The sequence below is a fragment of a genome, unplaced genomic scaffold (assembly GCF_019419815.1).
Source record: "Pyrus x bretschneideri cultivar Hongxiangsu unplaced genomic scaffold, Pyrus_bretschneideri_v1 Contig78, whole genome shotgun sequence".
Lineage (NCBI taxonomy): Eukaryota > Viridiplantae > Streptophyta > Magnoliopsida > Rosales > Rosaceae > Pyrus > Pyrus x bretschneideri.
The window spans coordinates 1,749,628-1,821,716 of NW_025999818.1; the positions used below are offsets into that span (position 1 = coordinate 1,749,628).

A 72,089-nucleotide genomic window follows, 5' to 3' on the forward strand; every position below is an offset into this window, starting at 1 on the left:
TAATTAAAACTGAAATCGAACAAACTATTCCTAAAACAATAAGACCATAATCCTCAATTTCCAAATAATGACTAGGTAATAAAGCAAAGCAACCAAACTCATCAAGAAACTCAAAGACTAATTTCAACTAAAACTGAAACCAAGAATTCATTAAAGCGAACAGCATACATCATCCAACTAATTCTTCATAGGTGCAAATAATAGAGAAAGAAGTCAGCCAACTACCTATTGACCTGTCACTGAAAATCAGTACCAAAAAAAAAAAGAAGAAGAAGAAATTCATTCAAGCTCATTGTAACTTTGGCAACACAAGTTCCTCACTAACTTGCATACAAAAGAAAAAGAAATATCAAATATCAAACCACCAGTGAAAAATAGCATAAAAGCTCCATTCTTTATGTATGAACACTCAGTTTAATTATATGATTAGATTGCATAATTCTAGTCCATTAGAGCATATTTATTTATGAACACTCAGTTTAATTATATGATTAGATTGCATAATTCTAGTCCATTAGAGCATATCAATTTCGTGCCACATAAAGTAAGGTAAATAACGTACAAGCATACCTTCCCTTGTGCGCAATGCAGAAGCTTTTAGAACTAAACCCAAAGGAGCCTTATACCACTCCTAAAAAACAAGGAGACCAAAATTTTCAATTCCCAAATGATGACCAGGTAATATAGCAAAGTAACCAAACTGAGAAACAAACTCAAATGATGACTAGGTAACAGAAAGAAACTAAAATGATGACTAGGTAATACTAATCAGAAAAGGGATAACCAACCAAATATCAAACAGTAACTGAAAACTAATACCAAATATGGATTAATCAAACATCCAAAATGCCCCAAATGCAGAAGCGCCAGAAATAGAACAACAAGAGTCGTTCTGTAATTGCAACAATCTAAAGACCATAGCGAAATCCAAATTTTAAACTTAAATAAAATGATAGCTTAAGCAGTGTATAAGTTAAATCTCACAAGGAAACATAATGTAGCAAGAAAAAAGAAGAAACAAGTTTCTTTGCTAAAGTTATTGATTAATGTTCCTTCCTTCAGTTATTTTGTTTGTAAATTTGTGAATGTAAACCTGCAAGTTCCAAAAACAAATAGAAAAAGCTAGGAATATATATATATATCGACACACACATACATAAATCTAAAAACTGAAAACCAAAATTTACCCAATTAGAGTCCTTGAAAGATGGATGAAGAGGTCGAGGGTTGCTGGCGTGCTCAATTTGGAGGCAATTACCTGCAAATCCAAAACCCTAAGTTAAAAAGAATGACAAAAATTGAATTCGTTAACCATTTGGCCACATAGTAGCCTCGTAGGCGTGGAGAAATTTGGCATGGATTTATGTAGTTGGTGGAAAGGGTTTCTAGGGTTTTTGGGTTTTCGGTGGTGGAGCAAGAAACTGGAAGAAGGTTGAGAAGTGACAGGGTGTGGATTTGGCTTGTTGGTTGAATTGGTCTCTAGGGTTCTTGGTTACGGAGTGTGATAGGTATGAAAGTGTCCCATAATTATGACTTTTGGTAGCAAACTGGGATGAAAAATCTTCATGTGCCAAATGTTGAAAGTAAAAAAACTTCAAAATAGTAAACTAAGATTAATCCTATATTATAATACATAATATACTAAATTCTGTTTTTGGCGCACTAAAGAATTTATTTGGATTTTTTTTCGTGGGGACCTATTGTATTTTTAGCTTTTCCGTTAAGGGATAAGGATTCTTTTGGGACCATGGGCTTTTCGATGGCTTTCTTTGAGGACAAAAAAAAAAATGAAAAATGATGCTCACCTCTCATTTAACGTGACAACTATATTTGGAACCATCTATGGTGTTTTAAGTTTTGTCAATTGTTTAAGAGAGGGTTTGAGCGCTTGGCTTAGAAGATCCCGGTAATGTCGCGGTAGAGAGAGAAGAAGATTAAGAGATGCATCGGTGGCTTGGGTCACGGCGATGAGAGACGGGAGAAGTCTGAGAGACAGAAAGGGAAAGTGAATGAGAACAATTTAGAATTTAGATGGGCTTTCTCAAATTTATTTGTTTAAATCTTTACTATGTTTCTTTTTTCTTTTTCTTTTTTATTTACTCTTGGAAGTGTGATGACTCACTTCGTCACCAAGAATACACATATGTGACCCTTTTGAAATTCCTCACATATCATACTTTGTTAGGGCACCATTGTTCCCCACCATATATTTTAGTAAGGACTTAAAAAAAATCATCTTAAAAGATATAAAATAATTTTAAATGACGCTTATGATTTTCGTCACTCCATTCTAGAATATGTGACGTATTTATCATCACCTAAGTGTTCTCAAATTTCATTCCTAAAAAACTAGTCATGTGTAACGCTCTGAACAATTCGTCACATAAAAAAAATACATGTGACGAATTTTTGGGCGCCACATAAAATTTGGTCACCTATTCCATGTTTTCTTGTAGTGATTTTATTGCATTCAATCACATCTTGAAATTAACAAATAGTTTATCTTTCTTATTTGGTACCCTTTTTTTTTTTTATATATTTAGAATGGAAGTTAATCGTGGATTTGACTTGATTTAATCCTACTCATTTCTCTACTTACTTTTATTGCTTGAGCTAATTCAAAACCTCAACCCATCCTGATATTTGTGGCTCTGCCCATGCCTCCTTGACACAACGAAAATAACAAAACAAGTACCCACTTGGAAGCGAAAAACTTACCTATCATGGAGTGTATAGTCGTTCTTCCTTTCTCACACATCACGTGATGTATTCTCATGTATGAGAAAGAAACGAGTGTAATACACCCTGAAATACGAAAGTACCACTCCCGTGGAATGCACTGCAAGTGAAAACAAGGTCAGAAGCTTCATGGAAATAGTAATTTAAATAACTAAATGTACACATTACATTACCATGCCAGATAGAACAAACCATTATTTCTATGGGACCAGTTTCCCTGCCTAATGTCTCAAACCCAACTCTTTCACCAGAAAAGAAAAAAAAAACGGGAAGAGGCGTTGTCCTCTTATCCTTCACACGTTTCATTGGCTCTGGAAAGATCATCAATCAACCCCCACATTAATCACCACAATCCATGGCAGTTTCTCCGCCTCAAAAACCAATCGACCCAGTGATTCCCTTATCATAGAACAAACCATTTATTTCTATGGGACCGGTTTCCCTGCCTGATGTCTCAAACCCATCTCTTTCACCAGAAAAGAACAAAACGGGAAGAGGCGTTGTCCTCTTATCCTTCACACGTTTAATTGGCTCTGGAAAGATCATCACCACAATCCATGGCAGTTTCTCCACCTCAAAAACCAATCGACCAAGTGATTCCCTTATCTAATTTCCCCCTTCATTCCCTTTCCGTGCATATGAATTCAATCCCATTCCCACCTATTGCACCGATTTCCTCCTACCCTTTTCTTCTCTTCTCCAATGGCAGCTGAAATTTCATCCGGTAGTCGGAGAAATTCCAACACTCAGCTTCTGGAAGAGCTCGAAGCGCTTAGTGAGTCACTCTACACATCCCACATTTCGAGTACTAGTACTCGAAGAACTGCCTCCCTTGTTCTTCCAAGAAGCTCGGTTCCTACCATACCCTCTAAAGATGAACTTGTTCCGGCAAATGTTGAGGAAATTAGACTCAACAACAAACCACGAAGGCGGATGTCTTTGTCCCCGTGGCGCTCCCGCCCAAAACTTACTAGTGATGAGGAAAATGAGCAAAAGGATCGAGGCAAGAAGGCAACGAAATATAATTCACTGGAGCTAAGAAGCTTGGATGTCAAGGCAACTGCCACCACCGAGAAAAAAGGTATCTGGAATTGGAAACCGATTCGCGCTATTTCCCACATTGGAATGCAAAAGCTGAGCTGCTTATTTTCTGTTGAAGTTGTCGCCGCGCAAGGCCTTCCGGCTTCAATGAATGGCCTTAGACTTTCTGTCTGCGTTAGAAAGAAGGAAACAAAAGAAGGAGCGGTTCAAACAATGCCGTCAAGGGTAACACAAGGAGCTGCTGATTTCGAAGAGACCCTTTTCGTTCGGTGCCATGTTTATTGCAGTTCCGGCCATGGGAAGCAGACGAAGTTTGAGCCGAGACCCTTTTGGGTATATTTGTTTGCAGTTGATGCAGAGGAGCTTGATTTTGGGAGAAGCACTGTGGATTTGAGTCAGATGATTCTGGAATCCATTGAGAAAAGCCACGAAGGTCAACGAATTCGGCAATGGGATATGAGTTTTAAACTATTAGGGAAGGCAAAAGGCGGTGAGCTTGTTCTGAAACTAGGGTTTCAGATTATGGAGAAGGATGGAGGACTTGGAATTTATAGTCAGGCTGAGGATTTGAAGTCTAGTAAGTCCAAGAATTTCTCATCTGCTTTTGCTAGGAAGCAATCAAAAACTTCATTTAGTGTGCCTAGTCCAAAACTTTCCAGCAGAGGAGAAGCATGGACACCTTCACAAGCAAGAAAAGCAGCTGATCTCCAAGGGATCGATGAACTTAACCTTGACGAACCAATCCCCGTTCCTATATCATCATCATCTTCTTCTGCAGCTCAGAAGGCAAAAGAACCGGAAGTGCCAAAGGCAGAGGAGCTTGATCTGCCAGACTTTGAGGTAGTGGATAAAGGAGTTGAATTCCAAGACAAGGAAGAGGAATATGGGGAGGAGCAATCCAAAAAGTCTATTGGCGAAAAATCGGTAGCATCAAGTGAGGTTGTGAAGGAAATTGTGCATGACAAAGTGCATACAACAAGATTGACAGAACTTGATTCAATTGCTCAACAGATTAAGGCTCTTGAGTCTTTGATGGGGAAAGAAAAAAATGACGAAAAGGATGAAGATGAAGAAGATATCGAATCACAAAAATTGGAGGCGGACGAAGAAAATGTGACAAAGGAGTTTCTTCAAATGCTTGAGGAAGAAGAGATCTTAAATGAATATAAACTGAATCAAAGTGAGATCCCTCCTCTCAAGCTTGAAGGGGTCGAGGAATCTGGTGAGTGTGAAGCAGCAGAAGTATTCCTTCCTGATCTCGGAAAGAGCCTAGGGTGTGTGGTTCAAACCCGCGATGGAGGGTACTTGGCGTCCATGAATCCATTTAACACCTTGGTAGCTAGGAAAGACACTCCAAAACTTTCCATGCAGATATCAAAGCCGTTTGTTCTGCCATGGGATCAGTCAATGAGTGGATTCGAATTGTTTCAAAGGATTGCAGCTATTGGACTTGATGAGCTGAATTCTCAGATTATGAATTTGATGGCATTGGATGAACTGATGGATAAAACTGCAGAGCAGATTGCTTTTGAAGGTGTTGCATCCGCGATCATTCAAGGAAGGAACAAAGAAGGGGCTAGCTCGAGCGCTGCTAGAACAATTGCCGCCGTCAAAACAATGGCAAATGCATTGAGCACAGGCAGGAAGGAAAGGATTTCGACTGGGATTTGGAATGTAAACGAGAACCTTTGAAAGCAGAAGAGATTCTCGCATTCACCATGCAGAAAATCGAGGCCATGGCACTTGAATCTTTGAAAATCCAAGCTGAAATGGCTGAGGAAGAAGCCCCATTCGATGTTTCACCAATGAACAATAGTTTCACAAATTCAAGTGGCGTAAAAGTACTTCAAAACGAACTGCTCACTTCTTCAATATCGCTGGACGATTGGATCAAAAACCACAGCGTGGCCAATTTGGATAGCTTACAAGATGGGAACCAGCCGGAGACAATCACACTGGCAGTGGTTATTCAGCTAAGGGATCCCTTAAGGCGGTATGAGGCGGTTGGAGGCCCTATGATAGCTCTTATTTATGCAACGAGAGCTGATGGCATCGTCGATGAGGAGGAGGAAAAGAGATTCAAAGTGACAAGCATGCATGTGGGAGGGTTGAAAGTGAGGACAAAAGGAGGGAAGAGGAATGCGTGGGATAGTGAGAGGCAGAGGTTAACTGCAATGCAGTGGTTGATTTCTTATGGATTGGCAAAAGCAGCTGCAGGGAAGAAGGGCAAACATTATGTAGCATCCAAAGGTCAGGATTTGTTGTGGAGCATTTCATCAAGAGTGATGGCTGGTATGTGGCTTAAGTACATGAGAAATCCAGATGTAAAATTTACCAAGTGAAGCTGAGTATTATATGTATTCATTTAATTGCTTTTGTAATTTACTTACAATAATAATAGATAAAACGAGTAAAAATTAAGGAAATGCAAATAGCAAAATTGATGCATAATAAGAATTTTTACCACCTGCAAAAGTAGGGATAAAAACACTTAAAAATACTTGCAAGAGTATAAGGTTATCGTAGTATAACAGTTCAAGTAAGGTCGTTCTCCACAATGATTGAATGAATAATTTATGTAAATACCAAATCTTAATTAATTATTTGAAAACAAGTTTGGAAGAGGTTGATTTTATGACCTAAAATATTAAAAACGAATTTAATTAAAAACAATTAAATAAAGGGAACTTTAACAAAAAGGGCTTAGGCTAACTTTTTTTTAATGAAAAACCACCCTAAACTATTATTTAATAAAAAGGGCTTAAATTTAAATCATAAGGACACGTAACTTTTATCTCAGGCCCTACAAAAACTAAAACACACGGGCTCAACAAAAAGCCCAAACCGCATAACAATTAATATTCCAAAATTGAAACCTCCATTGCTCGAAACGACAAGATCACAAAAACCAGAAACCATCCTTATTTTCCGATTTTGTACATCATTCCAGTTCTTTCACGGACGAATTCACGCAAATTTCAACTTTGGTGAGCAACTTGGTTGCAGACATACCTAAAAAAATAAACAAAGGTAACAATCTTACAATTTCTCTCAACATATTTCACAAAATCATACGGTTCATTGTTTATATAACTAACATCTATTGGAATCAAGCATATAGAATAACATGCATCAACTTAAACAAAACGCAGATTATACTATTTCTGTAAATTTATTTTGTTATTTACTCTCAGTACGAATCGTTTAATATATAAACATATATTATGCTATACACGAACTAGTGTGATAATTAAACTATGTTTATTCTTACATATGGATGGAGCCAAGAAACCAAGAATGAAGATTTTCGCTAAAAAGAGTCTAGATAAGAAAAAGAATAAAAAAAACCTTCAACATCTTATGTGCAATACAGATGCAATGTTTTTGGGTTTGCAAATTCAATGCAATTGTAAAAGCCAATGCTTCAACAACGTCATGATGTCTGCAATCATTTGGGCAAGACACCATTTTGAAGTCCGATCAAATTCTACATGGATGATGAAATCGTTGCAACGGAGAGAAAAAGAAAGTCTGATATGGATCTGATCAAGATTATACAATGCTATGACTCCAAGCAACAAAAGTTCAAATTTGGGGATCTGAGCCAAGAGGAATAACAAGTGAAGATGTTGCTTAAATATTTGGTTTAAACAACCAAGGAGTTGAACTATCAAACACAGACAAATCCACAAAAAACATGAAGGACAACTTTGTCAAAACATATTTTGCAAACCAAAAAATAGTGAAAAAAAAAGGACATTCTTGAAGCGTACCAAAAATCAATCCAAGACGAAACTCCTAAAGGGGCAAAGGCTACTGCTTCAACTATATGTGTGCATCTCCTACAATCCCTCTTATTTGCAACCTTCGGAACATACATCACGTGGAGCTTCGTAACAATTTGTGGGGCATTGGACCAAATCAGCAAATACAACTAGGCAAAAGGAGTGAGGGACTACTTGTTCAAGCTGATTAACAAATCAAAGAAAAAGAGGAAAAATGGAAAAGAATCAGCAACAACAAGCGGATGTATTGCCCTTATTCTGGTAAGAAATAAGAACTATATTTTAAAAACATGAATTATGTCTTATAAAATACACAAGAAAGTAATTCAAAGTTCTTATTTCATGCAGTATTGGATTTGTCTTCACACCAATCTGGTGGAGACAATAAGTGGACGAGAAAACATGGTTCCTGCCATTGGAAGATGGGACATAACCAAAATCCACAAAGCAATTAGAGATATTCCAGTTGAACAAATTGAGGTGAAGGCCAATAATAAAAGTATTTCAATAAACAATATATTTTTGCACTTTACAGCTGCATAACATAATGATCTTTGCAGTTTGTGTTTTTAAAAGTTTAATAAACAGTGTTTACGAAACAATGACATTATTATGTAATTTAACAGCTATTTAATGTGTGACTGTGCAGATTAGTGGTGGTATTCCTTGTGCTAAACCGAATGAGCCGATTCTTGCTGCTATACCTTCTGAAGAACCAACACATGAGCAGTCTAACATAAACCAAGAAGAAGATAATGTCCATTCCTTCTCCTAAACAAAGAAACAAGCCTTCCAAGAAAAAAGAAAAGAAGACAACAGGAAGGAAAAGGAAGAGAACTGAAGTTGAAGCTCAACAAGATCACATTATCACCATCAATGAAGCTCAGTTACAGTTTGATCAACTATACACAGAAGAATTGATGAAATTTGATGTAATTTATCAAAAGGACATGATAGGGATTGATACCACATTAGGTGTGGAAGGTTTTGAAGAGTTTAAAGATGTGCGAGCATGGATCAAAAGAGGAATCTAGTCCTCAGTCACATGATGATATATGCACTTGACAACCTACACACAGATTCAATTGTAACGAATCAAACAACAGGAGCACTCAACAAAAACGTTGAAAAGCTTCTGCAAGAACAACATGAAGACAAGCAGAAGATTAGTTTAATGATATTTGAAATGAGACAGTTGCAATTAAAGAACTCAGCAGCTTCTATGAAAGTAAAAAAACTTCTGGATGAAATTGGAAGTTTGAAAGAGAAGCTACTGGAAAAGCAACCAATAGTACTAGATCTAAATGCTTCAATAGAGGAAGATCAAAATTTCAAGGATCCAGAAAAGGAGGAACCACCTAAAGAAGATCCAGATAATGATGATTGAATTGAAGAGCATACACATGATAAGGATATTGTTATTGATGATCCAGTTCAAGAGAATGCAACTGAAAATGACGTGGCTATGGAGGATCCAGAACAAAGGCATGCAATTGATCATGATCCAGATGAAAATAAGGAGGATCAAGAGCATGAAAGAAAAGACATTGCCACTATAAAAGGGACCTCTGGAGTTCAACAAGATGTTCAAATGCAGACTCCAACTAAGAGCAAGGAAAAGAAACTGCCAAGAAGAAGATGAGAACACTAGTAAAAAATATACGAAAGAGGGATGATCGTAAACCAAATGTCGATCCACACTATGATTATATCCCCATCCAAAAAAAAAAAAAAAAAAAAGGCCAAATACATCTATGCTGTGAGTGACAGTGAAAGCCCTTCTATTATTCCGTCACAAAGCCAACCATTGGAACCAATAATTGAGAAAGGAAAGGAGCAGCCAAAGGTTCAATCACCCTTGAGTCTAATTGCTAAAGAAACAACAAAGAAGCCTACAAAAAAGACTGCAAAGAACCCCCCAAAGAAGCCAAAGAAAATAAAGGAAAAGCTTGACAAACGCTATCATCTACCTACATCAACAAGGAATTACAAGTTACTTGAAGATGAGACAAAAGAAAAATTCAAGGAATATTACAGACAAGAGAAAATGTAAGTTTACATTATTAATCATAACTTAATACATGTACACACACACACACACACACACACACACACACACACATATATATATACATAGATATTTAATACTTTTTATTTTCTTACATAGGCACCACTTCTGGATGCAACCAAGGCAAGGGTCCATGGCAACTGACCTTGTTGTCCTAAAAACAAATCTAACATCATTGTTTGTGGATGGGGCAATCGATGCCAACATAATTGATGCTTCGTTCTACATAATGTCAGAAAACGAGTCAAAAATAAGGCAACAACAAAATCTGTATCTGCCTTCATTCATCTTTGTAAGTGCCAAATAGTTTTGTTTACAAAAATTTGTGTTTGTTCGATTTAATAAAAAATTTGTAAATTTAATTAACTTTCATAAATAGTGTTAAGTGTTTTGGTTCAATTTAAGAATTAGTGTTACTTATTAATTAAGATTGATAAATAAATGTGTATTGTTGTTCAGAATGACATGGAGATAGAAAAAAGCAACAATGATCAGGAGCATAATGACCAAACATTGAAGATAGTCTTACAAGATAATCTGGATAAAGTTGGAAAGGTCTTCATACTGATCAAGCATTACTTCCACTTTAGCTTGGTAGTTTGGGACATTAAAGATGGAAAAATGACACACTACAATTCCAAACTACCGAGGATACATAGGTATACAGACCAATACTTTGATCATGATGTGCAAGTGGTAAGAACAAAACCATAACTCAATTACAAACTGTATTCTTATGCTGATAGGAAAAATCAAACTTCATAATACAATTTCATTTTTTTTTCATGTTATTTTTATTTGTTTTGGCAGAGAGACAAAATAGAAGAAATTTACAAAGATTTCAAAGGTAACAGCAACCTCACAATAGAAATTCAAAGATGCTTAACTTGTGCACAACAAAAGGATGACTCATAAGTAAAAACAAGTTGATCTCTATATTTTTCAATCAAATTTATTTATTCCAAACACATGAGGACCATGAAAATCATATATACAAACACAAGACTCATACTTGAAAAATAGTTTGTAGTTTGCTAAATAATGTCATAACATGTTTCAGAAATAGTTAATTTTTCACTCTTTACACTTTACGAAACAGTATTACAACTCAACAAATAGTTTATTTTTTCAGTAAATATGTCATCTAACTACAAATATATGGAAATGAGACACAGAAAACAAAAAACGAAATCATTCTAGGAAAATATAATATAAATTTAGACTTTGCAAAATAGTGTCATAATATAGTTTCAGAAATAGTTCCAGTTTGCAAAACAGTGTTACAAACAAGAAATAGTTCCATTTTCTTTCGGTACTTATCTGTGATCTAATTAAATTATATGCAAAATAAAACAAAAAAACAAAAAACAGAATCATTATGGGAAAAATATGGTATAAATTTACAGTATGCAAAATAGTGTCATGATCCAGTTTCAGAAATAGTTTCATTTTTTCTCTTTTAATATGTCATCACATGTTATAATATGATCTTATTATCTGTCATACTTACTTGTTTTTCCAAAAAAAAAAAATGCAGATTGGATTGTGGCGTATTTGTCATTCAATTTGCAAACCAAGTGCAAGAGGGCAAACCAGTAGAAGCCACCTTTGAGAAGGATGAAGTATTTGCCAAAAGAGCTCAAATTGCAACTATACTTGTGAATCACGAGAATAGTTATGCAAATGGACTAAACAAGATACTTGAAGACAGAAGAAGACAAAATAAACATGGTCAATATTAGACCTGGCATTCATGTCGTGTTTCTCGTGTTCGTGTCGTTTTCGTGTCATACCCGATAGCTTAACGGTCGTGTCGTGTAATACCTGTTAAAGTAAACGGGTAATATGACCCAACCCGAAATCAACCCGTTAATATTATCAGGTAATATGACCCGACCCGTTACCCGTTAAGAAAATTATATTTTAAATCAATAAAAATGAAAAGAAAAACATAATTTGACCCAAAAAAATGTAAAACATAATACTAAATTAGTATATACATACTAAATTTCGGAGTTGACCCCTTAATGAAAGTTGTAAAGCTTTTCTTTACGAGTGATTACATTTTTCACACTTATTATTATTAATTTTTCACTCAAATAAATAACATTGTTCATGAAATTTGGAGGGTTTTAAAAATCTACACTTATTTATACTTTCATCAAGTATAACATAAGATTTTATGGTATCCACTAGTGTAAATATTTTAAATTGAAGATCGAATTCATTCATTGTATTCATATAGGGTCAATGAGTGTCGCTGTAAAAAAATCATCAAAATCGGAGTTAAAATAACCGCTAAATTGTAATTTTTCATTTATAACCGTCGAAAAGTTTTGTCTTATTACTTGATCTCTGAATGTTTGTTTTTTTGCAATTTTTGGTGTATGCAATCTCGAAGCATATATAAACAAGTTTGACGGTTGGATCGTTGAAATTAGTTTCGTAGGATGCGTATCCCATCAAAACGATAGATTCACTAACACTTAAGAGTTTATTTATACTTTTATCAAGCATAACATAAGATTTTGTGGTATCCATTAGTGTAAATATTTTAAATTGAAGATCGAATTCATTAATTATATTCATTTAGGGTCAAGGAGTGTAGCTGTAAAAAATCATCAAAATCGGAGTTACAATAACCGTTAAATCGTGATTTTTCGTTTATAACCATCGAAAAGTTTTGTCTTATTACTTCATCTCTGAATGTTTGTTTTTTGCAATTTTTGGCGTACGCGATCTCGAGGCATATATAAACAAGTTTGATGGTTGGATCGTTGAAATTAGTTTCTAAGATGCGTATCACATCAAAACGATAGATTCACTAACACTTACGAGTTTATTTATACTTTCATCAAGTATAACATAAGATTTTGTGGTATCCATTAGTGTAAATATTTTAAATTGAAGATCGAATTCATTCATTGTATTCATTTAGGGCCAAGGAGTGTAGCTGTAAAAAATCATCAAAATCGGAGTTATAATAACCGTTAAATCATGATTTTTCGTTTATAACCGTCGAAAAGTTTTGTGATCTCTGAATGTTTGTTTTTTGCAATTTTTGGCGTACGCGATCTCGAAGCATATATAAACAAGTTTGACGGTTGGATCGTTGAAATTAATTTCGTAGGATGCGTATCACATCAAAACGATAGATTCACTAACACTTAAGAGTTTATTTATACTTTCATCAAGTATAACATAAGATTTTGTGGTATCCACTAGTGTAAATATTTTAAATTGAAGATCGAATTCATTCATTGTATTTGTTTAGGGTCAAGGAGTGTAGCTATAAAAAAAATCAAAATCGGAGTTAAAATAACCGTTAAATCGTGATTTTTCATGTATAACCGTCGAAAAGTTTTGTCTTATTACTTGATCTCTGAATGTTTTTTTTTTTGCAATTTTTTGGCGTATGCGATCTTGAAGCATATATAAACAAATTTGATGGTTGGATCGTTGAAATTAGTTTCGTAGGATGCGTATCCCATCAAAACGATAGATTCACTAACACCTAAGAGTTTATTTATACTTTTATCAAGTATAACATAAGATTTTGTGGTATCCATTAGTGTAAATATTTTAAATTGAAGATCGAAATCATTCATTGTATTCATTTAGGGCCAAGGAGTGTAGCTGTAAAAAATCATCAAAATCGGAGTTATAATAACCGTTAAATCATGGATTTTCGTTTATAACCGTCGAAAAGTTTTGTCTCATTACTTAATCTCTGAATGTTTGTTTTTTGCAATTTTTGGCGTATGCGATCTTGAAGCATATATAAACAAGTTTGACGGTTGGATCGTTGAAATTAGTTTCTAAGATGCGTATCACATCAAAACGATAGATTCACTAACACTTAAGAGTTTATTTATACTTTCATCAAGTATAACATAAGATTTTGTGGTATCCACTAGTGTAAATATTTTAAATTGAAGATCGAATTCATTCATTGTATTTTTTTAGGGTCAAGGAGTGTAGCTGTAAGAAAAAACATCAAAATCGGAGTTAAAATAACCGTTAAATCGTGATTTTTCATGTATAACCGTCGAAAAATTTTGTCTTATTACTTAATCTCTGAATGTTTTTTTTTTTTGCAATTTTTGGCTTATGCGATCTTGAAGCATATATAAACAAGTTTGATGGTTGGATCGTTGAAATTAGTTTCGTAGAATGCGTATTCCATCAAAACGATAGATTCTCTAACACTTAAGAGTTTATTTATACTTTCATTAAGTATAACATAAGATTTTGTGGTATCCACTAGTGTAAATATTTTAAATTGAAGATCGAATTCATTCATTGTATTCATTTAGGGTCAAGGAGTGTAGCTGTAAAAAATCATCAAAATCGGAGTTATAATAACCGTTAAATCATGATTTTTCGTTTATAACTGTCGAAAAGTTTTGTCTCATTACTTGATCTCTGAATGTTTATTTTTTGCAATTTTTGGCGTATGCGATCTCGAAGCATATATAAATAAGTTTGACGGTTGGATCGTTGAAATTAATTTCGTAGGATGCGTATCACATCAAAACGATAGATTCACTAACACTTAAGAGTTTATTTATACTTTCATCAAGTATAACATAAGATTTTGTGGTATCCACTAGTGTAAATGTTTTAAATAGAAGATCTAATTCATTCATTGTATTTGTTTAGGGTCAAGGAGTGTAGCTGTAAAAAAATCATCAAAATCGGAGTTAAAATAACCGTCAAATCGTGATTTTTCGTTTATAACCGTCGAAAAGTTTTGTCTTATTACTTGATCTCTGAATGTTTGTTTTTTGCAATTTTTGGCGTGTGCGATCTTGAAGCATATATAAACAAGTTTGACGGTTGGATCGTTGAAATTAGTTTCTAAGATGCGTATCCCATAAAAACGATAAATTCACTAACACTTGAGAGTTTATTTATACTTTCATCAAGTATAACATAAGATTTTGTGGTATCCCCTAGTGTAAATATTTTAAATTGAAGATCGAATTCATTCATTGTATTTATATAAGGTCAAGGAGTGTAGCTGTAAAAAATCATCAAAATCAAAGTTAAAATAACCATTAAATCGTGATTTTTCATTTATAACCGTCGAAAAGTTTGGTCTCGTTACTTGATCTCTGAATGTTTGTTTTTTGCAATTTTTGGTGTATGCGATCTCGAAACATGTATAAACAAGTTTGACGGTTGGATCATTGAAATTAGTTTCATAGGATGCGTATCCCATCAAAATGATACATTAACTAATACTTAGGAGTTTATTTATACTTTCATTAAGTATAACATAAGATTTGTGGTATCCACTAGTGTAAATATTTTAAATTGAAGATCAAATTCATTCATTGTATTCATATAAGGTCAAGGAGTGTAGCTGTAAAAAATCATCAAAATCGGAGTTAAAATAACCGTTAAATCATGATTTTTCGTTTATAACCGTTGAAAAGTTTTGTCTCATTACTTCATCTCTGAATGTTTGTTTTTTGCAATTTTTGGAGTATGCGATCTCGAAGCATGTATAAACAAGTTTGACAGTTGGATTGTTGAAATTAGTTTTGTAGGATACGTATCCCGTCAAAACGACAAATTCATTAACACTTAAGAGTTTATTAATACTTTCATCATTTTGAAGGGATACGCATTGATGTTATACTTAATGAAAATATAAATAAACTTGAAGCGTTAGTGAATCTTATCGTTTTGATGACTTGGAATAAATATACTAATTATTTATATAGTTTAAGTGTTAATTAGACTATGTTTCAATTAGTATGTGATGATATTTAATAATAAAATTACATTTATGTTTTTTATTACGTATTTTATTTTTATTCAAGTTAAAATGTTACAAGAGTTTAAAAAAAAAAAAAAAAAAGAAAAGAAAAGCTAGTTATTTTTTTTTCTTTGGGTTAAACATTAGGCGGGAAATGGATGGATATAGGTTGCAAAATTTCCCAAACATTAGGTGGGAAATGGATGAAACTCTTGAAATATTAGGCGGGAAATTAATTATTATAATTTTTTTATGTTTTTGGTATTTTTAAATTACTTGATATTTTTATTTTTAATGTGTTTTATGATTTTTAATCTCAATCTTTGCCTATAATATACTATAAAAATAAATAAATAAATAAAACTTAAATTTTAAAATTTATATAGAATAATAATAGAATAATAGTTAATAAACAATATATACATATTCATTATATCTATTGCATTTTATAGTAAGTTTTTTTTTAGTAGTTTAAAAAATTAAAAAAATTAAAATCATCAAAATAGCATTTTTCTTATCGTGTCGAAACAGGTTACCCGCGTGTCACTCTCGTGTAAACCTGTTAAGGACCCGTTATTAACGGGTTATTATCGTGTGACCCGATAATGACCCGATTAGTTATCGTGTTGACCCGAAACCCGTTATTTTCGTGTCGTTTACGTGTTGTGTTAACGGGTCGTGTAATAAATTGCCAGGTCTAGTCAATATGATGACATTCCTAATGAGGATTTTATTACATTAGCATGAGTTTTATAACATTCATAACCAAGATAACAGACAAAATGACACACCCCGACCCAGAAAGTCCACTTGGACCCTGAATCGAGCTGTGCTGGCCGACACCTGGAAGGTGACGAAGCCATAAAATGTGATAGTGAATAAAAAGTGAATAAATTTGAATCTAAAAGTGTCTAAATACCAGAGTGCGCTACGAGTGGGAGCGAACCCATTTCACGCGCGATGTCAGAGCATAAGTAAGGTACAGTAATGTGGGTAAGAATCATACCCTCAAAAATATCCATCAATACTAAGATTCGCCACATATTCTTGTCGATACAAACTCAGCAGTTAAAACCTGGAGGGCACCAAACAGAAGGTGTGAGTAAGCAATAAAACCAAGCTTCCCAAAGTTACTACCTCTCTAAAAGTCATGCCCCTAAATGTAAAACTCGTATCGTTTTCCATAAGACAGTACAACATATATACATATATCCAAACCATACTCAGAAATGACCAAAACCACAGTTTGCCATCAAATCCACCATAAATTAATAAGTAGGCCAAATGAACTAAATCAATACAAAGTGATATATCAGTCAGAGTCATCTAAAATGACATGTACAACTTATCCGTATCTCATCAATCATGGCTAGCATATAAGTCGGAGTCACCTACAGTGACCTGTACGACTTATCCATATCTCATCAATCATGGCTAGCATAAGTTGGAGTCACCTACAGTGACCTGTACGACTTATCCATATCTCATCAATCATGGCTAGCATAAGTTGGAGTCACCTACAGTGACCTGTACGACTTATCCATATCTCATCAATCCTGGCTAGCATATAAGTCGGAGTCACCTACAATGACCTGTACGACTTATCCATATCTCGTCAATCCTGGCTAGCATATAAGTCGGAGTCACCTACAGTGACCTGTACGACTTATCCATATCTCATCAATCCTGGCTAGCCAATAGCTCAATAAGTATACCTGCACACGAGTCGGAACCACATAAAGTGGTCTGTACGACAGGACTGGGTGTAAATAAATACGCTCAAGTGCTACGATCACGTGAAGGCTGGGCGAATAATCGCGGGTCACCTACGAGTCGGAACCACCTAAAGTGGTCTGTACGACAGGACTATGCACCTACCTTGGATCCAAGGTGAGTGTAAGGTGCGGGAGGTGAACATCACGTGAAGGACTGTGCCCTGGCCACGGGCGGGAGCACTAACACCGGGGTGCAGGTTTATGAGCTCTCAATGCATCTCAATATAACATGTGCAACTCATGGCAACCAGTACGATAGTATCGAAGTTGCCTAACTCATAACTGTAGTCATGCTATAACATAATCGATTCAACTAGTACCATAAACTCACCTGAAATTACCTGGGTGTCCTGAGTTCACCTTTGCACTTGAAAGCATTCCCAATAATTATATGCAAGTAATATACATATGAATATATCATGATGCAATCTACTATTCAACCATGTCGTAGCATTTTCAATTATAAACAATATGGTGTGAAGTGTACAATCAATAACGCCCTACTCCCAAACTACTTATTTTCAGGGATAATTATCCCTAACAACCCAATTAACTCTAATTTAACTAACTAATTCACAAAACTAAAACTTGTCTTTACCAATTTCCTTCGCATTACTCAATTTCCCAAGCAAGCCTTTTGCCTCAAATATTTTATGGCTGCATCTAACGTCTCGTTAGACTGCCTACGTACCCTAAATAGGGATCAAACCATTCGTAGTTCATATAGGTACTTCAAGCATTCACAATAATTATATGAAGGTAATATACCTAGTCAATTTAAAAGTGTCGATAGAACTCTCAATAATATGCACAATAAAAAGGAAAAGATCCACTCACCTCGAGTCCACGCTATACTTCTCTAGCACACGCATCGAGGCGTCCTGAATGATCGGTCCCTGTGGCCAATTATCAAATCACATCTCAGAACTCTTATCCGTAGAATACGTAATTCACATAAAACACAACCTCAACGACATTCTAAAATAGTTTGATACCCATTGACCACAAGTTAACCGTCGATCAAAGATCGACGGTAGGGTTTACAACCCTGTATAACTTGACCCGGAAGATCCGCATATCAGATTTCCAATCCGCAACTCCCAACGATCCACAATATGTTTCTAGAATAACATATTAAAATTTCATTACGATCCAACGGTCAGATCTCCGCCAATTTCCTAAAACAAGTGGTCGTGAACATTTATTTTACTAACTTACAAATCCAATTCAGGAAGATCCGTAAGTCGGATTCCCGATCCGTAAATTCCTATGATCTTTAAATATTACGTATTATAATGCGTCCAATTTTGGTAACGATCCAATGGTCGGATCATCTATTCACATTTTTATCAAGTAACGTATCATAACGAATTTAGGTTCCAACGATCAACCTACGTCATTCAAATGACAAAACTGAATTCAAAACATTCGACATAGCCTAAAAATAGCATTGGCGGCTCACTGGCCACGCGCCGCCGCGGGTGGCGGTCAGCCGCCCCGACTTGCCGGAAAATCCAACTATTTCCAAAAATTGTCAAACTTCACAGAAATGAAGATCTCAGTGAGTATAGCAACTTTCATACCTGCCACGAAGTCCAAAAGTGGACGGAAGATGGTCAATTTTGCCCACGAAGCCGGCGGGTGCCTAAAACTTCCCGGCATCGATTCGTCGTCTACGGTGGTCCAACGGGGTCAAGGTTGGTTGGGTTTTGCTCCTAGGATGATGGGCTACAAAGCCCAAGTGGTGGCATCGGCCATTGCTTTGCCGATTTGCCGGATAATCGAAAAGGGTGGTCGGAGCACCATTGATTTTCGTCAACTTTCGTGGCCTTGAACCTCCACATCCCATGGTTAATCAAGGTGGTTCTTGGGTGGGTTTTGTAGAGGGGAATGAGAGCTTCAAGATGGTGGTGGTGGCATCGAAAAACTCCACCGGAGTTGGCCGGAATCAGCCTTGGAAAATGGACTCGCGGTGGTGCGGGTATGGGTGCATGGGAAGCTTCCCCCCCCCCCCCCTTTTTTTTTTTTTTTTTTTTTTTCTTTTTTTTTCTTCTTTCTTTCTTCTTTCTTTCTGATTGGTTGCCAGCTTCACTTCCCTCTTCTAATTGGTTCCTTGTCCCTTTAATTTAATTGGTCCACTAATCCCACAAGATGGGAATTCAAATATTTAAATAACCAATTTCAAACGTCCATAAGTATACCGTTATAATCCGGACTCGCAAACGGTTTTCGCCTATACGTTCGTACCAATGATTACTACGAGGATATGCTAAAAGAATAAGTCCCACATCTCCCAAGTCGATGGTCAACGGAAGTCAAAGTCCTTGCCTCTAGGGTAATTTCGTAAATTCACGCTTTTAAAATAAAATAAAAACTTAAAATTTGGAACGGGTTGTCACACAAAACCCCTAGCTCAGGTGGGCAAGGTTTTTGTGCCCTAGGGGCCCAACACCATTACATATCTAAAGAAACCATATAAAAATGAAAATGAAGTAAAGTTTAGTATGAAGCCAATCAACTTTACATGCCTTACTCTTTGAGTTATTATAAGAATAAGAACTATATTACAACTTTTCAGATGCTTACATTTTGACACTTCCTTTTCAAATTGAGGAAAACTAATGAAACAACTATGCGAAACAAGGAAAACCTCTACAACCAATTGATGGACTAATATGGAAAAGTATAAAAGATTTTCTTCCCATTGTTTCATTACAACCATTTCTCCTTGGTAGTTTTGGACACAAAAAATGCAGAAATGATTCATTACAATTCTCTTCGACAAAGCACAACAGATGAAGATCTGGACTTTGATTGCTACTGGGAAAATGCAGCAATAGTGGTAAGCAAAAACGCACAACCAAAAACTCTTCTTATATTTATAGAAAACAAGCATCTTATTATTACATTATAAATTTTGCAGGGCCACTTTGTTCAATATTGGCTCGATAAAGCAAGAAAATCAACAAGCAATTCAAATGTTATGGATTCAACTCAAGCCACAATGAAGAAAATCAATTCCGTCAAAAGTGAATTTGAATTCCAAGTGAAAGAAGACATAAGATGTGCACAACAGAAACCAACATCATACGTTAAAAAATTTAAAAGCATTTTAGTTATATATATATACACACACACGCACACTTTGTGTTTAAGACAGTTTCAGAAACACTATGAATAAGTTGATACAGTTATGGAAATAGTTTGTTTATTAAACAACTACTCTATAGTCTATACCACACACTTCATTTCATTTTAATACTCATAATCATTCACTTGAATTTCTTTGTAAATCCGATTAGATTGTGTCTTATACATGATGAGCTTCATTGAACAACTCTCAACTAACCGGAAGGTTCAAGGACGTATCAAAGATTACCAAGTAATGAAAGCAAGGAAAGATATCCTTATGGATTTGATGAACCACGATTTCAGCTGGACAAGGGAACAAGTAGCATATATCAAAATCTCACAACAGCTAACAAGCATTGGACATTAGAATCAACAATAAAAAATACGCATTTATGTAATTTTGATGCGGATGTATTTTTTAAGGTTCAAGCAAACTTTTGCTATGATTTACAAATGTCATTGTCAAACATGTTTGACACAACTCTATATATACATATATATATATATATATGTTTCATGACTTAATCTGAATTTTAATCTATTTTGATAAATAATTCAGTTTGCTTTGGTAAAAAAGTGTGGTTTTCTAGTTTAGTTTGTTTTGGTAAAAAAATGTGGTTTTCTAGTTCACTTTGACAAATAGTTTAGTTTGCTTTGTGTGGTTTTCTAGGTCACATTGATAAATAGTTCAGTTTGCTTTGTGTGGTTTTCTAGTTCACTTTGATAAATAGTACAGTTTGTTTTAGTAAAAAAGTGTGATTTTTTAGTTCACATTGATAAATAGTGTGCTTTTTTTTTCATTTCTCTTACCTAAAATGGAATATTAACTAGATCAAGAATGAAAACCAACATACTGGCCTCCTGCAAAAGGCCTTGCATTCACTTTAAAACTTTAAATGCAACACACATATACTTACATACAAGTTACAAAACAGATATTGTATTCACTATTTATCAAACTCAACATACTATTTCGTAAAATTGGAAATACAAACATTGAATTCATATTTATTACTCGAACATAATTCCAAATCAACAATTACATACTCCCAAACACCAATTGAAACAAAATAAAAAATATCCAAAATGAAAATCTGTTACATATCACCAAAAACTCCCATCTCTCAAAACAAAAAAGAAAAAAAATCAACCGTCTTGTATAACAACTTTACATGAAACCTTGTTATGTCCCAAACATCCACATGTCCCAAACATCCACACCTACTACAAGTAATAGTCTTCTTACCCCCACTGATTTCCCCAGCAGATTTGATCCTAATTTTCTTTGGTCTTCCAAATGGAATCTTTGTAATTGGAGGTCTCACACCATTTATGATAGTATCTATATTCGGCCTTTCCAAATCTGAAAATGGATGCATGATAAACTGATATGTTTTCTGATAAAAGCTTGATTTCCAGTAATCATCAATGTAATAAAAAAAACATCACGATTATCATGTTGCAACGCCTGCAAAGCATGAGAACATGGAAAACAATTATACTGCTATTGCACACAAGAACATGCCCTATCATCCAGACAAACAACAAACCGATTTCACTCCGTCCTAACTTCAAAAACATCCGTATCAGAACGACAAATCCTCAAATGCATGCCTTTCTTCAACATCAATTTCATCTCATTTTCTTTCTATGGACACAAAATCGTATGAATATTGATCAAATACTCTCTTCTCAGCCATACTACCCATCAACCGAACTTTAATGTCTTCAAGAAGATCTAAAAATGGCATACAACGACTATTTGACACCATGGCGTTAAAAGATTCTGAAAGTGCATTGCTCATCAATCCCCATCTCTTACCAAGAAAATAGGCAATAGCATAGTTCTCTTTTGGCAAATCACACAAAAAATTCTTCACATGCCCTTGCCCATTATCCTTGAATTCCGCCATGCAATCATCAAAGTCAGATGGAGTACATGCGTATGCACAATTTGCCAACATATTCATCATTTTCTTCTTTAGTCCTTCACCAGCAGCCTTTGGAAATAAAGTACTCACATTTTGTTTGAAATGAACAATACAAAATGTATGTGGACACTTGAGAAATAATTCTCGAATGATCTTCAAAATACCATCATGTCTATCCGACATAATATTGCAAAGAACCATCTCCAATTTGCTATCGTTTCTGAATCAACTATAGCATAAGCAACCTCAAAAATTTCTGCACAACATAAGTGAAATGCACTGTCAAATGTCAACTACTTCTGAAACTGTAATTCAACTATTTATTAAACTTTATTTGAACTACTTCTGCAACTTTTTCCCTTTATTTGAACATAAAATCAAAGACCAATGCACAATAAAAAGAAACACATACGGTCACGTATCACCTATTTATGAGACTAATTGAACTATTTCTTAAACTGTTTTTCAACTAGTTCTGGATATGTTTCTTTTGCATAGTAAGAAAACGAGACAAAAAATATCAAATATAAAAATCTGAAATTATTAACTCACCATCGTTGTCATTTTTTGCACAGCAAGATAGCAGTGTTCCCTTGTATTTGCTCTTGATGAAAGTATCATCAATGAATAACATTGGGCGACAAAACATGAAACCTTTTATCCATGCATCATAAGCAAGAAACAAACGAAGAAATCTATTGCTCTCCAGTACAACTTCAATCTCAACAACAGATCCAGGATTGCTTGAACGGACAGATTCAACATACCAAGGCAAGAACTTATAAGCATCAACATCATCACCATTTAACTCAAAAACTGCTCTCTGTTTGCCAAAGTATGCAGTAGAATAATCAATATCTAATCCATAAAACTGTTTTAAGTTTGAAATGATTTCCTTCGGTTTAATAAGAGGATTTGACTGGACCTTATCCTTGATGAGAGAAGCAACAAACTGTCGTCCAACAACTTTGTTTTTCTTCTTTCGAATCATACCCTTGCATGTATGCATATTATGCAACTTCTGAATAACAAAAAAGTCATTAATATCACACTTGGATGCATACACACGCCAAAGACAACCATTAGATTCCTTCCTAGAACACTCCACATTAATACGTTTCATATCATTCTTCAAATACTGCAATTCAAAACCACATTCAACAGAAAACTTCTTCAACTTATCTCAGAAATCAACACAACCTCCCCTAAAGACTTGCCCCTCAGATTCTATGTAACTATCCTATTCACATGACATATAATTGTGCACAACATGAGAGCCATACTTCCCTAAATGATCATTTTCCCTAGCAACAATCATAGAGTCTGATGTACGGCAAGAAAATGTGTTTTCTGTAGGTAACTGAACAATGAAACCATGACATTTATCCACAACCAATATTTCTACAATGGATTTCCCAACAACATCAAGAACCATCAACATGTTCAGAACATCGGCAACACAATCTAACACGCAATTAGGATCTTCATTCAAAGCATATCGCAACTCAAAACAACCAACTCTCAAACCCTTAAACCTAGAACAAAGATCAATGCAAATCTGATTGAAGGTGGAAGTTGATGAAATAGAACTAACAACACATAAACCACCACATGTAAACCGAGCTAGTTTACCATTCTCCATAACTATTAAACAAAAACAAAAAAACAAAATAATTCAAATCAATACACAATCTTTTATGCACATAACAATAAACAACAACAAAATGTAAAAGCAACAACAACTGCTTATTAATCTGTTGCAAATCTAAATTCCAATCTTTGTAAAACAAATAAGTACATATTAGTTTAACAATATGCATATAAAGAGAACAAAAATAACACTATTTATAAAACACAACAATTACAAAAACAAAAAGTAAACTGGAATATCCACTGTTTCGTAAAAAATGAACATTATTTCTGAAAAATGTTAAAAACATCAAATGTGATGAACACCTATTAGTTAAACAATATACATATAAAGTGAACAAAAATTACACTATTTATAAAACACAACAATCACAAAAACAAAAAGTAAACTGAAATATCCACTGTTTTGTAAAAAAGAACACTATTTCTGAAAAATGTTAAAAACATCAAATGTGATGAACACCTATTAGTTAAACAATATACATATAAACTGAACAAAAATTACACTATTTATAAAACACAACAATCACAAAAACAAAATGTAAACTGAAATATCCACTGTTTCGTAAAAAAAGAACGCTATTTCTGAAAAATGTTAAACACATCAAATGTGATGAACACCTATTAGCTAAACAATATACATATAAAGTGAACAAAAATTACACTATTTATAAAACACAACAATCACAAAAACGAAAAGTAAATTGAAATATCCACTGTTTCATAAAAAAATAACACTATTTCTGAAAAATGTTAACAACATCAAATGTGATGAACACGAATTAATTCATAATAAATATTTGAAAAATGAAAACAAAATCAAGATGAACAACATACAATATAAAAAAAATAAAAAACAAAACAAATCAAAACTTACCTGAGATTCTTCGAAATAAGAAACTCCTAACTGAAAATTTCACAAACCAGAATCAAGCTGCTAATCTGAAAACAAATCAACAACAATATATAAGTCAAATAAAAAGATAAGCATATTACATGCAAAAACGAATTCAAAATCGAATTCAAATTCAAATTCAAAAAGAAAAAACCGAATTCAAAACTGCAAAAACAATGTCGATTACCTCTAAACGAAAATCTAACCAAATATGAAAGACGATCACTCCGGTGAAAATATTCAAGCACAACGAACAACATCGATGACAACGATTTGATAGAATCTCAAAATACGCAACCACTGCGAATCTGTTCTGAAACAAAGGTTTTTTTCGAAAAAATCCTCTTAACAGGGATGAAGAACAACGGCGATCACGATTTCGAAATGTGCTTTCAACATTCGTCGGCAAGCATTACTCAAACCACTCAACCAGATTCGAAAAAAATTGAAGAACTCTCGAAAACTGTTCAAAAATTAAAATTCAATTAATTTATAGGTTCCGCTAAGTAATCTAACAGAATAGTTAAGTTAGGTTAACCAAATCCGTTAGGGGTAAATTTGACAAATCACCATGTTATTTTGTTTGGGCTATTTTATTTGGGTTAATATAAAAATGGGCGTTGTACTAACCATTAAATAAACTTCTAATGTGGTTTTTGGTTAAAAGTTAAAATTTTCAAGCCGTTTTGGTTAGTTTTCCTTTAAATAAATTGGCAAAGTAAAGGAAACAAAAGAAAATAGTTTTGAAAATAAATTTGAGCACCAGGGTTCCACCGTCACCTTAACAATCCTACGTAGTTCTTCCAATTACTTATAACTTACACATGCATATTTGAATGTTAGGTTTTCCTAAAGTATGACCTACTTGGAACCTCAAACATAGAACATATATCTAACGTCGTCTACGGTGTCCAGATCGAATGTGAACATGCAAGACTCATTAAGTTTTGTGAAATCTTTTTGAAAAAACCATATAACCCTTAAGACGTGTTGTCCATCCTAAGAAATTACACATATTAACCACAAGAAGCCTTAGTCAATTCCAGGGACAGTCCTTCGTCAAAATTGAATCAAATTACTTTTCTAAATATCCTAATGATGGCCAATCATCAAGACAATTAGATAGTTTAAACCGGTGATTAATAATTCAAAACTTGCATGCATAAATTCATAAGGAAATTAAAAAGAAACTACATATTCTTGTTAAGGCTCGTGGTCCTTGTCCTAGCAAACAAACTCATTACCAACAACCATAAAACAAAATATTATTAAGAATGTGGATAGAAAGCACCTTAAAAATAAATTTGAATCGTCAAAAGCTCTCTAAGTAATGCGTGTGTTCTCCCCTCTTTCCTCCTCTTTTTTACCTCCTCCTTTTTTCCTCCCAAAAACCCTAATGGCTAAAAAGCCTTATTTATATCACTACAAAATAAAATCCTACCTAGAAAATGTCTTTTAAAAAATAGGAAACATAATAGAATAAGAAAACTAGAAAATAAAAGGTTTTCTATTTAAATTGAAATTCGGACTTCTCAGAAAATCAGACTTTTGACCAACCAAATCAACTCCAATTTTGTCCCAAAGGGACCTTTTTGAAAGCTGAAGACGTCCCCTACAAATCCTCAGAAGGAATCTTCCTTAAATTATGCCATCTTGACTTTCAAAATACCCAAAATGTCCAAAAACGTCAATCTGGGAAAGCTACGCGCTGGATCTTTATTTCATTGCCACAGTCAAACAACTTGGTAGAAAAATCTATAAATTTGACACAGTCATCTTGAAAGACTTACGAAGATCCTTAAATTAGAATCACTAAAAAATTCAACCGTTTGATCACTCTTTGCTCAGAGAAGTCAAATGTCCTACATTGAAAATACATAACAAAGTATCAAAATTCTACCAAAATAACTAATAAATTATAACTAAGATTAAAGTATATGATATAATATGGACTCATCAATGCACTTTTAATTAATAGCTTTTCCTCTATATATACATACATACATACATACATATATATATATATATATATATATATTAATCAGCTCTTATTTCTCATAAACAGAAACTTGACAATGATAAACATGATTTGGGAGGTCAGAATACAAACAATTAGTTTAAATGAGCAGAATCTTTTCCGAGGCTAAGAAATCAGAGAAAAAAAGATGAACAAGACTAGTGATCTCCCTAAGAACAATCAGATGTGCTAAATTGAAAAAATTATCCCTGCAATACAAAACGAGAGAGAGTTTCGAATTTAGGGATGAAATCGATTTAGCTTACCACTATTCAAATTCTACTTACTCAGCAATAGTGCAATTGTAAGGATTCGAACTTAGGATCACATATTATGGTTCAACGAAAGAGTTCCTTGGTTTAGTACTATTCTCAAAAGACTAGGTTGATGGTATGCAGAGAAACTTCGGAAACATATTTGATTATGGCAACTTTCACGTTCAATGGGGCTAGTTAAGGTCAGGAGGGAGCAAAATATAGGAAGTATTGTGCTTTTGTAAGAGGTGCCCTATGAATGACATGGTCAGACAACCTAACCATGTATTTCTTGTTGAATGTTGGCTAGGGTTTGTGAGCAATAATGTCATGTGTCTTACCGCTTAGTGAAAAATATGTCTAAATACTTTGATGAAAAGCCTAAGAGGGTTATCATGAAACATGAAATCTAAATTGTAGGAACGTAGGCTTTGATGGACGCTTGTAATCCAAGCGATACTTAAATTGTACGCCTCATATCATATCTATAACACATATATACCATATCATGTCTAGTAAGCCTCTTTCTAGATTGTATATTAGACAATTTAAATATAAATTATATTATTTTTTGTCATATTTATATCAATTCGATTCAAATTATATTATATTCGTGTCGTGTTTATGTCAATCCGACTCAAATGATACCTCTGATTATTAAAGAAGTTGGGTGAAGATCCATGTCTACTCGTTTTCATCCACCACTAGAGCAACTTTTCAAAACCTACAATGTGGTCCTAAGTCTAAACAAAGATCAATGGTCCATGGCTTTGTGCAAAGCCATAAACTTGGGACGAATTGAACCAACGGAAGAGACGAGTGAAGAAATTTGGCCTAATCCTTCTTGCCAGGTACTTCACATGGATGATGACTTGCACACGAAGGAATAGGGCCGGTTTGGTATTATGTTTTTTTTCTTTTTTTTAATCAAAAACTGATTCACTTTAAAGTATATTTTAAAAGCAATGGCTTACGAATAGCAGCTTTTAAAAGCAGCGTGTAAGTTGCTTTTAAAAGTTGCTTTAATAAAACAATGGATATGAGCCTGTGATGAATATTTTGTTCCTGTAATACTCTCATTAGTTTTTGGAAATGACATTGTTACCCTCATTTACCTCATGAAAAACAAATAGGCTGCCACCACCTACTACTACAAACATCATGGCCGGTCCAGAGATTTTTGAGGCCCGGGGCGACATAAAAAAATGTGCCCTCATTTCATATAAAAAAAAAATTGTTTTCACACGTAAGACACCGATAAAATTATTTACAAAAACACTTCAAACTCAATAATTTAGAAACACAAAATAATTAATTTATTTGTATCAAGAGAATGAAACTAAAAAAATTCGGGCTTTCAAGTAGATAGATTATGAGTTTTGTTTTCCATCTGAACTTTTAAATTGTTTTTGTATAAATCGTGAGTTTTTTTTTTTTTTTTTTTACTAATCTCGTCAATATAAGACTAAAAAAATATTAATGTTTTTGAGTCTTTAAGGATATGTATAAGTAATGAATGAATACTAAATTAAATCTTTTGATGACACGTAATATTATTTGCAAATTTGGTCTAAAAATTTAGTCTACTCATTACTCTTTGCTAAAGATTAGACTTGAATTGGAACAAATATTTAAAAATAGCAACCCACATAGCTACTAACTAGTAAATAAATTAACAACCAAACAAAAATTTGTAAAAAATTGAAAAAAATAAACATGCACATAGCATTTCGAACTTAGGACCTCTCATTAATTTTAAACAACAAAAACCATTACTTCTAATTAAACTTCTTGATCATTTAGCCAAATTTTATATAAATTTATACTATTATGAAAAGAAATTTGTAAAAATTGGAATGTAAATAAGCACACATGGTGTTTTGAACCTAAGACATCTTCATTCATTTTAAACAACAAAACCACCTAAGACATCCTCATTCATTTTAAACAACAAAACCACCAGTTCTAGTTAAATTTCTTTGTCACTAAACCAAATTTTATAAATTTGTACTCTTATAAAAACATATATAAATATACCACCCTAATAATTTTGGTGCCCCTAATTTTTTTGGGCCCCAGACGATTGCCCTGCCCGCACTGGACCTAGGCCGGGCCTGACAAACACTAACCTTACACCACCACAACCATAACCACCACCACCGCCATCAAAACCGCCATCATCGCCATTGTCACCACTATTGTTTCCACCGTCGCCGCCACTATCGTTGTCATCACCGCTACCATCACCACCATTGCCATCATTGTCATTACAACCACAAACTCCACTATCGTCGTTGTCGTCGTCCCTACCACCATTAGTATCTCTACACCCTAACCACCACACCCCATTATTGGCCACATCACCATAGCTCTACCTTTGTTGCTGCCATCACCACCACTACTATTGTCGCCGCCGCCGCCACCACCACTATCTTCGCCACCGCTATCATCACCACCACCCCCACTACTAGGTTCTTTTTTGTCATCATATACAATTCACTTTTACAATAAAAAAATATCAAATGCTTTTATACTGTTTTTCATATTCAAAAAATACAGTGTATCAAATGTTTAACTACCGTATTTTACAGCCGGTTATTGGTAAAGCGAAACAAAAGTTTTTTAAAAAAAACACAACAATCTCAAACTAGCCCTAACCCTCACAATAACGATATTTTTAATTCAACGTGAAGAACACGTTAATTACAGCAATGCTTAATTAGGTTAGTTCCATGACTGAAAATATTAGTAATAAATATTTGAAGACTCAAAATACAAAAACAGAAACCCCTCACTTGTGGTGCAATAGTAGTCAGATCAACAAAAGTTGAACCAAGAAGTTCTCTTCGAAATATATTTCTATTTTTTTTCTTTATTAAGAAATGGAGTTTTGCACTTATTTGTAAAGAACCCTACCATGTGGACTCAGAATTCCAACTTGAGTTTCACAATGGACTTGTAGCTCAAGACTCAAGTGATTGAGGAAATGTACTCGCACCTGAAGTCGTATATTATTGTATCCGAAGTCCTGCTCCCTCGATTAATATCGCTTGTATCTTGAGTTCTTTATCGAAGGGAACAAGATGATATTAGCCATCAAGACAACTATTAAACAATAGATCCACAAGAGTGGGCCCCCTGCTCCATTGTTTCCCACTTTGTGAACCTGACATGGGTCTTGCTTTACAAAATGTTTGGTAATGGGAGTTGAACTTTTACAAATTTAAATTTCATCTTTATAACAATGTGAAACCAAAGCACATATATTTCTAGATCCCTCCTTTTACAGCCTGTACTCCTTTAACGAAATGAAAGAAACCAAAAGAAAAAAGAAGCCCCAAAGAGTTGAAAGCCAGATAACAAAAGCACTTTTTAGGGTTTTTGACACTAATACCACCCCTACTCCCCCCTCTCAATAATATATGACTTTATGGATTGGAGCTTCTACCCACAGATGAGCATGGTGGAGGAAGACTTGTGTCACTTACTGTACAAACCCCCTTTATTCCATGGCTCATCTCCTCTTTGTCAAGCTTCTTATCCAACCCTTCCTTACCTTGACACCCTCCACCTTGTTGCTGACATGGCACACACTGCCGTTGTTGGACCTCTTCCATCTGATGAGCTGGGTCAAGTGACCAATCCTCTTCCGCCACCTAAGCGGGATGTGGGATTTCCCGTACTCTATCACGCTCTTGGTATCCCTTGCCTCCTTGGTTTCCTTGGCTTCCTTGGCTTCCTTCCTGAAGTTGTGATTCCAGGACATGTTGCAATGATCTAGAGAGACCTTAGAGACTTTGTTCTTCTCCCATGAGGTTACTCCATTGTCTTCAAACTTGATTGATATGAATGAGTCTGCAAAAGCAATTGGCAGTGCGAATATGTGATCATGGTTGCCAAGAAAATTCAGACATGCACATTTTTTACAATCTTTTTCGGTAGTGAGAAAACCCCCAATGGCCTACTATCTCATTCAGATCGAGTTCTTAGGACAAAGCTCAAATGCATGCAATCATATGCAAACCACACGTGCTCACACCATTTTCTGTTAAATAGTGAGTTAGTACATTAAACTGGGCAGAGAAAGCTCCAAGGGTCAATGACCAAATAAAAGCAAATGTAACTCAATCAAAAGAACGCAATCAACGTGAATTTGAAGTTAGGAGTAATTATATATAGGTTCATTCAAAACAGGCTAATGGTGATGATATTCTCTGTTTAGCTTATGAGAATATTTGCAAACACAATATGTTAGTCAAATGTAAGAACTGTGTTTTCATCCCCTCCAAACTCTACTTTCATTATTATTATTATTATTATTATTATTATTATTATTATCATTAGTTGGTTGGGAAGGATGGGGAGAGGGTTGAGTGCAAGCAAAGAGAAAGGATTGATTAACAAAGGAAATTTGAACTAAAACATAATTAAGTTTGGCTTTTGCACTTTAATATTTTGTATATCAACTTAATTAAGTTTGCTTATAATAATGGAAGTACGCTGATTATTTAAGATATCCGTAAACAGGGGTTTTTCCTAATACTAACACAGATTTGGAGGGGTAGTGCCCCTCACTTACTTTTGAAGTGAACCAAATGTAAATGCACAAAACCTCATAAAGGTAACATCCATCTACTTCTAAAACCTGAAAAAGGATGCATCTTGGTTCAAAAGGATGAAGCTTTTTAGGTAATTGTCAAACTAATCTGCTTGTAGTCTTTTAATGATAGTTTCTTCGCATAATTGGAAACAATTAAATCATAATTGATTAGACAACCACATGAACCCCAATAAAAAGAAAAGGATGCTTCTTCATGAATAAACCCCTAAAACCCGCCACTTAGTACAAAGGTCTTGTGGTATTTCCTTTAAGTGAGAGGTCTTAGGTTCGATCCTCACCAAATACGAGTTTGAACCACTAGCTCATTGTCTAGCTATGCCTTAAGGGGGGAAAGATGAAGTCTTGCATTCCAAATCTTCCGTTTTATTTATACTTTGGCCATAATTTTGTCATTATCACCTAAAAAGCAACTAATTACACAACATATTAAACCAGACCCACAACAAACAAAGAAACAAAGACACACATACAACATCAAAGCACAATGCTTGGCCTTAAGCATTGTTTATATCACCACAAAGTTCAAACTCATAATTTTCACCACTAAAAGCTGCAAAAAGTTAAAAAGATAAAGAAATTTACCACTCACCCACAAGAAAAAGTACTTACCTTCTTGGCTGGTGGAAGCCTCTTGATCTGCGCCGTCGTCAGGTTTCCACTGCCGATTGAGGAAAGAGCTGAAAGCAAAGATCTTGGGGAGGCGAATGGGTGCCTTCTTGTGCATGCCATTTGGGTTTTTATGGCCACTGCTGCACTGCCGCCTCTGCCACCTCTGACGGAGGAAACATGGTGGCGGTGGTGGTGGCGGCCTTTTTTGGCAGACAAGATCAGAAGCCTCTCAGTCAGGCAGAGCGAGCAGACCCCCACAACCAACTCTTTAGGGTGGAAATAGCAAAAGGAGTTCTCTTCTCTGAAGCCATTCATGTTAGAATTGGGGTTTGAGGGAGTTGATGAGAAAGGTAAGGGAAAAAGTGAGAAAAACTTGTGACATGAAAAGAAAGAAAGAATAGGTTCTGTGTTGAGTTCTGTTTTCCTGTGTGGGAGAAGAATGCGTGGTGCGTGTAGTTTGTTGGAAGGCATTTATAGTTTGGAATATTTTAAAAGGGGATGCTACGTGACCAAAATTTTAAAAGTAATGTTAAAAACATTAAATTTGTAAATTAAATTTTAGAAATTAAATGACACGTAAGTTGATGATTGGTTTATTATTTAATTGTTGATAGACGTGTTCATTTCTATTAGTGACATATCATTTAATTTGCAAATTTAGTTTCCTAATTTAATCTTCCTAGCATTACTCAAATTTTAAGCCATTTTTTGTAGAATATGTGGGCGTTTAACTTATTTTTTAAATTATAAAACGAATTCAATCATCAACTACTATATTATATAATTTACAAAATATGGCATTACTCAAATTTTAAGTCACCTTTCATAGAATATGTAGATGTTTAACTTCTTTTTTAAATTAAAAAACGAATTCAATCATCACTACTATATTATATAATTTACAAAATATTATTTAAAATTTTAAACTCTGTTTTTTCCAGTTTTAGATCAATGGAGGTGATCACGAGGTTGGCCCACAAATCACTTTTGTCCAATATTGTAAGAATTGGATAGAGGCCTTATGGAGAGTACTAAGAAAATTGATTTGTGTGTTATTTATTTATTTGTTATTCTTAGAAATGAGATATTTGATTTTACATATTAACACTGGAAAATTGGAGGACGATTCTTATAATATATTTTATTTGAAATGAAGAAAGTCATGAATTGAGAAATGGGAAAAGAAGTTGTAATGGGATGAATTAATTCCTATCGTTCATATAATTCTTGATTTTCAAGTGTGATCGCAAATTTTAAAGTGGAATCAATACTTTTTTGGATCTTATTTATGTTATATTGATTTGATCACAATATTATAAAAAAATCGAACTAATCGAATAAGCTTGAGTTAGATTGGGTTGGATTTAAAAATCTACCATTCAATATATATTGGATCAAAAGCAGATTCACTAAGTTTTATTGATTTCGAATAACATAACATTGCCTTTTGGATTGTATTTATTATTTTTTTTTCATTGAGTTTGAAGGTTTAGATCGGTTTGATAATTTCAAGTTGAGTTTAGATTTGTGTCCTTGGTGTTAGGAGTGTGGATAAGAAGTACAGGTTTCGAGTGTGATTTTTTCTTCAAATGAAGAAAGATTAGACGAGATTAGTATTTTCGGTAATAATTGCATACGAGGCACCTACCCTGCCCCAAATAGGTGAGGGCCATTACAACCAGAAAACTCCCGCCCATCTCTCCTCCACTAAATTTATTGAAAATAAATATAAGTAAACAAAAAAGATACAAGCAGGGGACCATACCAGACCGCAAAGACAAAAGCGACCAACGAAAATAAGAATAAGGACAAAACGAAATGTCACGAGTATGATTAAAGGCTACAAAATCTAGAATTGTAGACCACCAATAATAAGCATAACTATTTGCCCTAAATGAAGCTAAAGCATCTACAACCTGATTTACTTCTCTATAAATATATGTACACGTAAATCACATTTGATGAAGTTGCCAGAGACAATTCTTCCAATCTACCATATGAAACCTCGAGGTCGCATTAGAAGCCTTAAAAAGATAGTGAATAACCAACATGGAGTCCGTTTTTATCCATAAATGTTTCCAATCTATGACCAAAGCTATACACACAAGCTCAATAAAAGCAAAAATTTCTACAACAATTGAACGTGAATTTTGTTGGTTTCTGGCATTTTTTTCACATATTATGTCAATTTTTCCTAAGGGTAGTACTATCCACACACCCATTTTTACTTTTAACACAACCTTCTCAATTTTAGTTATCAGATCGAGTGAATTAAAGAAGATAAATGGCCAAACATTAACAAGAATGTGTAGAAGGTAAAAATAGATGTGTGAATAGAACTATCCCTTCCAACACCAAATTCGCACTTAAACAAGAAGAATATTATGTTAATTTTCCTTGAACTTGTATCTCATTATCAATTTTCCCGTTAAACTTCAATTTGAACCACTTTTTTTAACAAACAATATTATCTACACTAAGGAGAGGGAGTAGGCTTAGCCTACAATAGGCTAGTAATAATGTGATTCAAATTTACCTTTGGCAAAATCAAACCTAAGACCTCACGCTTACAAGTAAAGAGGAATACTATTAGACTGTAGTACTAAGTAGCCAATTTAAACCACTTTTATTCCGTCTAAAAAATCACATGCCAATCCTTTCAATTGTTATTTGTTTTTTTTATTATTAAAAATCTCTATCATTATTATTTTTTCCCTTTTTTTTTCTTTTCAAAATGATAGAAACTTTGATTAAATTCGAATCGAAATGTTTACATCAGATGTCAGAGTGTTAAACAATCATTTCGGTTCAAACTCATTCCAACTATGAATGCCACCTTCCTTAAACACAAAAGATGTCACTAGATGCGCTACCCTAATACCAACACGTGGAGCAAAACGAAATTCTACTGACCTCAATTCTTGTTATAATCAGTCTAATATCAAATAGGATACCTTCAAACATTACCTCCGGTTGCAAAGTACCATTAATCATCTCCGTAAGATTTTATGAAACAATTTTAACAAAAAGGTTAGATGAAATATGGGAAAGTCATTTACAATAATTTATCTGAAAATTAGTCAAAATAAAAGATATAGGGCAAAAAATAACACCTCAAACCTTAAAAGGGAGCTACTATTGACAACCTCAAAAGTATGAAATTCACACTTTAAACCGCAAAAGCTCCATATATGCTTCTCTCATTGCTTTTAAGTGGATAATATTCTATAACTAAATTGCTAAACTTTGGGTTGGATGCTTCTTTTTCTTTTTTTGCATTCAATTACTAAAGTTTCCTACTTTGCTTTGCTACAATCTCTAAAAAGCAAAAGCATTGTGAGTTTTCTGCTCTCAAGTCTCAAGTCTCAAGAGAAGAGAAGGGGAAAAGTATGGAGGAGTCAACTGAACCGATATCCCACACATTCAGTGTTTTGTTTTTTTTTTTTTTTTTTTTTTTTTTGTGTCAAATAATAGATTTGTCAGATCAGATGTTAGATTAAGAAGCCGACGGGTTTTGAACCTATACCATGATACAAGGCCAACACTCCTCTCCGCCATCGTGGTAAAGAGCCACTTGTATATTCCACACATTCAGTTAATTATTATGATATATTTATCACTAATCTTCCTAAATGCCTACAATTTGACAAACCAAACCCCGAACCCTATCCAAAACAATTGCATTGGGGATGTGGAGTTGGTCACTGCCAAGTGAGTTTTCAGTCAAAAAGTGTGACACCCTCCCACTTCATTTCTTTCTAACCTTATAGATAGGATGTAAACTAAAGTTGTGAGATTAAATTGCAATAAGTAGGTTTTTTTGTAGGTAGTTTGTAGGTGTTCACGAAAGGTCACAAGATGAAGAAATTCTTGCATGCGATAATCAGATCAAGTATTACATAAATTTTAATTTAAAAATTCCGCTCTCTTATAAGTGAGTTGAACAGTTCACTTAATCTGACCACTAGACACAAAAACATATCAACAAGATTAACTTGCAGTTTTTCATCGTATCACATCTTGGAAAAAGGCTATGGTGGTGTGGGTGCATTGCCTTTCTCCAAGAAGATCGTTTTCACTACAAACGTGTAGTTCAAGGCCTTGATATTGCAAATTTCCTTGGAAAACTTTGAGAATTATGTGAAAAAATCGACATGTTTTTTCCCTGTGAAGATTATCGGGACAATTATGCAAATCCCTATCCGGCGGAATCTCCAAAACCTCTCATTCATGCCTCGTTTTCTACAAATTGGTTTCCATTTTTCGTGTATCAAGATGTACGTCACTCCACAGTTGCTAACAGGATCGAGAAGAGTGAAAAAAATTTAAGTATCCGATATTCAAATGGGAATATTACGTGTTATAATATAAGTAGAGGGATATAGAAAATGTATCATTTCTTCCCCTTGTATTATGACACAGTGAGTGCTGCTTGAATATTCGCTACTTGAAAAAAACTCTCTTGAGAAGAGGATTGTCTTGTTGTATAAGACATGAGAAAAATCAATACCTCCTTAATGTAATTATAAATCTTGTCCTGCTTTACTCCTTAAACTTTCAATTTGACTAGCGCTCTCCCCTACACCTTTGGTTAGGTTAGTCAAATTTTCCGTCGAATTAAGAGTTATTTTTGTTCATTTTGAACAAAATAAGCTCTTAGATTTGTTGTTGATGTATAAATTTCAAACCCTCTCTAGCTCAAATTCTCATAATTCTAAGCATTTACTATATAAGCCTTGAAATGTCGCATTTTGTTGACGTACATGTCTTAAAATTGATCATACGACGAAATGAAAGGAAATTTTTGCATAATTGACAAATTGAGAGGTATATTGACATGAACCGAAAGTTTAAAGAGCTCAAAACCAAATTGAAAGTTTGGAAAGCAAAGAGAAGTAGGATCCAAAATTCAGAAACATGTTTAAACATTTTTTGTCTTTTGGTTAAAGATAACTGAAAGGGCAAGTGAATGAACCATAAGTTAAAAGGAATAAAAGTTGATGGAAACAAACAAATCAAAGGAGCACATGGGGGATGCTTCTACTGAAAGGATTAAGTAAGGTTCATATCATGGAGTGTGGATGATGGACCAGATACATCCCTTCACCCTTTCTAGACCAGACCATTTAGGCTCCCTTGCCACCCTAAATGTGTAGTCTTTTCAAATCTTAATGTCCTTGGATTGGAAACTGAACATAGACCACATCTTCTCAATCCGGTTGTGCCATTTCTGACTGATAGTACAATGTCACGTGTTTTAAATTTCACACAACATCATATGTTTTAAGTTTCATGCTATTATTTTATGAAGTCATCATACGGCAATCAAATGCCGAATTTTTTTTTTTTGTAGAGAAAACTGATAAAGTTACACTGAATGGTGGGCTAAATCGCATAATGCGTAATAATTGAGTATCGAACACATGATGTATTAAGTGACTAAGTGTCAAATTCTACGAAATCTAAATTTTGCAGCCAACAAAAGTATGGAGAAGACGAACGAAAAATACAACTTGAAAAAACAACTTAAATCAGAAAAATACAGAAAGGATGGGGGCATTCTCAAAAATTGCTACTGCGGATCGTCTCACTTTCAATGCTGTAAAACCAACAAAAAAAATAGAAATAAAATTCAAAAATCTGACCATTTTGCTTCAGTAGCCACATAATTAGACCTAATATCATCATTCCTTTTATTGCTTGGAGTAGCTTAACTCTACGCATTTTTCCTAACACTAGTCCTTCGGCTAGCATTAAACCTAGCAAGGCCACAAACAAAATGGAGAAACAGGTAATTTGGTGGTGCCCTCGATTTATCAGGAAGCGTATAACTTGGCGAGGTCTTCTGAGAAAGCCTTCCTAATGACATCTCTCTTGAGCTTGAGAGCTGCAGTGACCAGGCCGGATTCTGGAGTCCATGGTTCCGAAAGCAGTTCGATTTTGGCAGGGATCTCAAACTTCTCCAAACGCGCCTTCTTTGCTTCCTGTTAATTGGCGAAAGATAAATATTTGAACCAGAACAAAGCAAATTAGATTGCACCTAGTATGTTCAAAAATATTGATACACCATTAGAATCAAGCGAAGCTTAAAGTAACGGAAATTTATCCAGAAGATTTATGTACCTTTACAAGTGATGCTTGCACTTCTTTTATGGTTTCTGCTTTCGAACACAAGTCTGCAAAATCGGTAAAAGTGATTTCTTGTTTTGCAGCCCATTCTTCTAATGTGACTCGAGAAGCCACCACAAGAGTCACACAGTAACTATGAAAAGGATCAGCATGCAACATGATATTGTCGACGTAGGGGCACACTGAAAGAGCAGCCTCAACCTGTAAAGGAAACATTAGTCCCCGAGGAAAATCTGATGAAAATTTGCATTCATCTTGCAGCACTCGTACCTTTCCTAGGGAGACATACTCCCCGTGCTGAAGTTTGACTATATCCTTCTTACGGTCAATTATCTCAAGACAACCATCACCATGAAATCGCCCTATGTCACCTGTATAGAACCATCTCATTCCTTTCTCGTCAACCTTTTTCACACAAAAAGCCAAAAATACAAAATTCACTGAAGTTAGGACTCCAATGAACAATTTTTCTTTGGTGGGTAGAAGCAACCGAAAAAAATGGTATGAAACCAAAAGTCTACCTTGTATGACTCTCTTGTTTTCTCTTCATTTTTGAAATAACCAAGTGTAACATTTGGACCACCAATGACTATCTCTCCACGAGGCATCGGGGTATCGGTATTCAGATATCCTCCTTCCGGCCAATCAATTAACTGGATACAGAAGAAGAAGAAAAAATATTTTAACACAATTAAAGTCAATATCATCTTCGTGCCTTGGAAACAAAGTACATAGCTCTTCTTAAGCCATTTGCCTTAACAGAAAACGAAAAACAGACAAATCAATCTAGAAGTTCATAAATGAACACCTCCAAGCAACTTAAGTCATGATTAGGATGCCAAATAAGTTTCTATCTTTCATATTTCCTTTTAAAGAAGAAGTTGATGTTATCAGTTTAAACACGTAATATAAGATACCCATTGGCATCTCTTACCTTTACAAATGAGCATGGAAGCGGAGCTCCAACTCTACCTACAGAAGTATCGTCAAACTCTGAGAATGTCCCACCAGCGCAAGTTTCAGTGAGGCCATACCCTTGACCAATTGGAGAACTGTCAATAGCCATCAATCACAAATGAGATATGATGAGAATGGAGCAAAAGAAAATAAATTTGTTTCTTCAGAAGCATGCAATTGAGTCGCTTTGCACCTCTGAATTTTAACATTCGAAGGAACTTCTTATTAATATGTGATTTGAGTTTGTCCGTTAGTATTAATGTGTAAAGTTTATGTACTGAGGGGAAACAAAGAGGGAGTATCATAATCCTCTTAGAAACCTGAATATGTCCCACCAGTAATCTTCGACTGTGAATTCATAAGACTATAGGATTGGAAAAACACCTGGGGGTGAAATATGAGTGGACCAACTAAAAGAAGACGAGTTGTTAAAAGTACTAAGACCATATTAACCCAAGGCAATAGTATGTTTACACTTACAAGATGATTACAACCAGAATTTAGGTCCTTATTTAATTTCTATACAACTGTGTCGGTTTGAAAGGCATTGAGAGACAGATTAGCATAGTCCTTTTTCAAAGAAATGGGACGACTCGTAGAAATAATGCCCTGCGTTAGAGCCAGAGACTTGATCACCAATACTACCACCTCATTTTCACTAAAAACTGGTCTACTCATATGTTAACCATTTAGTGGACTGATTTTCAAATTTCAAGTCAATTAAAAAAAAATATAGGCAGGACAAACTCATGGTTCACAATATGGTATTCTGTAGATGTTAAAAGTACTAAAATCATACTAACCCAAAGCAGATGTTGATGAATCTTTGAGTATCACCCGAGAGAGGAGCACCACCAGAAAGAATAAAACGAAGGCGACCTCCTAGAACTGCACGGACCTTTCTAAACACAAGAAGGTTCCACAGAAACTTTTCCAGGCCCCAAGCCCCGAACCAACTCCCATTCACAGCAGACAACCTACGAGTATATGCCAAGTGAAACAATATCTTGGCTAGTCCACCCTTCGCATTTACCTGAAGCATCATTCATCATGAAGATACAGTGTTGGAAAATTTGGGATAATGCGCACATGTATATGCATCTACACATGTAATTTTGTTATCTCATATGCACAAGAAGTTTCAAAACCTTGTTGAGCACTCCATCTCGAATACGATCAAGAATTGCAGGGACAGCTGTCAATACAGTTGGCGTGAGTGCAGTTGCATCCCCTTTTGTTCCCCTTTTAATTTTACTTGACGTATCAGTAAGGGTCAACGGAGATCCATACCCTATGGCACTTCCAACAGCAACCAAGAAGTTCTTCAAGACAGATAGTAAAACTTGTTAATCAGGTACCAGAAATATAAGGACGTAACAAAGCAGCTAGTCATAATCATTAACAAAAAAATATTATCAATGAATCACTATAGCCATGCAATCTAGCCAGCTTACATATTTTCCATACCTCCGCTGCTAATTCTAGGATATGAGCGAGGGGAAGATATGCCAGATAAACATCCTTGCCTCCAAGGCCGGGAACAATAGTCATGACCGCAGAAGCTACAGCTAGCACATTAGCATGTGTCATCATTACACCCTGTAAAAAGTGCAAGATGAAGGTTAATTAATGGTTATTGTTGATTAGATGAATGCCTATACTTGCATTAGATGCGAACTCAAGATAAGTGCAAAAGGGTGACCCCAAGCCAACAAGTTTTCCTCGCTCCCCCTTTTGCGCCTGAACAACTTTTCCATTGCGGTCAAAATAAGTATACAAAAACGAATGGCATGAAATAGAGTATAAGACAATATTTTCTATATATCTAGGGAAAATAGGTTATGTAGGGAAATGTGATGCAACAAGTGCCTATTCTATTTATACGTATGACATAAATTGATACAATTATCAGTAGTCACAAATCATAATCCCTGCACGGAAAATCTTTAATTGAACCCAACCCATCAAGTGTTCACCATCATGTACCCTAACTCCCTAAGGCAATGCTTAGATAAGCAAATTGCAATGCCTGTACTAAATAATTCCATCCAAATTGATACACGTGATATCTTTGTTCCGAAAATGTGATGGGGAATGGATGCTACAAAGAGCCTTTCATTACTTCTCCTATTATTTAACTCAAGGCTATAGTAATAAGAAGAAATTTATCAAATGAAAAGGAAAGAGTATAGTAGTAGAGTAGTGAAATTAATAATACTGCAGCAGTTTAATGCAGATAGAAACTAGAAAAATGCATTATAAAATTATCACAATCAAGCATCCTTATCTTCTGAAATTTTAACAGTGTAACAAAAGCACTTTTTAAGGGTAATTTCAAAACCAAAACTCACAATAAATCAACTGTCGACAATGTGAAGGTGAAACATAAAGGAATAGCAATATTGACACAAATGTCACACAAAGCTTCAAAATTTTTATAAACTCCCAAGTCAACAATCAGCATGTAAGAAACCAATTAGAAGGAATATCCTGTCTGAAAGTGCAAAGAAAAAAAAAGGCGGAAACCAAAATAACAAGATATAATAGAAGCTTTAAACCTTGGGTAATCCAGTACTTCCACTTGTATACATAATGACTGCAATATCTTCTGGAAGAGGTAAATCGGGATCAACAGGGTTTTCTCGGCCAAGTTTCTCAACATCATCAAATGAAGTGATTCTCCAGCGACTTTGAACAGATGAGGCACTGGATGGGATATTGGCATCCATACATATGATTCGCTTTACTGTATCTAGTTTTCCACTTATGTCTAGAAGTTTCTTCAGTTCTTTTTGCCCACATATCACAGTTGTAACTTCCGTCTGGAGAAAAGTAAAATGAAAATGATATTGGTCATGTAGTAAGAAAAAAATTTGAGGACAAATGACAAACAATAACCCTAATGTGGTACAAACATATCAACACCATCAATGCATTTATTTTCTGCTTTCAAAAACAAAGAAATCTGACACCAAAAATGCATCTCCAGTCAGTGAAAAGCTCCTCCAACTAGGTTGCAACATTTGGATGAGCTATACGAAAGTCACAATGTGAAATTCAAAATATATTGCTTGTGCTTAATACATTGTTTAAAAAATAAAAAATCACTAAATAAGTAAATAAACATACATGACCTCTAATCGACAAAAAAAATTATTCTGCAATAGTAGCATACCTTGCCAAACAACAGGAATGTGGGTGCCAATCCATAAGAGAGAGAAACAGAGATAGATATAAACATATATATAAATATATGTATATATATATCCATGTATACTGAGAGAGAGAGAGAGAGAGAGAGAGAGAGAGAGAGAGAACCTCATTCAGTGAGTGACATAGAGCCTCCTCCCCGAGAGATGCATATATGGTAACAACAGTGACATTGCGCCTAAAACAACCCTGATATAAAAAAAACACAGTCAGGGATAAGAAATTTGTGCACAAACTCATCCGCTTTATCATTGCATACGAACATTGCCGTTTAAAACTCTAATTTAAAGATTTATATAAAAAAAAACGCATCATATGTGCAACAAAATCATGCTCTCAGGAAGTTTAAGGTTCAGCTATAAAGGAATCTTATGAAATTTCAGAAGAATGATTAATTTTATGTCAGGAATAGCACGTACGACATGCACCTGCAATGCAAGAAACCACTCTTTCCTTGTGTCAGCAAAGATTGCCACTTTCTCTTCCCTATTATGTCCAAGTTGAGCTAAACCGGAAGCAAAGTTGCACACTACTTCAAATGCCTTCCCATAGGTCAGCCATTCGTAGTCTCCCAAATGAAGCTTCTCAAAGGATCTTCCATCCTTTGATACCTCAACCTCCCTTGCAATCAATGCCCGGGTTCCAAGAAGGCGTCTCTCTAGGAACCGCTTGGATGACTGCTCGAAAAGCTCTGCAAGAGTAGTAACACCCTTCCATAGTGTTGCAACAGGGGCAGTAAACCGATGGTTTCGGATTGCATACCCGGGTTCCCCACCAACATCAACGGGCACACCCCGTTGCTTCGCTCTCATCGATTTCTGAATCATAATTGTTAGTAACAGAGGAACAAGCACGCCAACCATGTAGGGATCCATTTTTTTCCCAAATTAATATCCAAATTTCAATCCTGAAAATTTAACATCCAGTCAAATTTTATTCAATCAAAATTACAGTAAAAGACTAGAAATTTAAAAAAAATCAGACTTAAACCGTTTTAATTATTTCAAATTTAATAACGTGCTCACATTTATTTTCATTTTTCAATTTTCTAATTTCCATTTTACATTGCAAGCAAGCATGTCATGAACTCAAGCACAAAAGCAGTGAAACGAAAGAATAAAACGACTTCACAAACTGATATAAAACGCACATTGCAACACAAAACGGACAAGCCGAAATCCAAAAGCAATAACATAAAAAGCACTTTTGAGTAAAGCAGATTCATCGTGTAAATTGCGTTTCGGGGTACCTTGTTGTTGAAGCAAAAGCACGGGAAGCCGAAATTCGACTTTCAAGTCATCACCATTGCGAAATGCGAGCGATTGGGAAGTGAAAACCTGAAAAACTGGGACCGAAACGAGGTCGTTTTAATAGCAGGGAGGGCGGGAAGCGTGAGAGAGAGGTAAGGGCTGAGAGGCGGAGGGATCGAGAGGAAGGGGAGTTGGAGACTCAGACTGACAGAACTTAAGAACTCTCAACTCGTTTTTTGTTTTGTTTTTTATTATTTGTAAAAATTATTGGCGCGGAGAGGGTTAATATGGGCCGTACGATCTGGGTACTTGACGACGCTGGATATTGTGCAAGCGGCCCAGATGGGTTTGAATGAAGAAAATGCTCCGCCCCTTTGTCTTCTATTTTCACTTTTTATCACAAGGCAATATTTTTTTCTTTTTCATTTTTATAAATACTAGCAAAGTCCACACATTTTATGCGTGAAGAATATAAATTTTTATTCTTCTCAAAAATTACTTTTTTTTTTTTTTTTAACCGGGTTGACATGCATCTGAAAAAAAAGGAGTTGACAGGAGAAAGAGAGAGCTTAGAGGGTAGCAATAGGGTGAGGTTCAGAAAGAAAAAGCAAAAGTTTGTTTGTGTGAAATTACTTTAATAACCATATTTTTTTCTTTTTTAATATTTTTACCAGTTATGTATTAAAGGTTATAATTGTAATTTCATTGATCTTTAGTTGACAAAGAGAGTTTTAGTATTATGTAGTTTAGATGGAGAGTAATTGTGGTTTGTTACACACCTATCAAAAATGGGTGTATCCTACAAACTTGAAGGCTCGGGGAGTTCTTAATGTGACCTCAATATTGAGATGATAATGAATCTCTCCCCCTCTTGACTTAATTTTTTGTACAACCAATCACTTTAATACCTTACTTAGTTACAAACTCATGCTATATGGCTCAGCACAAGACAATATTTCATACAAGTCTAACTTATGGAAAGGAAAACTCGCATTTGAGAGAGTAATGCAAAGACACGCTTTGACAGACTGAACTAACTCACACTCTATTTTTGCATGATATGTAAGGAGTCTTCCTCTTGATTGTAATTTACTTTTTGGTACAAGTAATGAGTTGACATGTGAAAAGTACACGACTATACATGTTAAATTGTATGTCTTCTATCAAAAAGAAAGTGTCCTCACGATACGTGTAAGGTGTAAGGTGACAAACATTTTCCAAAATTTTGTTGAGAGAAAACAAAAAGGTTTTACCAAAATCTAAAAAAGAATGATTTTGTCGCTTTGTATATTCAAATTTCATGTAGCAAAGGCGTAGTCTTTTTTTATGTTTTTATTTTTTTTTTCTCTCAAATAAAATAAAAAACTCATTGAAGCCAAACGTGAGGGAATGCTAGAAGTTTGGTAATTTCTCCTCCGACAAAAATAAAAACCCCATTGAAAAGTGTGTGTGTACATTGATCTAACCGACCTGGTGCAACATTAAAGACGAGGATAAGAAGCAGGGATGGTGACACTAGGCCGCCCAATTAGTTATGTTTGGAGTTAAAAAAAAAAAAAAACGCACGTGGGAATAACCTCACCAATATATTTGTTTGGAAAAAACTCCCCAACTGTTTAGAGATAAACTTTGCTGTAACCGGTGCATACACCCACCCCTTGTCGTGAAAGAGAGAGAAACAAAGTGCACAGTGCACACAACCGGAATTTGGACGAGCATGCGAGAAGAATCACACGAGAAAAAAAATAAGAACAACCGAATGGGCAACCAACCCGAATACAAATAAGGCATGCAAGAAAATCACGTGAGAAGAGAGGGAGACATGAAAAGTGTGCATGCAACGGGGATATATAAATTTTGTTCCAAACCTCTGTACATTTCTCAACCAACATAGTCATTCTCAAATTACTAAACGATTGAAATGACCAAGGATGTGTTAATACTCCTGTTTCGTCTCGTCATTTCTCAAGGTTTATTTTGGACAGCAATGATACAAAAAGGATTGTGAGAATTTATACAGTTCCAACGCGCTGCAGTTCTTTAGCTCGGTCTTTGTCTGTCACTCGTAGTATCTTGTGAATTTCCTTGGGATGCTGCTGCTCCTGAAAACATTTCCATCACCGATCTCAAAGCTCCGGATAGTTCCTCAGGCATTTGTTCTCCGAAATTCAAGTTGATGTTACCCCCAATCCTTACTCCTGGTTCATCAGATCCGTCGGTGCTGCTATCATTTCCTTGGCTATCTTGAGAATGTTGTCCTTGGTATGCATTTGCAGCCATGTTCATGAACATACTGGCAAATTCAGCGGGAAGGGCACCTGTATTGAAGGGCATAGAACCGAATGGAGGCGGTGCAGCATGGTTTCTTGACCCTTCGGTAGACTGGTTGGTGTGTTCTGAACCATTACTACTACTAAACGAACTTGTGCTCTGTAGTAGATGAGAAAAAAAAAATTACTTAAGTCATAAAGCATGCTTGTTAATTTTTTTTAAGAAGAAGAAAGCATACTTGTTAATGAGAATGCAATACTTTTCTTGGCAGTGAAGGATATGATTTATTAACAAAGCATACTTGTTAATAAATCATATCCTTCACTGCCAAGAAAAGTACTGCATTCTCATTCTTAGAACAGTTGAGAACTTCAGATGAAAGGAAAACCTAAAGAAAGAAAGTAGCTAAAAAGGGGGGATACTGTTGACCTGTCTTTAAGATGAATGTCATACCTGACCAGATTCCGCTCGTCGTTGTTCATCTTTCAGTTTCTGATCAGCCACCTATTGGATTCAAATTAACAAAGTGGTTAAAGCAGTGGTCATAAGAAATAAAGAAAAGAAGAAGGCACACAAGAACCAACCCGAATGTTTTCTTTGACAGCTTCATTGTTCGGATCCAATTGCAACACTGAAAAGATAAAATCCCCACTAAGATGTCAAATACTACCTTATTGTGTAAACATCTGTTTCCAAATTCTTTTGTATACCATAAGCTGGCATTAGCATAGGTTACCCACTTACCTTTCTTAAATCCTTTCTCTATAGCGTCATGGTAGTTCCCCTGTGCATAGTAAGCTAATCCCAGACGACTATATGCCTTGCTGTAATTTGGGTCAATTTCAATTGATTTAAGGCAATCTTCGATTGCTTCAGTATATTTGTGCATCTGAGTGTAAGCAGCCGCCCTGAATATACGCCATATACATTAATACAATGGGCAGTTTCAATAAAACAATAAGGATGAAACCCTAAATAGAAAATGAAAACTTGGGACTTCCCCATTCAAGCTTGGGTAAAAGAGTTACAATATTTTTTTAACTGTTCATTAGGCAAACTAGCATGTTTAAGGCACCATTTTTCGAATATGATCTGAAAATAATGAGAATTTTCTGTTACAACAATTTTTTTTTGTTTTGTCATTAAGATAAATTTGCACTAGATGTCTTTCTTTGTTATTCCTTCTGGGAAAATGAGAAAACGTAGAAGACTGAAACTGTTATGGAACAATTATTAGTACCAATAATTTAAAGACAAGTTGGTAGTGCACCTGTTACAGTAGTAAATGGCATTACTTTCACAAAGGGCAATGGCACAATCATACAACTCAATTGCCTTGGGGTACAGCTTTGATTGCATGGCCCTATTACCTAACAAAATAAAAATCAAATGAAAGAATCAGCCTCTGGATAGAATATTGACTTTCAATATCAGCGTAGAGTGCCGTATTTGAAAAGCATGAGGTAAGATACAGATATTAACGAATGCTTTTGATGCATTGTCATTCCAATGATAGTAGACAATAGAAACTGGTGCGTATGACAAGACAGTGATGTGAGAGAGAAACAGAGAGATAAATGAGTGAAGTCTTTCTCAAATTTACAGAAACTTGACATTGTACAGTTGCTTCAAGAGCAACACGCTAACAATGCAACCAGGCAATATCATTTAATTACCTTGTGATTTCAAGGTCTCTGCCAGGTTTTTAGGACTTAATTCCATGCATCCAGATCTTTCCATCTCCTGAGGCAGCAAATGGTTTTTTTCTTATTAAGAAGGATTGAAAAGTGACAGCAAGAGAATTCCATTTAAGAACCAATAACGGAGTCAAAAACCAAGGGTACAAGAGTTCCAAGATGAAAGTGATAATTCAAATGTTACTAATAAAAGGATTATGAAATATAAGCAGAAAGGAATTGGATATTATCAAGTACAATACTTTATGTCGCTGGAAGTTTGAAACCATAGGGGTTGATGTCAAACTTCATGTAACTCAATTTCCCAATCCCTTCCCATCAGTCCCAATCCTTAAATCTTACCTTTCCCTCGGAGTGGCAAATCCTGGATGCTACTCATCAAGAGTGTGCACCAGACACATTGCCTTGTATATTTTAATGGTGATTACAGTGTCAGTTCTCAAAGCTACAGAATCATTAGGAACTACAACATAATGATGTTGTATGAGGCCAAATCCATACATTTATCTTTACAATGAAGTGCATGATTGGTTTTCCTTATCTAATTTCAATACTTCACGTTCCATATACAGTTTAATTTTCTATTCTTAAGCTTCAATTAAAATTCTCAATTACCAAAGCGAACCTTTACTGCTTACCCAATATGTTAACAATATGTGAATTCAGCAATTTAGCATGTAACAATAGATGCATAGTGGTCTTCTTCAAAGAGTGTAGACATGGCTAAAGAATAATTCATCATAAAACCAAAATTCATATGACATTACTAAATTATGAAGATGAGGACTACAATTTTATCTCAAAATTTTGTAGGAATAAATATGACGGACATCTGATTTGTCCTTGTAGCTTTCTTTTTCTTTTAATAGAAGTTTTCTAAACAAAAATAAATAAAACTCATGCAAAAAAGGAGAGGGGAGAGAGAGAGAGAGAGAGAGAGAGAAAGCATACAGCTAAAGCCTCATGGAATATTTTAGTCGCTTTCTCTAATCTCACTGGGTCATCACTACCATCAGGCAGGGTCTTAAAAAAGAGGCTTCTCTCAAAGAGTGCAGAAAAGAATTGCCCAAACAGTGCGTCTTTAGACTCCCCTGCCAATAACATGATCATCAAATGAAATGTAACATGAACTGTAAACTGTGACAAAAACTTCATTTCATAAAGCCAACACAATTCCATTTAAAGTATGTGATTCATGTGCAGATTCAATGAAAAGATCACATTGAATTAGACAACATTTAACTTTTGTTCTCTTTGAGCAAGATCCTCCTAAAATGATTTAGTACCAATCCTGTATGGCATAACCCCCTAACCTGGACATTATAATTTATTTATTTTTTGGTCAACAACCCAGACATTATAATTTATATAATTTATAAAGTAATGATTCTGATAGCAATTGGAAGTGTAAACCAACGTTTCATAGGTGAGCCCATTAAGGTGAGTCTATTTTGGTCTGGCAAGGCAAGGCATAAGCCTTGAGGCATTGAGAAGTATACCATTAGAAACATGAATTATTTAATACAGAGCAGGTTAAAAAAAGCACCATTGACATGGCTATGAAGTATCTGACATACGAGTATGACTGAAGGTGGGAGAACCATATACACAAAAGAAAAAGCCTAGAGAAGTCTAGGAAAGAGGAAAGAATGAGGAGAGCAAACTACAAGGGCTAGTTCACATCCCTTGGAAGGAACATTAGGGTTTAAAAAACATTAATTTGGGGATGAGTTCTATCGGGTAGGAGGGGGAAGAAGAAGAAGCAGGGTTCATCAAGGGATTAAACAAAAATTTACATTTTGATTCTAAAACCGGCCATTAATGAATTGAATAAAAATGAAATATTTCGGTAAATGGATAAAAACTTCCAAAAAAAGTGTAAGGCTCAGAAAAAATTGTCTTCTTCACCGCTAACAGCTTAGCCTCCATTCGTGTTGCACAGCCTAAAACAAATCTACCCGTAACAGAAATTTTTTAATGCTTTGCATCGAAGCGCACCTTGAGGCACACCTAAAAAAACTTTTTAAGGCAGTAGTTCAATCCCTAGAGATGATTCATTTAATTGCAGATGCAACAGATAATATTCCTCTTAAGGAACGCACCCAATGATGAATTTCATGTACAAAATTGGAAGCAATTTAGCCAAACTTAATAAATCACCCGACAAGGTAAGGACACGCATATAGGAAAAATAAAATAGAATTAGAGAAAAGCAACAAAAGCGTAAATGTAATACCTAGATCATGGTGATTGCTTGTCAAATCCTCACCCTGATCAAATTAAAAACAAGAAATGAAACAAAGTCACACTCAAAACTTTCAAACCTTATAGTAAGTACATATAATACTAAGAAACAACCATATGTATGCAACTATAAAAGCATCATTGTATTTATGATCTTAAAGAAAATGAAAAATAAAGCAAAAGAAAGAAGAAAAACATAAAAGTCGCATGTTCTCAAATTAGGAAAGAAAAGTGCTCCCTTTAACTAATCTGATATCAAATTATTTATTGAGTATACAACTTAATTAAAGCGTACGCAAATTCATTTGTGAATTAACAATAGAACAAACCAACCAAATAGTTAACAAATACTAAAAAAAACAAATTTCATCTTCATTTGTATTTCATCTAGTCACATATTCTGCTTCTATTTCCAGCTGTTATCAAACCACCTCCAACTTAAGTAAAACCAGCATATACACCCAATACCTATCCTTTACCAATTATTGAGGAACTTTGAGATAAAGTTCAGTTTCTATCAGTTTTATGAGCTTCGGTTTCTTGTGAGTTCACTGGAATATCGCTTTCCTTGCTTTGTTTAGATTGGAAGGCAGCTATTTGCTAGCCTGGCTGTGGTTTTTATTTTAGGTTGTTGTTTGTTTTCATTTTCATGGTTCTGTGTTCATTGTTGGGATAGCGGTGTTTGGGCTGATCTGCTAGACCACCTCTCTTTTCCTAATAAAACCATATCTTTATTAAAAAAATACCTATCCTTTACCAATATAGTAAAATATAATCTTAATCACACAATATCAGTTATGTCTCTAAAGTAAACATTCACTTTGTTGAGCTTATATAACCTTCAACGCACATATATCAAAAGAGATAAAAACCCTAACTTGGTCTTTCTTCCTCCCCTTTCCTGTTCATAAACTAACACTATGTATCCTTTTACTTCCGCATTTCCTTCCATTGAAACAAAGGATAAGGCCTACTAGCCCACAGATCTCATTCATCCAATTTTCCCCAAATTTCCAATCTCAGATTGTAAGCAAGTTTGCATTTTCATGGTCCATATTAACTTATAGATGACTAAAAAACAATTATAATGCATTACACCCATGGTGATTTACATAAGAATTTCTAAGGAATGAACAAAATAATGTGAAAGCCCCAGAGAACTTTATACCTTCGAAAGATTGGCATTATCAGCCCCCGGTGCAGCTGATGAACCAGGAGCATCAACTGAGTTTGATCGATGAACATGATCAGGCTTCTTCTCCTGAAGCTTGTTCAACTCCGGTGAACTAAAAAGATCAACCAACGACGCGGGTTTAATCCCATCATCAGCAACAGATGTATTGAGCTTAAAAGCCTCATGCAAGCATTCCCTTGCAACCTCAATGCTTTCATTATCAACACCAGAAGCTGGTTCAACTGCCCCAACCGAAACGAAACAAAACAACCCATGATCAGTGAGGGATTCGAAACCCATAATAGTAATTTGAAAGAATTCATCAACAAGCACATTGATGGTACAGACATAATTCAAAGTCTACAGTTCAAGTGCATAAGTTCATTAATACTTTTAGGCATCCAAAATCAACGTAATAAAAATAATGCAAGGAACGAGCTTGAAACCCTAGAAATAATTTCACTATATCTATATATCACATTGCAATTACAATCATATATATATATAGAGAGAGAGAGAGAGAGAGAGAGACCGGAATTGAGGAAATCCAAGAAGGAGCGGACGATGCGACGAGAGAGAGTAGAATTGGTCTTCAAGGGAGCCATGGACTAACAGAGAGAGGTGACAGCCGCAGTGCGCATGAAAGTGTGGAAGCCACCTGCTTGTCTGAGAGACTCGGAGTTCTCGGCTGACTATATTAGGGCTTTGTTTGGCTGCGGGACCTTTTGCTGTGTCAAAATTAGACCTTTGTGATTTTTTTTATTTATTTTTTGCCAAAAATAAAAAAATAATATTAAAAATAAAAAAAATAAAAAAAACCTTGTCATTTGTTACAATTTTTCAATAAAAAACTGATTTTGTTAGCCAAAATGATTCTGAGATTGGCATAATTCAATTGATTCATGAGATTTAAAATCAATAAAGTGTGTTATGATTATCTATCCAAAATACAGCACGTGGTACGCCTTAGAGCATGTCCATCCCAAGAAAATAGCTTGGGCTATTGGGCAATCTAAAACCCTCTCCCCAAAATCACTCTAGCTGTACCCAATTAACTGGGCTCCAGGGGAGCCCAACAGACCACACAAGATTGAATTGCTTAGCCCACCGACTGGGTGAATTTAACGTCAGCCACGTAAATTTTTTATTTTGGCTAGGCACGTGTGTTACAAGCGCAAGTACCGGCGAGTGAACCAACAGAAATACAGAGCTAGGGCCCGTGCTGCAAGCACACTTAGCTGATCTAGGGTGGGGATGACGTGGCTCTGTCTGGACCGCTGGATTTCCAATGGTTAAAAAAAATTTGAATTTGAAAATAATGGCTAGTGCACATGGAAAATTCTGGTTGATTCTGGTTGTTAGAAATTCCAATCAAAGATCTAGATTTTTCAGGCTTAAAAATTAAAAAAAATCAGAAAAAAAACTTATTATTACCGTTGGGATTATGTGTCAAAATCTAGGCTTTTAGATTAATCATAAAATGTAATCCAATGGTCCATATTAATAACGTTACGTAAAAATTATTAAAAATACATAAAAAATTTATAAATTTTGTTCTATATTCAATTTGGTATTTTTTTATTTTTCTATTTTTGGCAAAATTTGATATGTTATTTAAAATAAGAGAATCCTTATATAAACTAAAAGCATCTTTATTCTAAACAACATAAATAACACACAAATAAAATTACAAAAACATAGCAAATAAAATTTAAAAAAATATATCAAATAAATTAACAAAAACACACCAAATAAACTTTAAAAATTAAAAAATAAAAAAATAAAAAATAAAAAGCAAAACAAACCAAATAAACTTGTGAAAAAAAAATACCTACTAAGGGCATTTTTCTTCCACACAAGTGCTCAATCAAGTCACTTTGACTCCTATTGTAAATGTATGAAGATTGAATAAAGTATAATATGATAGCTCGTCCCGAAATATTTTTTTCGATGGTGTGAAAAGACTAAATTGCTCTTGGACATTAGGTGGTGTTGTGTGACATGCATTTTGGTTGTGGTCCAATTCATGTTTTCCTTAGTTTTTGGAACCAATTAGAACTTAGGTTTATTTTATTTTCTTTTGTTTTGGTTGGTTGCCATCTGGACCACACACACACACCCATACCACACTTCCGTGTACTCTTTCTCCTCTTCCCCTCTCGGATTTTCTTCCATTTCCGTACAACTGCACGGACAACTTTCAAACTAACCATTTCATGCACGGATCGAAGATTTGAAGGTTGGTTTTGGACTCCTAGCAAGCCTAGGAACTTATCCATACCCTTGGTTGGACATGAAGCCTTCAAAAACCCGAGAACCAAGAATCCCAGATTTTGAGCACTGTTCATGTGATCGTGATCATGGAATTTTTAGTGAGTTTTAAGGTTCTAGGAAGTTTTAGGACGTCTTCACAAAACTCGGGGAGTAATTTTGAAGTGTTTTAGACATCGGGAAGCTCGAGTTCATCGAGTTGCAGTAGTGGCCGGATTATCGTGGGTTTTTGCAATGAGATTCAATTGGATTTATGTCCTAAAAGTTGTAAGATTTTTTTCTACTCATTGTAAGCTTCATTTTGGTACAAATTTCATGGTTTTTGGTTAAGAAATGAGAAAGATATGAAGTTTTGAAGCTTTTCTAGAAACCAGCGAAAATTCAAGTTGTAGACGGCAGCGACCGGCGAGGCTCGCCGGAGAAGGAGACGAATATTCTGTCAGAGTTGACGGAATATTCTAACGGCGTCAGGTAACGCGGTTAACTTCTGTAAAGGTTGTAACGGAATATTCCTAACGGCAGTTCACTTTTCCGTTAGGGTTGGCTGTGCCTTGGCCGGCGCGTGGGTGGTTGAAAATTTTTTCTAAAAATATAGGGATGTTTATGGTGTTGAATAGATCACATTGGTATATTCAAACACACCATTTGAGCAATGTATGAGAAGTCATTAGCTAGTTTTGTTTATGTGCTTTAAATTAATGTTTATATAGTTGTTTTGCATATAGGTGAGACCTATCCTCAGAACGAGTGTAGTTAATCGAGGCTTGGGGGCTACGACCCTTCCACATACCAGTGAGTGGGCTTTTGGTTTTCCGTATATACCTATATACTTAAGTTTTTCCCAGAAAATCGATTTAAATTAAATTATGTTTGAAATGCCATGCTTATTGATTTCTGCTTAGACTATGAATTTGTATGATATGTGCATATTGTGATTTGACGTGTTGGACGCTCAAGTAAGTACCAGGTGAGTTATAGACTGTTTATGTGAATTGATGATTATATGAGATGTGTTAAGAGCTTATAAACCCGAACCCCAGTGTTAGTGCTCCCGCCCAGAGTTAGGGCACAATCCTTCACGTGATGTTCACTTCCCGCACCATATGCTCATCTTAGATCCAAGTTAGGTGCACAGTCGTATTGTATAGACCACTATAGGTGGTTTCGACTCGTAGGTGACCGCGATTATTCACACAGTCTTCACGTGATCGTAGCACTTGAGCATATTTATTTACACCCAGTTCTGTCGTATAGACCGCTTTATGTGGTTCCGACTCGTGTGCAGGTATATTTGTTGAGATGTGGATTTGAGCCATATAGGTCACGTTAAGTGACTCTAGCTAGATGGATGAGCTCTAGATTTAGCCGTACAGGTCACGTTTGGTGACTTCGGCTGACATATCATTTGCATTGATTTATATCACCTGGCTTACATATTTTATTGCTGAGATATTCGACATGGCATATTTGTGAATTTTTCTATTCTGAGCATGGTTGTGGTATAGATATGTATTCCATTTTCTAGGAAATAATATAGGTTTTACGGTGAGGGGTTACAATCTTTGATAATTGAAATGATTTTGAAAAGCTTTATTTTTGCCCACGCACACTTTCTGTTTTACACCCCTCCAGGTTCTAGTTAGGAGTGCTTTTGGTGGCTTGCGAGGAATCCACGGCAGCTCTGACAGATAATCACCATTGTAGGATTACCTTTGGTGTTGTATAATTAGTATTTGTCTTGCTGGACTGCACCTAGGTTACTTATGCTCTGGTTGTGAATTCACACTTATTTTCGTCTTGCACCTTATCTTATTTAGTGCTGTAGTTAGTTTGGTTTTTATTTATTCGTATTTCTATTATTATTATTGCTTCCGCACTGTGCATATGGCTACGTCACACTCACGTGATAGCCAGCACGCCTTGATTTCGGTCGAGGTGTGTCAGTCTGGTATCAGAGCCTAGGTTTGGTAGTCCTGCATATTTGGTGAATATTATAATTATTTTGATGTCTTCTGTCAAAACTATGCCGTCTCGTAGAGAGCCACGTCGTTTAGCTGAGCCAGTTTCCCATATATAGCTCAGTTGGGGGAAGCTATAGCTCATGCTATTCAGCTCTCGCTTTGCCCTCCTCAGAGGACTCCCTTTGAGACTATGTATAACTTAAAGTTGGATAAGTTTAAGGGCCATGAAGGACATGAAGGAGTAGAGCGGTGGCTCGAACATCTTGAAAAGGCTTTCCGAGTGACGCAAAGCCAAGGAAATCTTCCATCTGAAAGGTAGGTAGAGACGACTACATGGTTTTGATGTGATAAATAATAGCACTCAAATTAAACCCTCTTTTTGACAATTGTAGTATAGATATAAGTAGGGATTGTTCTAGGCCAGGGATTAGGAAGGATTGCTAATCTAATGAAAACTGACTCAAAGATACAAAAATATGCTTAAAAACACTTAAACAAACTCAAAGACTCTTAACTAAACTTATATGACTCAAAACAAACTTAAAAGACTCCAAACTACACAAAACAATCAAAAAGACTCAATTTAGACTCTAGGACTTAATTTGGACGAAAATAGAATTGGGTTTGACTCAAAAACACTCTTTAGGACAGATTTGAAACAAGTAAGTAAAGGGGATTGGGTTTTTTACGAATTTAAGAGAAAAACAAGTAATTAAAAGACTTGAGTAAACTTTGGACGAATTTGAGAAAAACAATGGATGATTAGATAGCTAGAGGATACTTTTCCACACATGATACATTCAAACACAAATTGATTTTCAATTGCTTTTTCGATAAACCATGAACCCCTACACCCCAGATTAACCGTGACATCACTAATTAACCCTCAGATTTTCCTTAAGTTATTGGATTGGATGACATCATACGACAACCCAAAGCATTATTCAAAAGTTCCCTACATGACATCATAATAGAGATACAATCAAAGATCATTACGTTCAATGAAAATCATAAGTATTGACAAAGCACTTGTAACTATGACATCATGATACTCATGCTAGGAATTTACTTAACATGATTGTGAAAACAACCTTAACTACTTGTGAATATAAGTTTGTGACGATTATGTGAAACTCCCTTATATTCTAGCACCAAATTCAAGTATGCAAATTAAGTAGGCATCCCTAATTAACATACAAGAATAAGTTATCCATCAAACGGTTAAGTAAATTGCATTCACAATTTATGAAATCACAACTGGACTTAATCAATTCATATCATAAATATAATCATGGTTTCAAAGCCTCCCCTAGCTAAAACGAGTTTAGCCTCTCATGTTCACAACAAAACAAAGGAAAATTGAATTAAACATTGAAAGCAAAAGATAGATTACACCTAAGAACGTCCAACACTCCAACTTGAATGCACAAACGTCCAAGGCTTCTTCTTCTCTTCTTCTTCCTTGCAAAGCTACGACACAAGAGTCTAGGGGTGATTTTGGATGGATTTCTGGGTTGTGAATGGATTTAGGTTGGTAGGGTGGTGCGGCAAAGGTTGGGAATGGTATATGAGTGTTTGGGAGAAGGTATGGAAGTAGGAGAATGGTGGAAAGATAGGTTGAAGGCTGCGGCAAAAGGTTGGAGAAAGGATGAAGGATGGCAGATTGTGTGGGTGAATGATTAGGGTAGAATAAGGGTGCGGCTTTGGTATTTATTTGAGAGAAAGAATCCTAAGGTTTATTACATAGTTTAGGAAAGGATTGGACCCCCAAATCCATAAGGAAAAGGAGATATAAAATCAGAAAATCCAAGGGAAAAGGGAAGGAAACTTGCGGCATAAATTGTATGAAAAGGGAATATGGTTTAAGTCTGAAATTAGGCAAGGATATAGGATGGAAAAGGTGTTAGTGCAAAATTGGCAATTCTTGACAAAATGCCTGAGTCTATAATAGCTTAGACTTGTTACATATTTTAAATTGTATTTGTTTAAGTCTAAGGATGTCTCTCACACTTTCGATGCAAAGATGTTACGTAAACAAGATACTTATTCAGGTACGTTTGCACGCATGCATTCAACTACATTCATTTGTTATCTCATGTTATTGTAGTTATAATTGGACCCTTGACCATTGTGTGTTTTATCTCTTTTAAATGACTTATCCGTTCTATATTAATTATTAAAACACACTTTCAAATATCTGATTGCATTGAGACTAATCTGATTGCATTGGGACTTATCGGGTTGCATTGGGACTTATCGGTTTGTATTGGGACTTATCTGTTTGCATGTTGGTAGGAGTCATCTGATTACATGGATTGCATTCTTATCAGTTTGCGTCGAGCAGTGCATTAAGCTTTTATAAGAGTTGTCAAACTCTTGGAAAAAGGTGAAGCCGCATATGCATGTTTTCTTTGATTATAGCATTGGCAGCAACTTTGCGTTTTTAACAAATAAAAAATTAACTTTTCAGTTGCTGCCATCTTGTGGTTTCAATTGCAATTGTGTTTAAAGAGAAAATATTATTTTCATGCTAGTTTCATTTGTTTTATTGAATGTCAATTATGAAAATGTGCCGTGTGATTTTCGTACTTGATTGTTTTCCAAACAAACACTTCATCATATAAACATTCTGCATGATCGAGTTAGTGTCTTGCAAAGTTCGAGGAAAAGGTGATTGACGATCACGTTAGTATTGTGCCACTTCAACTCGAAGACTGATGAAAGATCGAGTAGCAAAGCGTGAAGACAAATATGCCAACTAGTATGGTTGTCTATTTGATGAGTTCTTGTAAGTCTTTATGTATTCTTTCTTTCTTAGTGCTTCCTGGCTTGGTAGCCTGAGGATTTTCCCAGTGGTGGGTTTTGCCTCGTTAAATCCTACATCATGTGCGTACTCTTTATATTTATTTTGACTATTTGTGTAGGGATTAGTTTACATAACTGATTAACTTAAACCTTAAATTGCTTTAGTTTTAAGTTGAAATTTAGTTATATTTCTAGGTTAAATTAGTACCCATCCTAGGACTTTCAATTGGCACCAGAGCAGGTCACTAAAAATACCTAGTGAGATCCGTCGGTAGTCTAGGATGAATCGGGCTATGGGTTCAGTTTCTCATCCACCATATTTTGATGGAGACAACTATGTTGCATGGAAGGCAAAGATGAAATCATTTCTCTGGGCGCTTGACGACATAGTGTGGCTTGTGGTTGAAGAAAGCTGGGAACCTCCAACAGTTAGTGAAACAAAAGGCGAAGGACAATCTTCTGTAACTATTTCTATGCTTAAGCCTAAAAGACAATGGAGTGAAGATGAACGCAACATTAGCACATTCAATCAAAGAGCATTGAATGCGTTATTCACTGCCGTTTCGCCTGAGCAATTTAACTACATTAGTAAATGCACAACGGCGAAAGAAGCTTGGGATATTCTTGAAGTTACTCATGAAGGTAACTCCACTGTCAAAGAATCCAAGCTTCAAAATCTCATCACGCAATTTGAAAATATCAAAATGCAAGATGATGAGAGTTTTTCGGACTTCTATGCTAAGCTTAGTGTAATTGTAAATGGTTGTCACAATCTTGGTGACAGCATTCCTGAACATAGAGTTGTTAAGAAAATTCTAAGATCTCTCGCTTCAAGGTTTCATGCGAAAAGGACAGCTATAGAAGAATCGAAAGATTTAAGTACTTACAAGTTGGGACAATTGATTGGATCATTACAAACATATAAGTCTGACTTTACCGAAGTCAAGAAAAGAAAAAATGTTACCTTCAAAGTCAATAATGAAAAAGTGAATGAGGATTCATTTAAAAACCTGACTCAAGATGAATTTGCTCTTCTCACCAAACAAGCTAGGAAATTTTTGAAACTCAGAAGTTCCAGGGGATGTGAAAATCGAAACAACTTTGATTCAAACTCCAAAGTTCCTCGTTCTCGAGATGTCTCTCATGGAAATTCTTCTAAGTTTGTCAAACTTGGTGAAAAGAAAAGTTCAAATGACAGAGACAAGTGTTTTGAATGTCAAGGGTATGGACATCATGCTCATGAATGTGCCAATACTCTTAAAAAGTTGAAGGATGAAAAGAACAAGGCGTTAACCTCCACTTGGAGTGACAGTGATTCAAAGAAGGACCCGGCATCTGAAGATGATGATGAAGTGGTTGCGTTTATTGGAATCTTGGATGGATATGAGACTGATGACTCGGTAGTTGAAGAACCTGATTCCGTAGAAGTCCTACAAAAGTATACTGCACTTTATGATATCACCATGAAAGTGAAGAAAGAAAATGACGAACTGAAAAATAAACTTGTGCAGCTTGAAAGTGCGAAGAAGGAAGTAGAAATTGAGCATCAATCTCAAATGGAACATGCAGAGAAGCTACGAGAGTTAATGTTGGAAAAACTACATATGCTAGCATCAGACAACGAAATCCTTGAAAATGAATTAAGAGGCATGAAAAAGAAGGTTGAAGAGTTTAGTATTGGATCACGAAAAATTGACAAAATGTTAAGCTATGAAAAAAATTCAGGTGATAGAAGTGGTTTAGGTTTTGATTTTAATGTGACTGGAAGTTCTTCCTCTTCTGTTACTAAATTTGTCAAAGCTTTACAAGAACCAAGCAGGAAAGAAAGTAGTGATGAACCCTTTGGAAATTCGTGTACCACTACAAACAAGCCAAATTCTGTGAGCACTTTTGTTGATCCAAGAAATTTCATTAGGTCAAAAACCTTCATTCCTACTTGCCACTTCTGTGGAAAAATAGGACATATCAGACCTAGATGTAACAAACTTCGAAAGGAAGATCGAACTAAGCACACCACCCATTGGATGTCTAGAAAATCAAATCTCAAAATGAGATTTGTTGCTCATCCGAAGCGAATGAATAGAATTTCAAAAATAATGCTCAATTCCATCACTCCAAACTTAAAACAAGTATGGAGAAGAAAGGAGACTCAAGTTTGCTTATTGGATAAGATGTCACCATCATCTGATCAAGACAATCTTACCTGTTTGGTGGCTTTTACTGCCCTCTCAACTTGTCAGTCTGATACTTGGTATCTCGACAGTGGCTGCTCGAGGCATATGACTGGAGACAAAAGATGGTTCACAACCTTCACCGAGGATTGTAAAAATGGAGCAGTCACTTTCGGAGATGGAAAAAGAGCAAGGATTGTTGGAAAATGAGAAATCAAAACTCTAGGAATTCCATGCTTAAAAGATGTCATGTTAGTTGATGGACTTAAAGCTAACCTAATTAACATCAGTCAAATTTGTGATGATGATGATGCTGAAGTATTGTTCAATAAGTTGAAATGTTGTGTGAAAGTTGCTAGTGGGATAGACATTTTTGAAGGAAAAAGGTCTAAAGACAATTGTTATTGTGTGAATGCAAATGAATCACATGTGCCAAATATATGCAACAAAGCAACTGATGATGTTTTGGATTTATGGCATAAAAGATTAGGCCATATGAATTGTAAGGATATGATCAAGCTTTCCAAGAAGGAATATGTGAGAGGTTTACCAATGTTGGCTGGAGAACTTGGAATTTGTGGAGAATGTCAAGTGGGAAAGCAAACAAAGAGTTCACACAAGTCAACAAACTACATCTCAACCTCACGACCTTTGGAGCTGATGCACATGGACTTGGTTAGACCGGTACAGACCGAAAGTATTGGGGGAAAGAAATATATTCTTGTCTTGGTGGATGATTTCTCACGTTTTACTTGGGTTGCATTCTTGCGTGAGAAATCTGATGCGTTCAAAGCATTTTGTGGCTTGTTGAATAGAATTCAAAATGATAGAGTTGCTTCAAATGATCGTGTGATAAAACTCAAAACCGATCACGGAACTGAATTTGAAAACACATCATTTTCTGAATTTTGTGATGAAAAAGGAATTGCTCATAATTTTTCTGCTCCAATCACTCCTCAACAATACGGAGTTGTTGAACGGAAAAATCATGTGTTGCTTGACATGAGTCATGTCATGCTGACTAGCGCTCGTTTGACAAGTCATTTTTGGGCTGAAGCAGTCAGCACCGTTTGCTATACTGCAAATAGGGTCTATTTTAGACCTGGTACAAAGTGCACACCATATGAGATTTGGAAAGGAAAGAAACCAAACGTGAAGCATTTGAAAGTGTTTGGAAGTATATGCTACATTTATAGAGATAGGGAAATGTTAACAAAATTCGATTCACGAAGTGATATTGGAATTTTTCTAGGATACTCTCTCACTAGTAGAGCATATAGAGTGTTCAACAAGAGAACTAAAAATATCATGGAGTCCATTAATGTTGTTATGAATGACTCTTCCTTAAGTATTGAACAACCTGCTTCAGATGAAGAATTCCTTCAAAGTAAATTAATCGATGAGTCATCCACTACTCAGGTTGAAGTGCACCAAAATGTTGATTCAACAAAAGCTTTGAGAAAAGGACACAAGCAAGTGCAAAAAGATCACTCCAAGTCTGACATTATTGGCAACGTGGAAGATACCATACTAACAAGAAGCAAAACTACTGCTGTGGTAAACTTCACATGCTACATATCAAAGATTGACCCAAAAAATGCCAAGGAAGCTCTTTTAGATGATGATTGGATAATGGCCATGCAGGAGGAACTCAATCAATTTGTTAGAAATGATGTATGGTATCTTGTTTCCAGACCCAAAGAAACAAATGTTATAGGAACAAAATGGGTTTTTCGGAACAAAACCGATGAACATGGTATCATAACGAGAAATAAAGCTCGTTTAGTTGCTCAAGGATACACTCAGGTGGAAGGTTTGGATTTTGACGAGACATTTGCTCCCGTTGTGAGATTGGAGTCCATTAGGTTGTTACTTGCTTTTGCATGTCATCTGCATTTTAAATTACATCAAATGGATGTCAAGAGTGCTTTTTTAAATGGAGTACTTCAAGAAGAAGTATACATGGAGCAACCAAAGGGGTTTGTTGATCCAAAACATCCTGATCATGTGTATCGGTTGAAGAAAACTTTGTACGGTTTGAAACAAGCTCCTAGAGCATGGTATGAAAAACTCTCAACCCATTTGTTAAAGAAAGGATATACTCAAGGAGCTATTGACAAAACCTTGTTCGTTAAAAGAATAAACAATGATGTGATGATAGCTCAAGTGTATGTGGATGACATAATATTTGGCTCAACATCTGACATACTTGTCAAAGAATTCACTGAAGTTATGCAGAGCGAATTCGAAATGAGCATGTGTGGGGAATTAAAATTTTTCTTAGGATTACAGGTTAAACAAGTTGAAAACGGTATTCTTGTCTTTCAGACAAAATATGCAAGTGAGCTGGTTAAGAAGTTTGGTTTGGATTCAACAAAACCAGTCTCCAATCTCATGGCAACAACCACAAAACTTCACAAGGATCCAAATGGAAAAAGTGTTGATCAAACCCTCTGTAGGAGTATGATTGGAAGTTTGTTGTATCTTACTGCTAGTAAGCCTGATATCTCTTATAGTGTTGGTGCATGTGCACGATATCAAGCTGATCCAAAAGAATCGCATTTGGAAGCTGTCAAAAGAATCATCAGGTATGTACGTGGCACGGTTGATTTTGGTTTACATTATTCTTTTGAAACCAATTCTGAAATTGCTGGATTTTCAGATGGCGATTGGGCTGGAAATGCTGATGATCGGAAAAGTACTTCTGGAGGATGTTTCTATGTTGGAAACAATCTTGTCGCTCGGCATAGTAAGAAACAAAATTGCGTTTCCTTATCCACTGCCGAAGCTGAATACATCGCTGCTAGTAGCTGTTGCACCCAATTGCTTTGGATGAAGCAAATGATTCGTGATTATGGCATTAATCAAGGCACATTCTCTATTTTCTGTGACAACACTAGTGCTATAAACATTTCCAAGAATCCAATTCAACATTCTCGTACCAAACATATTGACATTCGTCACCATTTTATTCGTGTTCTGGTTGAAGAGAAGGTTTTAATATTGGAGTTTATTGCCACTGAACATCAACTTGCAGACTTGTTTACTAAGCCTCTCGACACTCATCGTTTCGAAACTCTTCGAAAGGCATTAGGAATATGTCGTGTTCTCTAAACTTCATTTTTTTTCATTTTTTTTTCTTTTTCTTCCTTAGTTATTAATTTTTCTTAAACATTAACGCAAAAGAAGTCCAATTCTTGTTAGTCTACAAAACTTTTGTCCACTGCATTCTCTACTTCGTGCTACACATAATATGTTTTTGCTTTGGTGGTTGATACTATATGTATGTTTTCTGATTAAACTTGGCTTCTTACCTGCACCTCTGCACCCTGTGAGCTTTTGAGCCTCTAGTTAGTGTATGCATTTTTCATACACTTTTAATCATTTCTGTGTGCTCTATCTTATGTGATTTTTAACTCTCTAGAACTTGCTTTGCGATCTCTCGAGGCTTTGTATCGCTTTTTACTCTTCTTTTGAGATGAAAATAAGAATTACGATTTTTTTTCTTATACCCCAGTGCTTTATTATTTTTCCGCATTATTGAACCTCTCCTTCAGTTTATATTCCCTGCTTCACTTCTTATACCCTGGTTCTCCCCACAATCCGAGCCAATTGAATAAATTTTTTAGGCGAGAGTCCAAGACTGTTTCCCATTGCAGAGCAAAACTTGTGCTGACAGAATCTTTCCAAGTCAAGAAAAGCTATCTCAAATAAAAAAAATAAAAAATAAAAAACAAAAAAAAATAAAAAAAAAGAAAAATCAAGATTCGTGTGTATAACACACATGGCAATTGTTTATCTCTGAAGCCACTCAATGGTATACTTGTACTTGAAGACCACAAATATATTAAATGTGCAAAGCACTCTCTATTGCTCTAGTGGTTCCCTCTGTCTCCACCTCTCTTCCGTTTTATTTCGACAGGATTCTATAGCTTCTTGGACTTATCTCCTCCCTATTTTTTTTTTCTTAATCCCGTACCTATACCCTACTATCACCCTTCGTAAGAACCTATTTCATCTCTTGAGGGTAATTTGTTGATGTGTGGAGATGAGATTGCTCTGCAAGCCTATGGTAGGGTATTCACATAATGATCTTTTTTAGTGTAAACACTTCACCCCAAACACCTTGAGTGAAATTTGAGAATATTCCTTGTGAGTTTAGGGGTTGCTCTTGAGTTGGCTTGTTTAATCATATTGCATCTCTATAGTCCTGACTATTTTGGCTTTCTTTCGGTTGTATTATGTTTCTGTGGACATTAAAAAAAAAAAAAAAATCGTTATTATCCTTATCTTTGCTCTATCCTTTCCCATTATGTGTTTTTTTTTATTTTTTTTTCATTGATTATCTTTTTAGTTTTTTTATTGCTTTGAAATTGGACTCAATACTTGTTTTTCCCCTATTTATTGACGTGTTTTCAATTGCTCATTGCACGTTGTCTCCAACATCTGTTCATCATGGTTTCCTCACGCAAGTCTACCCGTTCTCATACTCTGAAAGGCAAACCTCCCATTATTACTCCTTCCGACTCTTCTCCCCGTACACGCTCTATGACTCGTAAATTATTTCCTCCTCCACCTGCTTCCTCCACTGTTTCTGCTGTTGATGTTCCCCACGAGGTCGTCCAACATATTCTTGATCTGCGCAAGCAATTCTCTCTGTTGGAACATTTCATTAAGAATTCTACCAATGATAGCAGCCATCGAATTTCTAAATTGGAGCAATGTTTCCACCGCATCCCCGAACACATGCTTATTCCTCTTATCCCTCTTTCATCCTCTGATGATGAATCTGGATTCAGTCCCGATTATGTTACGCCGCCTACCTGTATTCCCTGTTCCCCTATTCTAGAACACACACCGCTGCCATCGTCTACACCAGAGGATGATCCTGAGGCGGATCCCAAAGGTACGTTTGCACGCATGCATTCAACTACATTCATTTGTTATCTCATGTTATTGTAGTTATAATAGGACTCTTGACCATTGTGTGTTTTATCTCTTTTAAATGACTTATCCTTTCTATATTAATTATTAAAACACACTTTCAAATAAACAATCTGATTGCATTGAGACTAATCTGATTGCATTGGGACTTATTGAGTTGCATTGGGATTTATCGGTTTGCATTGGGACTTATCTGTTTGCATGTTGGTAGGAGTCATCTGATTACATGGATTGCATTCTTATCGGTTTGCGTCGAGCAGTGCATTAAGCTTTTATAAGAGTTGTCAAACTCTTGGAAAAAGGTGAAGCTGCATATGCATGTTTTCTTTGATTATAGCATTGGCAGCAGCTTTGCATTTTTAACAAATAAAAAATTAACTTTTCAGTTGCTGCCATCTTGTGGTTTCAATAGCAATTGTGTTTAAAGAGAAAATATTATTTTCATGCTAGTTTCATTTGTTTTATTGAATGTCAATTATGAAAATGTGTCGTGTGATTTTCGTACTTGATTGTTTTCCAAACAAACACTTCATCATATAAACATTCTGCATGATCGAGTTAGTGTCTTGCAAAGTTCGAGGAAAAGGTGATTGATGATCGCGTTAGTATTGTGCCACTTCAACTCGAAGACTGATGAAAGATCGAGTAGCAAAGTGCGAAGACAAAGCTGCCAACTAGTATGGTTGTCTAGTTGATGGGTTCTTGTAAGTCTTTATGTATTCTTTCTTTCTTAGTGCTTCCTAGCTTGGTAGCCCGAGGATTTTCCCAGTGGTGGGTTTTGCCTCGTTAAATCCTACATCATGTGAGTACTCTTTATATTTATTTTGACTATTTGTGTAGGGATTAGTTTACATAACTGATTAACTTAAACCTTAAATTGCTTTAGTTTTAAGTTGAAATTTAGTTATATTTCTAGGTTAAATTAGTACCCATCCTAGGACTTTCAAAAGGTATATAAGGTGCGGCATTAACTAAGGTGAAATAGGAATGTGATTTTGTAACATAGAATAGGAAACAAGCCTTTCCCTTGCACGGCAAGGAAGGGAAAGTCTATGGGGTGCACAGCAAGGGTAATTAGGTTCCAAGGAAGGCTTAGTTTGTGTCCTAAAATGCATAAGAGTCTTCAATGTTGCTGAAACATAAGGTCTTTTAGGATTAGGAAAAGTTAAACCAAAATAGGAAATATTGGCTTCACTTTCCTACTTCAAGTAGGAAACCTTCTTTGACTAGGATTCCTCTTTTGATTAGGAATCCTCTTGTGATTACGAATCCTCACACCTTTAGGTCTTCAATTTTCATCCATTCCTTTTGCTCCAAGCATATGCTATCCATTCCAAGTCCAATTTTGCTCCAAAATGCTCCTTTTTGCTTCCTTAGCCATATGAACCTATAAACATACGAAAATAGCTTAAACTACTAAAATAACTATGAACTAATAACATAAATGTATGAAAACAAGCTAACTAAGTCGCCAAAATATGCTCCTATCAAATTCCCCCATACTTAGCTTTTGCTAGTCCTCGAGCAAAACAAAATAAAAGAAACAACAAGAACACAACCAAAACAAACTCTAAACCTTCCAACATGTACCTCAGAGATTTCCAACGAACATGACACATCAAAGAACATCATTCCCACGGTTTTTGGCTCTCTTTACACTTTAGCACACACTCAACCATAGTTACCACTTACTAGTTCACATTTAATCAATTAAAACAACATTTTGAATGTAGTAACATGCCTTAGAGAATTCCCTTAATTCCTCACTAGAATGCTCTTTATTTTCACACAGATTTTCTAACTACACACCCTACACTAGGTATATGTGAGAAGATTGATTTAAACATGTAGACTAACACTCACATATGTTATATCAAAGAAAGCATTTTCTGGGTTTATGACAATGACATGTATATGATCTCATGAATGGAATGCTACTACTTAGAACGAGAACCAGTGATTCCATATGCTCATACCAAATTCAAACTCCACATATTGAACACATAACATCAAGATAGAAGTTGAGGGTTGTAACGGGGCTAAGGGTATTGGCTAACAAAGAAGGGTAAAAGATAAACAAATGTTCTTAAAACAATAGGAAGCAAAGTAATGAAATTGACACTTAAACTCACTTTTGATGGCAGAAATTAACTTTTAAACACAAGGGAAGATTCATGCAACATTTAGGGTCAAATTCAAACTTTTTGACCCTTTCTTGAACATCCAACACTTGTGAGATCATTCTCGCTTATTTTTCAACTCCTTTTCTTTCTTTTCACCACTTTTCTATTTTCTTTTTATTTTTCCACGAATTTTTTTTTTCTTTATTTTTGTTCTTTGCCGTGCCCTATTACCTTCCCCCACACTTGTTTTTTGCAATATGTTGATCAAAAGGAATTCATTCTAAGTCATGCTTCACTATCCTTTAAGAACAAGGGTATGGAAAGTCCTAATCTAGGCTAGGTACGGATAATGTGGTTAACAAAGAAAATAGGCTTGAAAAGGCTCAAAAGGGGTAATCCTACAATACATATGCAAAAGAGTTAGGCTTTTTGGCTTTGGCTTAACTAAACAACTTCATCTTATTGTATGTTATGCAATCAATATCATGCTTTGAATGAAATGGGTACGAGTTCTAGTATTTGGAACTATAATGATAAGATGCGTTCTAAGTAGCAACCAAGCAAAGAATGATGAGATCATGCAACGACTTTAGAAAACAAGAAATCACAGATTATACTCTCCAAAGAACGTTTTAGGCTCAAGTCTCTCAAGGATGTAGCATTAGTTTGAGTTCCTTCCTTCAAGCATGTTACAAAAACTTATTTTTTTTTCTTTGTGATTACATGTGAATTCGTAAACTATAACTATAACCAAGCATCAACTAAAGAGTAAATCAAACTTCCATCCATGTTTACAACATTCTTTAATAGTCATGCAATTAAAAACAAATCCTCATCATTGTGTTGGAAGGTACCCTAAGACACAAACAAACACACAAAAACAACTTTAAAACAACTCTTTTTGGGTTTTTCAAAACTCTTTTGCAATTTTTTTTTGTAAAATTTTCGTATTTTCTAATCCAAACACATGAAAACACTTCAAAACACACTAAAAACACTTAAAAACAGTGAGAAACAACATTAGAAGTGATAGGTGATAAAATCCCACGAAAATCATGCAAAAACAACTTGTTTACCCCCCCCCCCCCACACACACACTTAAATCAAACACTGTCCTCAATGTTTCAAACAAAAACTCACATTCAAACACACAACATAAACTAACTAACAAGCCGAAATAAAAACAATAAAGAGATAGAGAGTTAGGAACGCAAATTTGATTTTGTGGAATGAATTGTTGAATTGCCCAAATCCTCTCTAGTTGAATGCATGGGTTGCCTCCCAAGAAGCGCTTGCTTTAACGTCTTGCAATCGGACGAACGTGCTTCTTAGGCTCAAGTAGAGCCCACGGCATCGAGGGTAATGTCCTCCACAATCTGCCCTTCAACACTTGCATAATATGGCTTCAAACGATGCCCATTCACCTTGAATTCTTGGTCATTCCTCAAGCTTTGGATTTGAACTGCACCATATGGAAACAAACGAATGCGAGAATTAAAAATTAAAACTTTGTTCCCTATGGAGAATGTTTTGCTACGGATCATCTTGTCATGGAAAGCCTTGGTCTTTTCCTTGTAAATGCAAGCATTCTCATATGCTTCAAGCCTAATCTCCTCAAGTTCATTCAATTAAAGCTTCCTATGAATTTCAGCCGCATCTATGTCCATGTTGAATGTCTTGATCACCCAATGTGCCTTGTGTTCTAACTCCATAGGGAGATGGCATGGTTTGCCATAGACTAGCCGAAATGGTGACATCCCTATGGGTGTTTTGTAGGCCGTTCGATAAGCCCACAATGCATCCTCCAAACGCAAGCTCCAATCTTTTCTTGTTGGCCCAACGGTTTTCTCCAAGATTTGCTTGATTTCTCTATTAGACACCTCGGCTTGGCCATTGGTTTGAGGATGATAAGGTGTTGAAACCTTATGTGTGACTTGATATTTCTCGAGCAATGCCTCGATGGTACGATTGCAAAAATGAGATCCTCCATCACTAATGAGCACCCTTGGCATTCCAAATCTAGCAAAGATGTTAGTTTTGATAAAATCTGCAACAACTCTAGAATCATTAGTACGGGTGGCCTTGGCTTCTACCCATTTTGAGACATAATCAACCGCAAGCAAAATATAAGTGAAACCATATGAAGAAGGAAAAAGGCCCATGAAATCAATGCCCCAAACATCAAAAATTTCGGCATTAAAGATGGGTGTTTGCGACATTTGGTCCCTTGCACCTATATTTCCCATGCGATGACAACGATCACAAGTTAAACAAAAAGTTCTAGCATCTTTAAAGATTGTAGGGCAATAAAAACCACATTCTAACACCTTAAGGGTAGTGTGTTGTGTGCCAAAATGTCCTCCACATGCATAAGTGTGGCAAAAGGTTAGAATTGAATTAAATTCACAATCACGCACACAACGACGAAAAATCTGATATGCACAAAATTTCCATAAATATGGGTCATCCCATACATAAAACCGTGCCTCCTTTTTAAGTTTATCACGTTGGTGCTTGGTTATGGTGTTTGGAACACGTTTTGACACCAAAAAGTTCACCAAATCGGCATACCAAGGTTCACTTACCTTAATGGACAACAATTTCTCATTGGGGAATGTCTCTTGGACGGGTAAGGAGTCCTCATTGCACACCAAACGACTTAAATGGTCAGCCACCATGTTTTCACTCCTTTTCTTGTCTCGAATTTCAATGTCAAACTCTTGGAGAAGAAGCATCCATCGAATTAGCCTTGGTTTGGCCTCCTTTTTGGTGAATAAGTACTTCAAAGCTGCATGATCAGAATATACAATCACTTTAGTGCCAAGTAAATATGAACGAAACTTATCTAAAGCAAACACAACGGCAAGAAGTTCTTTTTCAGTGGTAGAGTAGTTTAATTGAGCATCATTCAAGGTCCAGGATGCATAATAGATGACATGTGGTTGCTTGTTCTTCCTTTGGCCCAAAACAGCCCCTATTGCATAATCGGATGCATCACACATTAGCTCAAAAGGCAAGCTCCAATCTGGTGGGATTATGATTGGTGCCGTGGTAAGCATGTCCTTGAGGTGCTTGAATGCCTTCTCACACTCCTCGTTGACCTCAAAAGCCACTTCTTTTTGTAAGAGACGGCATAGGGGTTGTGCAATCTTGGAAAAATCCTTGATAAATCGCCTATAGAATCCTGCATGGCCAAGAAAATAACGAACCTTTCTCACCAAAGTAGGAGAAGGTAAGTAACGTACAAGATCTATTTTAGACTTATCAACTTCAATTCCTTTTTCAGAGATGATATGACCCAAAACTATGCCTTGTTTGACCATAAAATGACACTTTTCCCAATTTAAAACGAGGTTAGTTTCCATGCATCTTTTCAGGATTAAAGTGAGATTATGCAAACAATCATCAAATGAGTCCCCAAACACACTAAAATCGTCCATAAACACCTCAATAATTTTCTCAACATAATCCGAAAATATACTTACCATGCATCTTTGGAAAGTGGCCGCTGCATTGCATAAACCAAATGGCATACGACGATAAGCAAAAGTATCAAATGGACAAGTAAAAGTGGTCTTTTCTTGATCATCCGGAGCTATGACAATTTAATTATAACCCGAATAACCATCAAGAAAGCAATAAAAAGAATAACCGGCTAACCTTTCAAGCATTTGATCAATGAATGGCAAAGGAAAGTGATCTTTCCTTGTTGTGGCATTTAGCTTCCTATAGTCAATGCAAACTCTCCAACCGGTTTGGATGCGTGTGGGCACAAGTTCATTCTCTTCATTCTTCACCACCGTGACTCTGAACTTCTTTGGAACTACTTGATTGTAATTTGATGTGATAAATAATAGCACTCAAATTAAAACCTCTTTTTGACAATTGTAGTATAGATATAAGTAGGGATCGTTCTAGGCCGGGATTAGGAGGGATTGCTAATCTAATGAAAACTGACTCAAAGATACAAAAATATGCTTAAAAACACTTAAACAAACTCAAAGACTCTTAACTAAACTTATATGACTCAAAACAAACTTAAAAGACTCAAAACAACACAAAACAATCAAAAAGACTCAATTTAACTCTAGGACTTAATTTGGACGAACTAGAATTGGTTTTGACTCAAAAGACTCAAAAACACTCTTTAGGACAGATTTTAAACAAGTAAGTAAAGGGGATTGGGTTTTTTACGAATTTAAGAGAAAAACAAGTAATTAAAAGACTTGAGTAAACTTTGGACGAATTTGGGAAAAACAATGGATGATTAGATAGCTAAGGATACTTTTCCACACTTGATACATTCAAACACAAATTGATTTCGAGTTGCTTTTTCGATAAACCATGAACCTCAACACCCCAGATTAACGTGACATCACTAATTAACCCTCATATTTTCCTTAAGTTATTGGATTGGATGACATCATAGGACAACCCAAAGCATTCTTCAAAAATTCCCTACATGACATCATAATAGAGATACAATCAAAGATCATTACGTTCAATGAAAATCATAAGTATTGACAAAGCACTTGTAACTATGACATCATGATACTCATGCTAGGAATTTACTTAACATGATTGTGAAAACAACCTTA

At 35.4% G+C, this 72,089-nt stretch overlaps 5 protein-coding genes and 1 long non-coding RNA gene across 9 annotated transcripts; 3 read left to right on the forward strand and 3 right to left on the reverse strand.

Moving 5' to 3' along the window:
• Positions 1–3,180: 3,180 nt before the first annotated feature.
• LOC103953153 (protein PLASTID MOVEMENT IMPAIRED 1) lies at positions 3,181–6,206 on the forward strand. Its single transcript, XM_009364880.3, is given in 2 exon segments — positions 3,181–5,464; positions 5,467–6,206. Coding segments are annotated over 2 exon segments (2,679 nt in total). The 5' UTR covers positions 3,181–3,441; the 3' UTR covers positions 6,123–6,206.
• An 859-nt stretch (positions 6,207–7,065) lies between these two features.
• LOC125472970 lies at positions 7,066–9,053 on the forward strand. Its single transcript, XR_007254919.1, has 3 exons — positions 7,066–7,826; positions 7,914–8,045; positions 8,215–9,053. It is a non-coding gene; the product is annotated as an uncharacterized LOC125472970 (long non-coding RNA).
• A 21,214-nt stretch (positions 9,054–30,267) lies between these two features.
• LOC103953156 lies at positions 30,268–32,732 on the reverse strand. 4 transcript variants are annotated; one of them, XM_048575105.1, is made up of 2 exons: positions 32,285–32,732; positions 30,268–30,909 (listed from the first exon to the last, which is right to left on the reverse strand). In XM_048575105.1, the coding sequence occupies exons 1-2, from the start codon at positions 32,597–32,599 to the stop codon at positions 30,871–30,873; spliced, it is 354 nt and encodes a 117-aa protein (XP_048431062.1). In that variant the 5' UTR covers positions 32,600–32,732; the 3' UTR covers positions 30,268–30,870. The 4 variants fall into 4 exon arrangements, with proteins under 4 accessions (XP_048431062.1, XP_048431063.1, XP_048431061.1 ...); XM_048575106.1 differs by having other exon boundaries at positions 30,268–31,099; XM_048575104.1 differs by having other exon boundaries at positions 32,265–32,732.
• A 5,074-nt stretch (positions 32,733–37,806) lies between these two features.
• Positions 37,807–44,705, reverse strand: LOC103953155 (long chain acyl-CoA synthetase 9, chloroplastic). The gene is made up of 12 exons (XM_009364882.3): positions 43,830–44,705; positions 43,009–43,487; positions 42,689–42,769; positions 41,929–42,192; positions 40,838–40,969; positions 40,519–40,692; positions 40,174–40,403; positions 39,348–39,465; positions 38,935–39,066; positions 38,684–38,818; positions 38,408–38,614; positions 37,807–38,268 (listed from the first exon to the last, which is right to left on the reverse strand). The coding sequence occupies exons 2-12, from the start codon at positions 43,453–43,455 to the stop codon at positions 38,101–38,103; spliced, it is 2,088 nt and encodes a 695-aa protein (XP_009363157.2). The 5' UTR covers positions 43,456–43,487; positions 43,830–44,705; the 3' UTR covers positions 37,807–38,100.
• Positions 44,706–45,660: 955 nt separating this feature from the next.
• LOC103953154 (small glutamine-rich tetratricopeptide repeat-containing protein beta) lies at positions 45,661–51,916 on the reverse strand. The gene is made up of 10 exons (XM_009364881.3): positions 51,749–51,916; positions 51,211–51,458; positions 50,035–50,068; positions 48,750–48,889; positions 47,778–47,844; positions 47,372–47,471; positions 46,846–47,009; positions 46,686–46,732; positions 46,555–46,605; positions 45,661–46,260 (listed from the first exon to the last, which is right to left on the reverse strand). The coding sequence occupies exons 1-10, from the start codon at positions 51,819–51,821 to the stop codon at positions 45,871–45,873; spliced, it is 1,314 nt and encodes a 437-aa protein (XP_009363156.1). The 5' UTR covers positions 51,822–51,916; the 3' UTR covers positions 45,661–45,870.
• Positions 51,917–58,546: 6,630 nt separating this feature from the next.
• LOC103953173 lies at positions 58,547–60,634 on the forward strand. Its single transcript, XM_009364905.1, has one exon. The coding sequence runs from the start codon at positions 58,547–58,549 to the stop codon at positions 60,632–60,634; it is 2,088 nt and encodes a 695-aa protein (XP_009363180.1).
• Positions 60,635–72,089: the final 11,455 nt, after the last annotated feature.

What these genes read in the sequence shown, in the direction of transcription:
- LOC103953154 (XM_009364881.3), bottom strand. Translation starts at nt 51,821, where the DNA reads ATGGCTCCCTTGAAGACCAATTCTACTCTCTCTCGTCGCATCGTCCGC. An exon ending in TATTCCATGAGGCTTTAGCT is followed by an intron (nt 47,845 to 48,749) that starts GTATGCTTTCTC and finishes TTGCTGCCTCAG; the next exon opens with GAGATGGAAAGATCTGGATG. An exon ending in AGAGAAAGGATTTAAGAAAG is followed by an intron (nt 46,733 to 46,845) that starts GTAAGTGGGTAA and finishes TTATCTTTTCAG; the next exon opens with TGTTGCAATTGGATCCGAAC.
- LOC103953155 (XM_009364882.3), bottom strand. Translation starts at nt 43,455, where the DNA reads ATGGATCCCTACATGGTTGGCGTGCTTGTTCCTCTGTTACTAACAATT. An exon ending in AAACAAGAGAGTCATACAAG is followed by an intron (nt 38,819 to 38,934) that starts GTAGACTTTTGG and finishes TGTGTGAAAAAG; the next exon opens with GTTGACGAGAAAGGAATGAG. An exon ending in TGCAAGCATCACTTGTAAAG is followed by an intron (nt 38,269 to 38,407) that starts GTACATAAATCT and finishes GCCAATTAACAG; the next exon opens with GAAGCAAAGAAGGCGCGTTT.
- LOC103953156 (XM_048575103.1), bottom strand. Translation starts at nt 32,599, where the DNA reads ATGAATGGCTTCAGAGAAGAGAACTCCTTTTGCTATTTCCACCCTAAA. An exon ending in GTAAGTACTTTTTCTTGTGG is followed by an intron (nt 31,100 to 32,264) that starts GTGAGTGGTAAA and finishes ACTATTTAACAG; the next exon opens with AAAATGGTGTGAGCACGTGT.
- LOC103953173 (XM_009364905.1), top strand. Translation starts at nt 58,547, where the DNA reads ATGGGTTCAGTTTCTCATCCACCATATTTTGATGGAGACAACTATGTT.